The sequence below is a fragment of the Oncorhynchus gorbuscha genome, unplaced genomic scaffold (assembly GCF_021184085.1).
Source record: "Oncorhynchus gorbuscha isolate QuinsamMale2020 ecotype Even-year unplaced genomic scaffold, OgorEven_v1.0 Un_scaffold_2934, whole genome shotgun sequence".
NCBI classification, from domain to species: Eukaryota; Metazoa; Chordata; class Actinopteri; order Salmoniformes; family Salmonidae; genus Oncorhynchus; species Oncorhynchus gorbuscha.
Genome location: NW_025745157.1, coordinates 1 through 61,264, shown reverse-complemented (window position 1 = coordinate 61,264; position 61,264 = coordinate 1). Strand labels below are relative to the sequence as shown.

At 44.6% G+C, this 61,264-nt stretch overlaps 1 long non-coding RNA gene across 1 annotated transcript; it reads right to left on the bottom strand.

Moving 5' to 3' along the window:
* Positions 1-4,968: 4,968 nt before the first annotated feature.
* LOC124017619 lies at positions 4,969-25,745 on the bottom strand. The gene is made up of 3 exons (XR_006835514.1): positions 25,627-25,745; positions 19,422-19,543; positions 4,969-5,081 (listed from the first exon to the last, which is right to left on the bottom strand). It is a non-coding gene; the product is annotated as an uncharacterized LOC124017619 (long non-coding RNA).
* Between the last annotated feature and the right edge of the window lie 35,519 nt (positions 25,746-61,264).

Below are 61,264 nucleotides of genomic sequence, written 5' to 3'. Positions count from 1 at the left end.
ATTACCAGGAAGTGTACTCAGAGCATGCACGTATCAACTGGCAAGTATCTTCACTGACATTATCAACCTCTCCTTGACCGAGTCTGTAATACCTACATAATACCTGTTTCCAAGAAAGCGAAGGTAACCTGCCAAATGACTACAGCCCCGTAGCACTCACGTCGGTAGCCATGAAGTGCTTTGAAAGGCTGGTCATGGCTCACATCAACACGTTATCCCAAAAACCCTAGACCCACTCCAATTCACTTTAACGCCCCAACAGATCCACAGATGACACAATCTCAAACGCACTCCACACTGCCCTTTCCCACCTGGACAAAAGGAACACCTATATGAGAATGCTGTTCATTGACTACAGCTCAGCGTTCAACACCATAGTACCCTCAAAGCTCATCACTAAGCTAAGGACTCTGGGAATAAACACCTCCCTCTGCAACTGGATCCTGGACTTCCTGACGGGCCACCCACAGGTGGTAAGGGTAGGCAATAACACATCCGCCACGCTGATCCTCAACACGGGGGCCCCTCAGGGGTGTGTGCTTAGTCCCCTCCTGTACTCCCTGTTCACCCACGAATCTGTGGCCAAGCACGTCTCCAACACCATCATTAAGTTTGCAGATGACACAACAGTGGTAAGCCTGATCAACAACAATGATGAGACAGCCTATGGAGAGGAAGTCATAGACCTGACAGTGAGGTGCCAGGAAAATAGCCTCTCCCTCAACATGATCAAGACAAAGGAGCTGATCGTGGACAACAGGAAAATACTCCCCCATTCACATCGAACACTCCCCCATTCACATCGATGGGGCTGAAGTGGAGCCGGTTGAGAGTTTCAACTTTCAAGTTCCACATCCCCAACAAACTATCATGGTCCAAACACACCAAGACAGTCATGAAGAGGGCATGACAACACCTTTTCTCCCTCAGGAGACTGAAAAGATTTGCCATGGGTCCCCAGATCCTCAAAAAGTTCTACAGCTGCACCATTGAGAGCATCCTGACCGGTGGCATCACCGCCTGGTATGGCAACTGCTCGGCATCCGTCCGTAAAGCGCAACAGAGCGAAGTGCGTACGGCCCAGTGCATTACTGGGGCCAAGCTTCCTGCCATCCAGGACCTATATACTAGGCAGTACGCACTTCCCTCTGTAGTGCCTTACAGTCAAAGAATCTAGTCACCCAATACTTAGACTGTTCTTTCTGCTACCGCATGGCAAGCGGTACCGGGGAAAGCGATACCAAAAGGCTCCTTAACAGCTTCTACTCCCAAGCCATAAGACTGTTGAACAATTAATCAAATAGCCACCCAAACTATTTACATTGTAACACCCCCCTTTTGTTTTTACACTGCTGCTTCTCACTGTTTATTATCTATGCATAGTCATTTTACCCATACGTACATGTACAAATTACCTCATCTAACCTGTACCCGCGCACATTGACTCAGTACTAGTACCCCTGTCTATAGACTCATTATTGTTATTATTATTAATATATATATTTTTAAAAACTTTAGTTAATTGTTGGTTAAGGGCTTGTTAGTAAGCATTTCATGGTGGGGGGTGGGGTTATATCCTTCCTGTTTGGCCCTGTCCAGGGTTATCATCGGATGGGGCCACAGTGTCTCCTGACCCCTCCTGCCTCAGCCTCCAGTATTTATGCTGCAGTAGTTTATGTGTCAGGGGGCTAGGGTCAGTATGTTATATCTGGAGTACTTCTGTCTTATCCGGTGTCCTGTGTGAATTTAAGTATGCTCTCTCTAATTCTCTCTTTCTCTCGGAGGATGTGAGCCCTAGGACCATGACTCAGGACTACCTGGCATGATGACTCCTTGCTGTCCCCAGTCCACCTGGCCGTGCTGCTGCTCCAGTATCAACTGTTCTGCCTGCGGCTATGGAATCCTGACCTGTTCACCGGATGTGCTACCTGTCCCAGACCTGCTGTTTTCAACTCTCTGGAGACAGCAGGAGTGGTAGAGATACTCTTAATGATCGGCTATGAAAAGCCAACTGACATTTACTCCTGAGGTGCTGACTTGCTGCACCCTCGACAACTACTGTGATTATTATTATTTGACCATGCTGGTCATTTATGAACATTTGAACATCTTGGCCATGTTCGTTTATATTCTCCACTGGGCAAAACCCGAAGAGGACTGGCCACCCCTCATAGCCTGTTTCCTCTCTAGGTTTCTTCCTAGGTTTTGGCCTTTCTAGGGAGTTTTTCCTAGCCACTGTGCTTCTACACCTGCATTGCTTGCTGTTTGGGGTTTTAGGCTGGGTTTCTGTACAGCACTTTGAGATATCAGCTGATGTACGAAGGGCTATATAAATACATTTGATTTGATTTGATGGTGAGGTCTACACCTGTTGTATTTGGCTCATGTGAGAAATAACATTTGATTTGATGTGAAATCCAACACAATAGTTCACTGAGTACCACTTTAAAATGTTTCAAGCATGGTGATGGCTACATCATTTTATGAGTATGCTTGTCATCAGCAAAAACTATGGAGTTTTTTTAGGGTAAAAAGAAACGGAATAAAGCTAAGCACGGGCAAAATCCTAGAGGAAAACCTGGTTCAGTCTGCTTTCCAACAGACACTGGGCGAAAAACTCAACTTTCAGCAGGACAATTGGATACTTATGTAAATGAAAATGTTTTCATTTTGTCATTGTGGGGTATTGTTTGTGGATGGGTTTGAAAAAATATCTATTTAATCCAGGTTGAACTCAGGCTGTAACACAACAACATGTGGAATAAGTCAAGAGGCATGAATACTTTCTGAAGGCTCTGTATGTGGCCATGTCATACTCACGAGATGGCCTCGATCATGTCCACCCCCCATCTCCACACAGCAGGATGCGTGGTCGGCCCGGGCCTCTGGCAGCCCAGACACACAGTAGTAGCAGTCTCCCAGGATCTTAATACGCAGGCAGTGGTTTTCCTACTGACACACAGACAGCATACCTTTCATGATCTATTTCTATTCAAATCCTATTTTCCCTAACTCCTAACACTAAACCTAACCCTTACCCTAACCCTAACCTTTACTCAACCCTAAACATAACCACTACCCCAAAATAGCCATTGTCTTGTGGGCTCCCCACGACCCCAAGAGGGGAATTGTCCTGGTTTTGCTGTCCTTGATAGTAATACAAGCCCACGTATTGGACACACAGACACACATGTATGCATGCACACACACGTACACAGAATGTGTTAGTATGTTAATAGCGTTTCCTTTATACAGTAGAGGGTTTTACATACCATGATTACAATATTTATTATTATTGCTTATTGAAATGCACTTTGTATTGTCTCTCTGGATAAAAGCTTCATGACTAAAATGTAAATGTAAAATAATTTCTTAGCATTTAAAACCTGACAAATATACTGTATCTAGGCTACAGAATTCTGGCTTCACATTTGACCAACACTTGGGATGAAACTGAAGATCTGGCATGTATGTGGTATGATACATACAGAGCAGTGTTACCCATTTTTAATGTACTGTCACTTATGAATAAATACCAAGTCTAAATACCATATTCCTCATGCCATAGATATGTTAAGGGTTTGGCCTTTCACATCTGTTCGTGTTGAATGACATCGGAAACGAATTGTTCCCAGTGGGAACGTCAAGGTCTGGAAGCATGTTCAAGGAATTACTGTTCTTCCTTTTCTGGGAATTGGTACTGCAAAAAGCCCTCTTTATACAGTATGTTATAAATAGTTTTATAAAACAATTAGATCTTTTTAAATATAATTTCCCTGCAGTGTAAAATACTGTTATTAATAACTATGTGCCATTATTTCCCTCCTTCTCACTGTAAACAACAGAGCTTTGTGAGGAGAAAGTCCTACTGCAATCCATTATCACTGTTTTACACACTAAAAACAAATGGTTCTATATAGTGCCTAATAAGGGTTCTTTGGCTTGTTACCAAAACGGTTCTATAAAGAGCCATACTCATAAGGTTGTAAATGGAGCCAGTATGGTGCTATAAAGAACCCTTTCCTAAGGTTCTGTAAATGTTCTATAAAGAACCATTAAAAGAAGCTTCTATGTAACACCAAAATTCTTCCATGGTTACAACCCTTTTGGGGCTATATAGAACCCATTTTTATGGTTCTTTATAGATAATGGTTCTGTAAAGAACCTTTCTCAATCTCAAAGATTCTTTGTAGAACCATACAGGGTTTTTATTCAGATGTTATTATTGTGTTTATTCACAAGTTGAATCAGGTATGCTAGCTCTGCAACAGATGGGAGTCCCTGAGGAGAGAATGAGAACTATTGACTTAGTCAATCATTCTCAATTAACACAAGGCCAAACGTGAGTCTTTCACAAGACACAATCACTGGACATTGTCATATATAACATGTACTGGCATAGCACAACATATTAGATCAACTGAAATGACACTCTCACTCACGGTTGCACAAAAATAGCTGTGAACAAACCCCAAATATTAAAATGAGCCGCCGCCCCTACATTTTAATTATCACTAAAAGAGAAAATAACAATGTTGTGTGTACTGTAAAAGACACAACATAGGCTATTGTGTGTGTGTGCTTGATTCTTTGTTATTTAGCATTCAAGGCCATAATGTTAATGGGGTAGTGGGGTGGAAAAACACAGGGTGATCATATGCAACTTAAGAGAAAAATCAAACAAAAACTTTAATGGAAAGCTTTAGTAATCATTCTTTGTGACTTCCAGAAAACATAGCTGAGAAGCTGAGCTTGTCCTTGGTGTGATGTTAAAATGTACCGGTTGCTTATCCAGCCTTGTGGTGTGTGAGAGAGAGAGAGAGAGAGAGAGAGAGAGAGAGAGAGAGAGAGAGAGAGAGAGAGAGAGAGAGAGAGAGAGAGAGAGAGAGAGAGAGAGAGAGAGAGAGAGAGAGAGAGAGAGAGAGAGAGAGTGTGTGAGAGAGAGAGTGTGTGATGTGTGTGCTCTCACCGCAGCCAGCTTATCGAAGCGGGCAAACAGTTCATTGAGAGTCATCACCAGCTCCTGGGCAGTACACTGGGACGCCAGACTGGTAAACCCTTCAATATCTGCAAACAGGATACTGCAAGACACACATACACACAAAGAGAGAGACACACACACAGAGTGAGAGAGACAGACAGAGACACACACAGAGGCAGAGAGAGGGAGACACACACAGAGACAGAGAGAGGGAGACACACACAGAGGCAGAGAGAGGGAGACACACACAGAGAGAGGGAGACACACAGATACAAATAGTGAGAAACGCAGAGAGAGAGAGACACACACAGAGACAGAGAGAGACACAGAGAGATAGAGACAGAGAGAGAGCGACACGGAGACAGAGAGAGAGAGAAACACACAGAAAGAGAGAGAGACAGAGAGACACACACACATAGAGAGAGTGAGACACACAGAGAGAGTGAGAAATGCAGAGAGAGAGAGAGAGTTATCTCCAGTTACTTGCAAGCACAGTGCTCAGTATCTTACAGCCAATCAGACATTGAACTCAGCACAGTGCTCAGTATCTTACGGCCAACCAGACATTGAACTCAGCACAGTGCTCAGTATCTTACGGCCAACCAGACATTGAACTCAGCACAGTGCTCAGTATCTTACAGCCACCCAGACATTGAACTCAGCACAGTGCTCAGTATCTTACAGCCAACCAGACATTGAACTCAGCACAGTGCTCCGTATCTTACAGCCAACCAGACATTGAACTCAGCACAGTGCTCAGTGTCTTACAGCCAACAAGACATTGAACTCAGCACAGTACTCCGTATCTTACAGCCAACCAGATGTTGAACTCAGCACAGTGCTCAGTGTCTTACAGCCAACAAGACATTGAACTCAGCACAGTACTCCGTATCTTACAGCCAACCAGATGTTGAACTCAGCACAGTGCTCAGTGTCTTACAGCCAACAAGACATTGAACTCAGCACAGTGCTCCATATCTTACAGCCAACCAGATGTTGAACTCAGCACAGTGCTCAGTGTCTTACAGCCAACAAGACATTGAACTCAGCACAGTGCTCCATATCTTACAGCCAACCAGAACTTGGCATCATACTTGATTCCAACCTCTCTTTTAAAAAGCATGTGAAAAAGGTCATTCAAATAACCAAATTCAACCTAGCTAATTTCCGATTTATACGCAATTGTTTGACTACAGAGGTAGCAAAACTGTACTTCAATTCTATGATACTCCCCCACTTAACATACTGCTTGACTAGTTGGGCCCAAGCTTGCTGTACAACATTAAAACCTATTCAGTCTGTCTACAAACAGGCTCTCAAAGTGCTTGATAGGAAGCCCAATAGCCATCATCATTGTCACATCCTTAGAAAGCATGAGCTCTTGAGTTGGGGAAATCTTGTGCAATACACCGACGCATGTCTTGTATTCAAGATCCTTAATGGCCTGGCTCCCCCCACTCAATATTTTTGTTAAACAGAAAACCCAGACATATGGCAGCAGATCCACAAGGTCTGCCATGAGAGGTGACTGTATAGTTCCCCTAAGGAAAAGCACCTTTAGTAAATCTGCATTCTCTGTGAGAGCTTCCCATGTCTGGAATACACTGCCATCAGACACACATAACTGCACCACATATCACACTTTCACAAAATGCTTGAAGACCTGGCTAAAGGTCAATCAGATTTGTGAACATGGTCCCTAGCTGTGTGTTGCCGCTTTCCATGTTGTCTGTTGTCTGTAGCTTGTGAGGTGTGGAAACACTTTATTGCTTTTATGAATTTTGTTTTGCTGCTTTTTGTTCTATGTTGCTCTGTCTGTATGCTATGTCTTGCTTGTCCTATGTTGCTATGTCTTGCTTGTTCTATGGTGCTATTGTCTATATTGTAATTGTTTTTAATAACCTGCCCAGGGACTGCGGTTGAAAATTAGCCGGCTGGCTAAAACCTGCACTTTTACTGAAACGTTGATTAATGTGCACTGTCCCTGTAAAAATAAAATAAACTAAACTAAACTAAACTCAGCACAGTGCTCAGTGTCTTACAGCCACACAGACATTGAACTCAGCACAGTGCTCAGTGTCTTACAGCCACCCAGACGTTGAACTCAGCACAGTGCTCAGTGTCTTACAGCCACCCAGACATTGAACTCAGCACAGTGCTCCGTATCTTACAGCCAAACAGATGTTGAACTCAGCACAGTGCTCATTGTCTTACAGCCACCCAGACATTGAACTCAGAGGAGAGAGAGAGAGAGAGAGAGAGAGAGAGAGAGAGAGAGAGAGAGAGAGAGAGAGAGAGAGAGAGAGAGAGAGAGAGAGAGAGAGAGAGAGAGAGAGAGAGAGAGTTAGAGAGAGAGCAGAATTAGGCCGATACCCACTAATTATCAAAATCCAGAAAAGAGACGTTAAATTCTATAACCACCTAAAAGGAAGCGATTCCCAAACCTTCCACAACAAAGCCATCACCTACAGAGAGATTAACCTGGAGAAGAGTCCCCTAAGCAAGCTGGTCATGGGGCTCTGTTCACAAACACAAACACACCCTACAGAGCCCCAGGACAGCAGCACAATTAGACCCAACCAAATCATGAGAAAACAAAAAGATAATTACTTGACACATTGGAAAGAATTAACAAAAAAACAGAGCAAACTAGAATGCTATTTGGCCCTACACAGAGAGTACACAGCGGCAGAATACCTGACCACTGTGACTGACCCAAAATTAAGGAAAGCTTTGACTATGTACAGACTCAGTGAGCATAGCCTTGCAATTGAGAAAGGCCGCCGTAGGGAGACATGGCTCTCAAGAGAAGACAGGCTATGTGCTCACTGCCCACAAAATGAGGTGGAAACTGAGCTGCACTTCCTAAACTCCTGCCCAATGTATGACCATATTAGAGACATATTTCCCCTCAGATTACACAGATCCACAAAGAATTCGAAAACAAATCCAATTTTGAAAAACTCCCATATCTACTGGGTGAAATTCCACAGTGTGCCATCACAGCAGCAAGATTTGTGACCTGTTGCCACGAGAAAAGGGCAACCAGTGAAGAACACACACCATTGTAAATACAACCCTCCTTACTCGAATAGAAAAAAGAGCCATCAAATTTCATCACACAGCTCTACAATGTCAAGAGATGAAACAAGAGAAGAGTCCCCTCAGTCAGCTGGTTCTGATGCTTGGTTCACTAACCCAAACCAACCCCATAGAGCCTCAGGACAGCACTCAGAAAATGTGGCCAAACCAAATTATCACCTAGCAAAAATACAAATATATTTCCTATTGGAAAGATACAAACAAAAAATCTAAGTGAACTTCAATGCTATTTGGAAAAAGAGCAGCACTGGATTTTTTAAACCTTTATTTAACCTTTATTTAACCAGGCAAGTCAGTTAAGAACAAATTCTTATTTTCAATGACGACCTAGGAAGAGTGGGTTAACTGCCTGTTCAGTGGCAGAATGACAGATTTGTATCTTGTCAAGTCAGGAATTTGAACTTGCATCCTTTCACTTACTAGTCCAACGATCTAACCACTAGGCTACCCTGCCGCCCCTAAAAAAAGAGCAGCTTCAGAGATAAACAGGCTCACATGAGTCTCACAGGAACACACAGCCCAGCCCAGCTCCATACCACTAGCAGCCCTGCCTGGGGACACACAGCCCAGCTCCATACCACTAGCAGCCCTGCCTGGGGACACACAGCCCAGCTCCATACCACTAGCGGCCCTGCCTGGGGACACACAGCCCAGCTCCATACCACTAGCGGCCCTGCCTGGGGACACACAGCCCAGCTCCATACCACTAGCGGCCCTGCCTGGGGACACACAGCCCAGCTCCATACCACTAGCGGCCCTGCCTGGGGACACACAGCCCAGCTCCATACCACTAGCGGCCCTGCCTGGGGACACACAGCCCAGCTCCATACCACTAGCGGCCTATACTATAAGGTACTATATAAATTACCTTATACATTGTTTCCTTGATTTGGGACATTCATAAGAAAAATACATTCACAAAAACAGGACGTCACCACTGAGAGAAACACATCAGATGGTTGGTTATTGTGTAATCACTTCAACACATGAGGTAGGTACACTGTCCTAACTCTGTGTTTTGCACTACTGTAAATATGTTGTAAATCAGTTCAAGTGGTGGATAATCTGCACTTTGATGGAGAAACCTTAAACAAGGCCCAGGATGGAATAACAACCCTTTTACAGCTTGGGCTGAAACCGCTGAAACCCAGAGTTCCAGCTGAAACGTAACACCAGAGCTGCAACAGAGCAAAAGACATTACGTTGTTAGAAAGTTGTTTGTTCCAGTTTGCCTCAGCACTTGCTTGCTAGCTACGCCTTGGCTCGCATGAATACAGCAGCCATACCAGGGACCGCGTCCAACAACCTCCCAGGGAAAGAATGCACACACAGGGACAGACAGACAGACAGACAGACAGACAGACAGACAGACAGACAGACAGACAGACAGACAGACAGACAGACAGACAGACAGACAGACAGACAGACAGACAGACAGACAGACAGACAGACAGACAGACAGACAGACAGACAGACAGACAGACAGACAGACAGACAGACAGACAGACAGACAGACAGACAGACAGACAGACAGACAGACAGACAGACAGACAGACAGACAGACAGAGACTTCCTGCTCCCTGACCGCGTTTCCTCTGGACCTCCTGGCACTGTCACAGACAATCCTCTTTTCATCTCTATAGCTTGACCCTTCAGCACTGTTGTCTCCCTGGCTCTCTCCCTCCCTCCCTCTCTCTCTCCCTACCTCCCTACTTCTCTACCTCTCCTCTTCACAGTTCTTATACCACTCCTCATGTCATCTTAAGGTCAGTTCTAGTATCAGTGTCATATCAGGATAGTGTCCAGTCCATTTCGCCTGTATCTCTCTCTCTCGTTGTAACGAGCCTGTCATGTCCAACCAAACCAAAGTGTAGCTATTACGTTGAGCTGCTTGTCAGTTTGCATTTCCTGCTCTCTGTCCCTGGCTGCACTCCTTCCTGTCAAGACTGGTCCAAGCCAAGCCCTAAACAAGCAACGCACCACAGACAAGAGTTGTCCCAGTCTGTTACATACTGTACAAACTAAGCCATTCACATCTAACATCTCTAGGTAAGAACATCATCCATATCCTAGAGTTGTCCCCAGTCTCTAGGTAAGAACATCACATACTAGTACAAAGAACTAAGCAGTAGCATTCATCCATATCCTAACATCTCTAGGTAAGAACATCATCCATATCCTAAGCTCTAGGTAAGAACATCATCCATATCCTAGGCTCTCTAGGTAAGAACATCATCCATATCCTAAGCAGTAGCTCTCCATATCCTAGGTAAGAACATCATCCATATCCTAAGCAGTAGCTCTAGGTAAGAACATCATCCATATCCTAGGCAATAGCTCTAGGTAAGAACATCATCCATATCCTAGGCAGTAGCTCTAGGTAAGAACATCATCCATATCCTAAGTAGCTCTAGAAGAACATCATCCATATCCTAGGCAGTAGCTCTAGGTAAGAACATCATCCATATCCTAAGCAATAGCTCTAGGTAAGAACATCATCCATATCCTAAGCAGTAGCTCTAGGTAAGAACATCATCCATATCCTAAGCAGTAGCTCTAGGTAAGAACATCATCCATATCCTAGGCAGTAGCTCTAGGTAAGAACATCATCCATATCCTAGGCATCATCCATATCCTAGTAGCTCTAGGTAAGAACATCATCCATATCCTAGGCAGTAGCTCTAGGTAAGAACATCATCCATATCCTAAGCAGTGCTCTAGGTAAGAACATCATCCATATCCTAGGCAGTAGCTCTAGGTAAGAACATCATCCATATCCTAGGCAATAGCTCTAGGTAAGAACATCATCCATATCCTAGTAGCTCTAGGTAAGAACATCATCCATATCCTAGGCAGTAGCTCTAGGTAAGAACATCATCCATATCCTAGGCAGTGTGAACGTGTTGAGTGTTTGGTCCCATATAGATACTTCAACAGTGTTAAATTAACACACTGCGTAGTGTAAAGCCTTATTCAAATATTTCCCAGAGTGCCTTGCCTTTTGAGTAAGTTATAGAGTTACCACCCATAACTGTATTGGTTAGTTTTAGTTGAGGGCCTACTTTTACCCTAATACAGGGGCCCAAAAGTCATATATATCACTTTGAACCAAAACCATGCCAATCATTATCATATTTCCCAGCAGGCTCTTTTGCAGGTAGTTTTTTTTAAATCACTATGCAAGCCAGCATAATGTGACTATTCATAATGTGAATTCACCAGAATTTTGCAACCCTACTTGCATGCCTGATGTGGCTTGAGGAATGAACTGGGGTACAATTATGCACTTGTAACTAAAGGTAAAAAGGATGACTAAGTGTTTGTACCCCTTTAGGAAAAAATCTAAACCTTTTTTTCCTGAGAGTATAATACAATGGCCTGAAACTCATGGTTTACAGGCCACATCAGGTCTGCAAGTCACATTAAGCTGGCTCGCAAGGTGATGTGTAATCCCTTCTGGAATCCAGTCAAGTCTGGGGATATCCAACTTTTTGAGGGTTGTTTTCTATCACCCACAACCTGTATTCAGCGTTGGGAAGACTAAGCTTCTTCTTCATCTTTTAGGTTTTATGGCCGACGACAACCTCTTGGTGTATTGCCGCAAACTACTGTACAGGGTAATGAAACTAAAATATTCCATTGCAGGGAGGGGGGAACCCGGACATCATACAAAATAAAAATAAAACATTTAAATAAACATCCTAATTCTGCAGTCACAGTTCAAATCACATCCCTACACAGGCTCAGGGGCATGTGAGAACGGAGCAGTCATCGACAGTATTCCTTGTAGAGTCCCAAAAAACTCTCAGCCGCACTCACAACGATGCCTATTTCCTCTTATTTCCTCTCTGTTTGCACTGTGCAGTTGATAGCCAATGCAATAAACGCTACAACGTCCACCTTCTTAACATGCAACATGTGAGGATCTCTCTGTTGACAAGGAACATCATCTGGTGTCTCTTCTCCTACTACCGTTACTTCTTCAACTTCACTCCTTTCCTCCACTCTTCTCACTTCCTCCGGACAGGAGACATGCTGGAAGCCCTTACTCTTGCCAGATCTGTCTCCTTCACCCTTACAGGACACTTCAGGAATTCGGATACATGTTCACCACCACGATTGCAGCACTTAGACTCAGCTGCCATATGATGCTCCTCCCTCCATACACTCAACACATGATTTCATCATTTGCATTTATCACACTGCACGGGTTTGGGCAGGAAGGCTCTCACATGGTATTTCATAAATCCCAAATGCATGTGAGAAGGCAGAGACTCTTCTTCAACCAACAGTAAAGTGGATGGACTGGGCTTCCTCCTCACTCCATCCACGATGCGGGTCAGTCGGTGTGCACCAACCACTTCATCAAGTTCTTCACGTACTGTATATCCTTTGCATTCGCTCTAGCACCACCTCAGATATAACACCCTTGATAGGCACCTTGCATCCCAGATCCATACACAACACATTCCAATCCTACATCTTCTTGAGGCTCAGAGCACATTCCTTTTGTTCCATAGATACACCAAAAAAATGAAATGAGCCCACTTCTTGTTACCCAATGCATTCACCATTTTCATAGAGACATCTCCCAGTTAACTCCATCGACCCCATCGAACATCACCAATATCCTATGCAACAGCAGTTGACAACATCAGCTGGGAAGAGACACTGGGCTAAGTTCCAATGTCCACTCGCACATCACTTACTACCAGAATGCATAACATCCAATAGATTCTCTTCACATTAAGTGGTATGCTCCTGTAGTGTGCACATGGAAACAGATCTCCACAGAATCTTCTGTGCTGTTTGCTGCAGTGCTATGCTGTGCTGAACAGTGTGTCCGAGTGTGTCAGTACTGGTCCTGTAGAGGGGATATTAAGTAATGTAATCTACTGTGAGGCTGGCGAGGCTGGAGGCCACCGTGGACTGGAGCACAACTACACTGCAGCCAAAGGACGTGTCCCAACTTTTAGACCTTGACAGGAGTCAGCTAAATGTGTCTGACTCCTCTCAAGGTCTAAAGGTTGGGACACTGGCACGAACTGTAACACAACAAAAACGCACCACTATTCTGACTTCTAGTAGACATCCACTTCACTAAGATGAGCTTCAATCCCGACACATCCCGACACATCCCGACACCCCACTGCTGCTAACTTGAGAAACACACTTGTAGTCAGCTTTTTTTTCAAGGAGGAGGAGGAAGTGGAGGAGGAGGAAGTGGAGGAGACAGTGGAGGAAGAGGAGGACAAGAACAGGAAACCAGGAGGGAGGTCTCCTGACTAACAGCAGAGGGGACAGGGCTGAGCTGAGCTGAGCCGGGAGGGGCAGGGGACATGACATGCTGCAGGACAAGATGCTATCTGCTCTCTCAGCAACCTCACATCACATGCTAGGCTACTTACAGTATAGTACACCCTCCACTCTTTCTCATCTGTCCAACTGGAGCGCACAGAGAAACACTGTGTCTGAAAAGATTACTAGCCGTCAAATAACTTTTTCTCCATCCTTGTTTCCTTAATTCCTCTCAAAGCCCATTGATGGAGAGGATCCAAGGTCCTTGATGCTAAATTACAGAGGAAGCAAGGATCTGATAGCTAAATGTACCAGTAAGGTTTTGAGCCCCAGACCTCTCCTCTCTCTCTCCACAGCCAAGAGCCCTCTCTCTATTTCTCTCTCTCTCTCTATAGCCAAGAGCCCTCTCTCTATTTCTCTCTCTCTCTCTATAGCCAATAGCCCTCTCTCTATTTCTCTCTCTCTCTCTATAGCCAAGAGCCCTCTCTCTATTTCTCTCTCTCTCTCTATAGCCAAGAGCCCTCTCTCTATACCTCTCTCTCTCCACAGCCAAGAGCCCTCTCTCTATTTCTCTCTCTCTCTATAGCCAAGAGCCCTCTCTCTATTCCTCTCTCTCTCCACAGCCAAGAGCCCTCTCTCTATTCCTCTCTCTCTCCACAGCCAAGAGCCGTCTCTGTATTTCTCTCTATCTCTCTCCACAGCCAAGAGCCCTCTCTCTATTTCTCTCTCTCTCTCTATAGCCAAGAGCCCTCTCTCTATTTCTCTCTCTCTCTCTATAGCCAAGAGCCCTCTCTCTATTTCTCTCTCTCTCCACAGCCAAGAGCCCTCTCTCTATTTCTCTCTCTCTTTCTCCACAGCAAATAGTCCTCTATCTGTCTCTCTCTCTCTTTCTCCACAGCCAAGAGCCCTCTCTGTATTTCTCTCTCTCTCTCTCCACAGCCAAGAGCCCTCTCTCTATTTCTCTCTCTCTCTCTCTATAGCCAAGAGCCCTCTCTCTATTTCTCTCTCTCTATAGCCAAGAGCCCTCTCTCTATTTCTCCTTCTCTCTCTATAGCCAAGAGCCCTCTCTCTCTCTCTCTTTCTCCACAGCCAAGAGCCCTCTCTGTATTTCTCTCTCTCTTTCTCCACAGCCAATAGTCCTCTATCTCTCTCTCTCTCTTTCTCCACAGCCAATAGTCCTCTATCTGTCTCTCTCTCTCTTTCTCCACAGCCAATAGTCCTCTATCTCTCTCTCTCTCTTTCTCCACAGCAAATAGTCCTCTATCTGTCTCTCTCTCTCTCTTTCTCCACAGCAAATAGTCCTCTATCTGTCTCTCTCTCTCTTTCTCCACAGCCAATAGTCCTCTATCTCTCTCTCTCTCTCAATTCAATTCAAGGCGATTTATTGGCATGGGAAACATATATTAATATTGCCAAAGCAAGTGAAGTAGATAATATAAAAAAGTGAAATAAACAATAATAATTAACAGTAAACATTGCAGAATTTCCGAAAGAATAAAGACATTTCAAATGTCATATTATGTCTATATACAGTGTTGTAATTATGTGCAAATAGTTAAAGTACAAAAGGGAACATAAATAAACATAAATATGGGTTGTATTTACAATGGTGTTTGTTCTTCACTGGTTGACCTTTTCTTGCGGCAACTGGTCACAAATCTTTCTGCTGTGATGGCACACTGTGGTATTTCACCCAGTAGATATAGGTGTTTATCAAAATCGGGTTTGTTTTCGAATTCTTTGTGGATCTGTGTAATCTGAAGGAAATATGTCTCTCTAATATGGTCATACATTGGACAGGAGTTTAGGAAGTGCAGCTCAGTTTCCACCTCATTTTGTGGGCAGTGAGCACATAGCCTGTCTTCTCTTGAGAGCCATGTCTGCCTACGGCGGCCTTTCTCAATTGCAAGGCTATGCTCACTGAGTCTGTACATAGTCAAAGCTTTCCTTAAGTTTGGGTCAGTCACAGTGGTCAGGTATACTGCCACTGAGTACTCTATCTATCTCTCTCTCTCTCTCTCTCTACCTGCCAGGAGATGTCTCTCTCTTTTCCTGTTGTCTGTCTGCTGTTCAGCGGAGCCCCAATTAATCAAATCAAATCAAATCTAATTTTATTTGTCACATACACATGGTTAGCAGATGTTAATGCGAGGGTAGCGAAATGCTTGTGCTTCTAGTTCCGACAATGCAGTAATAACCAACAAGTAATCTAACTAACAATTCCATAACTACTGTCTTATACACACAAGTGTAAGGGGATAAGGAATATGTACATAAAGATATATGAATGAGTGATGGTACAGAGCGGCACTGAGGTACTGAGGGCAGCTGGGCGCTGTTAGCGGCTTGCTACCCCAGGTCTCCCTCCCGTTAGCAGGGTATTAGCCACATAGTCAGCCAAGCTTAGCTTGATAATGGAGCTATGGGACCACCCTACTCTGGTGGTCCCAGCGCGCACGACCCACGTGGAGTTCCAGGTCTCCGGTAGCCTCTGGAACTGCCAATCTGCGGTCAACAAGGCAGAGTTCATCTCAGCCTATGCCTCCCTCCAGTCCCTCGACTTCTTGGCACTGACGGAAACATGGATCACCACAGACAACACTGCTACTCCTACTGCTCTCTCTTCGTCCGCCCACGTGTTCTCGCACACCCCGAGAGCTTCTGGTCAGCGGGGTGGTGGCACCGGGATCCTCATCTCTCCCAAGTGGTCATTCTCTCTTTCTCCCCTTACCCATCTGTCTATCGCCTCCTTTGAATTCCATGCTGTCACAGTTACCAGCCCTTTCAAGCTTAACATCCTTATCATTTATCGCCCTCCAGGTTCCCTCGGAGAGTTCATCAATGAGCTTGATGCCTTGATAAGCTCCTTTCCTGAGGACGGCTCACCTCTCACAGTTCTGGGCGACTTTAACCTCCCCACGTCTACCTTTGACTCTTTCCTCTCTGCCTCCTTCTTTCCACTCCTCTCCTCTTTTGACCTCACCCTCTCACCTTCCCCCCTACTCACAAGGCAGGCAATACGCTCGACCTCATCTTTACTAGATGCTGTTCTTCCACTAACCTCATTGCAACTCCCCTCCAAGTCTCCGACCACTACCTTGTATCCTTTTCCCTCTCGCTCTCATCCAACACCTCCCACACTGCCCCTACTCGGATGGTATCGCGCCGTCCCAACCTTCGCTCTCTCTCCCCCTACTCTCTCCTCTTCCATCCTATCATCTCTTCCCTCCGCTCAAACCTTCTCCAACCTATCTCCTGATTCTGCCTCCTCAACCCTCCTCTCCTCCCTCTCTGCATCCTTTGACTCTCTATGTCCCCTATCCTCCAGGCCGGCTCGGTCCTCCCCTCCCGCCCCGTGGCTCGATGACTCATTGCGAGCTCACAGAACAGGGCTCCGGGCAGCCGAGCGAAAATGGAGGAAAACTCCCGCCTCCCTGCGGACCTGGCATCCTTTCACTCCCTCCTCTCTACATTTTCCTCCTCTGTCTCTGCTGCTAAAGCCACTTTCTACCACGCTAAATTCCAAGCATCTGCCTCTAACCCTAGGAAGCTCTTTGCCACCTTCTCCTCCCTCCTGAATCCTCCCCCCCCCCATCCTCCCCCTCTGCAGATGACTTCGTCAACCATTTTGAAAAGAAGGTCAACGACATCCGATCCTCGTTTGCTAAGTCAAACGACACCGCTGGTTCTGCTCACACTGCCCTACCCTGTGCTCTGACCTCTTTCTCCCCTCTCTCTCAGATGAAATCTCGCGTCTTGTGACGGCCGGCCGCCCAACAACCTGCCCGCTTGACCCTATCCCCTCCTCTCTTCTCCAGACCATTTCCGGAGACCTTCTCCCTTACCTCACCTCGCTCATCAACTCATCCCTGACCACTGGCTACGTCCCTTCCGTCTTCAAGAGAGCGAGAGTTGCACCCCTTCTGAAAAAACCTACACTCGATCCCTCCGATGTCAACAACTACAGACCAGTATCCCTTCTTTCTTTTCTCTCCAAAACTCTTGAACGTGCCGTCCTTGGCCAGCTCTCCCGCTATCTCTCTCTGAATGACCTTCTTGATCCAAATCAGTCAGGTTTCAAGACTAGTCATTCAACTGAGACTGCTCTCCTCTGTATCACGGAGGCGCTCCGCACTGCTAAAGCTAACTCTCTCTCCTCTGCTCTCATCCTTCTAGATCTATCGGCTGCCTTCGATACTGTGAACCATCAGATCCTCCTCTCCACCCTCTCCGAGTTGGGCATCTCCGGCGCGGCCCACGCTTGGATTGCGTCCTACCTGAAAGGTCGCTCCTACCAGGTGGCGTGGCTAGAATCTGTCTCCTCACCACGCGCTCTCACCACTGGTGTCCCCCAGGGCTCTGTTCTTGGCCCTCTCCTATTCTCGCTATACACCAAGTCACTTGGCTCTGTCATAACCTCACATGGTCTCTCCTATCATTGCTATGCAGACGACACACAATTAATCTTCTCCTTTCCCCCTTCTGATGACCAGGTGGCGAATCGCATCTCTGCATGTCTGGCAGACATATCAGTGTGGATGACGGATCACCACCTCAAGCTGAACCTCGGCAAGACGGAGCTGCTCTTCCTCCCGGGGAAGGACTGCCCGTTCCATGATCTCGCCATCACGGTTGACAACTCCATTGTGTCCTCCTCCCAGAGCGCCAAGAACCTTGGCGTGATCCTGACAACACCATGTCTTTCTCAACCAACATCAAGGCGGTGGCCCGTTCCTGTAGGTTCATGCTCTACAACATCCGCAGAGTACGACCCTGCCTCACACAGGAAGCGGCGCAGGTCCTAATCCAGGCACTTGTCATCTCCCGTCTGGATTACTGCAACTCGCTGTTGGCTGGGCTCCCTGCCTGTGCCATTAAACCCCTTCAACTCATCCAGAACGCCGCAGCCCGTCTGGTGTTCAACCTTCCCAAGTTCTCTCACGTCACCCCGCTCCTCCGTTCTCTCCACTGGCTTCCAGTTGAAGCTCGCATCCGCTACAAGACCATGGTGCTTGCCTACGGAGCTGTGAGGGGAACGGCACCTCAGTACCTCCAGGCTCTGATCAGGCCCTACACCCAAACAAGGGCACTGCGTTCATCCACCTCTGGCCTGCTCGCCTCCCTACCACTGAGGAAGTACAGCTCCCGCTCAGCCCAGTCAAAACTGTTCGCTGCTCTGGCCCCCAATGGTGGAACAAACTCCCTCACGACGCCAGGACAGCGGAGTCAATCACCACCTTCCGGAGACACCTGAAACCCCACCTCGTTAAGGAATACCTAGGATAGGATAAGTAATCCCTCTCACCCCCCTTAAGATTTAGATGCACTATTGTAAAGGGACTGTTCCACTGGATGTCATAAGGTGAATGCACCAATTTGTAAGTCGCTCTGGATAAGAGCGTCTGCTAAATGACTTAAATGTAAATGTAAATGTAATCTTTGAGAACCAACAAACACCAGAATAAAAACCAGTCAGTGAGAATCTAAAATTGGCATAGGGCCCCCATTGAATTTGTTATGTTTGAGTTACTCAGATAGCATAATGAAAAAATGTATAGAATTGCAGGAAATTAGCTTTGAAACTGCCATTTTTCTCTCAGCCAAATGACAGAATGTGTTTTATTGCAGAAAACTAGCTTTAAAGCTGTCAAATGTTCTCTCTGCCCCATGGCAAAATGTGTAGAATTGCATGAAACTAGCTTTAAAGCTGTCAAATGTTCTCTCAGCCCCATGGCAAAATGTGTAGAATTGCATGAAACTAGCTTTCAAACAGCAACATTTACTCTCTGCAGCCAAGAGGAGGGCCTCTAAAACCGCACCATTGGCCACGCCCACTAGAACTGCACTGCAGTCAAGCCCCAGACAGACCCTACCCCTACTACGGACAGCATGTATAGCTGAACCTCAGAGGCTAGGTAATGCTGATAAAAGTAGCATGTTACTGTAATTGGTGAAGGGAAAGACCTAGACATAGCTTTAGAGCATGGCACTGACTGCATGTGTCCCTCTTCTCCCTGATGATGTCAGTGGTGACTGGTACCTGACGTTGTCGTGCTTCTGGATGTAGATCTTGTGAAACATCATGTCTTCCTGCTTGGCGTTAATGTCAGCTTTCATCTCCATGGCAACATGACGGGGAAGCACGGAGAGCAGGAGACGCTCCTGCAGAGAGAGAGGATGGATGGAGGGCGAGAGAGACGGGGGGATAGGGAAGACAGCAAGAGAGAAAGAGAGAATGAGAGAAAATCAGAGAGAGAGAGAGATAGGCAGGGGAGAGGGAGAGAGAGGCAGGGGAGAGGGAGAGAGATAGGCAGGGGAGAGGGAGAGAGAGATATAGGCAAGGGAGAGAGAGAGAGGCAGGGGAGAGGGAGAGAGAGATAAGCAGGGGAGAGGGAGAGAGAGAGGCAGGGGAGAGTGAGAGAGAGAGGCAGGGGAGAGGGAGAGAGAGATATTGGCAAGGGAGAGAGAGAGGGAGAGAGAGGCAGGGGAGAGGGAGAGAGAGATATAGGCAAGGGAGAGAGAGAGGGAGAGAGAGAGAGGCAGGGGAGAGGGAGAGAGAGATAAGCAGGGAAGAGGGAGAGAGAGAGGCAGGGGAGAGTGAGAGAGAGGCAGGGGAGAGGGAGAGCGAGATAGGCAGGGGAGAGGGACAGAGAGAGAGGCAGGGGAGAGTGAGAGAGAGATATAGGCAAGGGAGAGAGAGAGGGGAGAGAGAGGCGGGGGAGAGGGAGAGAGAGATAAGCAGGGAAGAGGGAGAGAGAGAGGCAGGGGAGAGTGAGAGAGAGGCAGGGGAGAGGGAGAGCGAGATAGGCAGGGGAGAGGGACAGAGAGAGAGGCAGGGGAGAGTGAGAGAGAGGGGCAGGGGAGAGGGAGAGAAAGAGAGGCAGGGGAGAGGGAAAGAGAGAGAGGCAGGGGAGAGAGAGAGAGGAAGGGGAGAGGGAGAGAGAGAGAGAGAGAGGCAGGGGAGAGTGAGAGAGGCAGGGGAGAGGGAGAGTGTAGAGCGAAAAAGTACACGAGACAGACAGTGAGACAGAGAAATGGAGAGATGTTGATTTTGGCCTATCCCACAGGGGAAGACCTGGGTAATTGAGCACTCGAACGCATGGCTGCTCACCCCCTCTCTCCATCTCTCCATCCCTCTATTGCCATGACGCCCACGCCACAGTGACCCTATATGCTGAGAGATGTCATCACTGGCTGAAGAGTGTGGGCCAGCCCTTGATGTTATCGCCTTGGCTTGCATCCCAATTGGCACTCTATTCCTTATATATACTAGCCTCTGGTTAACATGTGAACACTATATACGGAATATGGTGCCATTGGGGACATAGGTCCTGTTCTGTTTACGCCGCAGCAGCCATGTGTGGGCGGGTGTTACCAAGGGGCTAGGATAGGCCACCAACCCCACACACACTCCTCTCACTTCCTGTCAATCCTAGACAATTAGCTGCTGGTTATGAGTCGTTCTATCGCTCTCTCTGCTTAGTGGCTTGGAGAGCTGAAGTCATTATTACTGTTGCCTAGGGCTGTTACGTTGACCGAATTACTGCCACACCAGCGGTCACAAGTCATGACGACAGTCAAATTCCACATGACGGTTTAGTCACGGTAATTAGGCTTCTCCAAGTGCTCTGCATATGTGGGAACTCCTTCAAGACAGTTGGAAACGCATTCTGGTTGAGAGAATGCCAAGATTGTGCAAAGCTGTCATCAAGGCAAAGGGTGGCTACTTTGAAGAACCTCAAATATAAAATGTATTTTGATTTGTTAAACACTTTTTGCTTACTACATGATTGCATATGTGTTATTTCATAGTTTTGATGCCTTCACTATTATTCTAGAATGTAGAAAATAGTAAAAATAAAGGAAAACCCTTGAATGAGTAGGTGTGTCCAAACTATTGACTAGTACTGTATGTACAGTATATGTAAACTAACTTTCAAAAGTTTGGGATCATTTAGAAATGTCCTTGTTTTTGAAAGGAAAACACATTTTTTGATCCATTAAAATGACAGTGTAGACATTGTTAATGTTGTAAATGACTATTGTAGCTGGAAACAGCTGATTTTTAATGGAATATTTACATAGGCGTACAAAGGCCCATTATCAGCAACCATCACTCCTGTGTTCCAATGGCACGTTGTGTTAGCTAATCCAAGTTTATCATTTTAAAAGGCTAATTCATCATTAGAAAACCCATTTGCAATTATGTTAGCACAGCTGAAAACTGTTGTGCTGATTAATTAAGAAGCAATAAAACTAGCCTTCTTTAGATTAGTTGAGTATCTGGAACATCAGCATTTGTGGGTTCTATTACAGGCTCAAAATGGCCAGAAACAAAGTACTTTCTTCAGAAACTCGTCAGTCTATTCCTGTTCTGAGAAATGAAGGCTATTCCACGCGAGAAATGCCAAGAAACTGAAGATCTCATACAACGCTGTGTACTACTCCCTTCACAGAACAGTGAAAACTGGCACTAACCAGAATAGAAAGAGGAGTGGGAGGCCCCGGTGAACATCTGAGCAAGAGGACAAGTACATTAGAGTATCTAGTGTGAGAAACAGATGCCTCACAAGTACTCAACTGGTAGCTTCGTCAAATAGTACCCGCAAAACACCAGTCTCAACTTCAACAGTGAAGAGGTGACTCCGGAATGCTGGCCTTCTTGGCAGAGTTGCAAAGAAAAAGCCATATCTCAGACTGGCCAATAAAAAGAAAAGATTAAGATGGGCAAAAGAACACAGACACTGGACAGAGGAATGTGCTTTTCTTTCAAAAACAAGGACATTTCTAAGTGACCCCAAACATTTGAACGGTAGTGTAAATATATTTGCCCAAAAATATATGGCCGATTGGAAGTGATGCAGACAATGACATCGATGGAAGCTACAATCTTATTAAAGCTGATCTACCCCCCTTTTAAAAAAGGGTCCACATAATTTCTCTAAATGAAGCACATTAATCCGCTTTACAACAGGTGTAGTGCCTAACTGGCATACATAAGCAGTGCGTGAGTTTCACGTTTGGGGAAGATCATTTTCACCATAAAAAATGCACCTTTATAATAAAAGCAAAACATGCATAATCGCATTTGTTTTCCTGCAAATGGAACATTCACGCTTATAGCCTACTGCCGTGTGCGCGTTGCTGCACTTATAATGTGAAAAATAACCTTATAGTTTATCAACATTTTAAGCTAAATGTTCTCATCTGTTGCGTCTGACTCATTGCTTAAAACAGTTTTTTTGATGTTAGTGGTTGTATTTATTTGGGATCTATCGTATCCCACAACTGTCCCAGACTATGCTTGGAATATTTATTTCTCGCGCGGAATAGACTAGGTCAACTTTTGTAGTGTGGGGGATGGTAGATTGACATAGGATAGTGCTTTTGCTGTTCGTTAGGCCTACTCATCTTGTTGGCTGAAGAAAAGTAAATGTGGACAGATCTTCCAATGTCTTCCATATGCGCCTCGGAATAGGATAAAGACTTGTGCAGTTGTGTCCCTGATATGTCTGTCTTCACTTGTAGCCTGTGAGAAAGACCCGATCACATGACTGAGAGTAATGTGAGCTGGGCATCGGCAGGCTGGTCACTGGCCGCAAAAGGCATGGATTTCTTAGGGGGGTATTAATGCCACACAAAGGAGATGCAGCCGTGAAATACCAGGCAAGTGCTTGTCAAATTGTGAGTGAGAGACTGATGAAGTGTGTACAGCCTGTGTAAAAAAAAACAAAGCAGAGCTCATGCATTTCATGCACCTTTTTTCAAATCCTCATTAGAGTCGCATCTTGCAGCCTTAGAATGTATTAGAAATCTAAACATATATCCCAACATTTCAAATCAAATCAAATCAAATCAAATTTTATTTGTCACATACACATGGTTAGCAGATGTTAATGCGAGTGTAGCGAAATGCTTGTGCTTCTAGTTCCGACAATGCAGTGATAACCAACAAGTAATCTAACTAACAATTCCAAAAAAAACTACTGTCTTATACACAGTGTAAGGGGATAAGGAACATGTACATAAGGATATATGAATGAGTGATGGTACAGAGCAGCATACAGTAGATGGTATCGAGTACAGTATATACATATGAGATGAGTGTGTAGACAAAGTAAACAAAGTGGCATAGTTAAAGTGGCTAGTGATACATGTGTTACATAAGGATGCAGTCGATGATGTTGAGTACAGTATATACATATGCATATGAGATGAATAATGTAGGGTAAGTAACATTATATAAGGTAGCATTGTTTAAAGTGGCTAGTGATATATTTACATCATTTCCATCAATTCCCATTATTAAAATGGCTGGAGTTGGGTCAGTGTCAATGACAGTGTGTTGGCAGCAGCCACTCAATGTTAGTGGTGGCTATTTAACAGTCTGATGGCCTTGAGATAGAAGCTGTTTTTCAGTCTCTCGGTCCCAGCTTTCAAGGAATACCTATGTGAGAATGCTGTTCATCGACTACAGCTCGGCATTCAACACCATAGTACCCTCCAAGCTCGTCATCAAGCTCGAGACCCTGGGTCTCGACCCCGCCCTGTGCAACTGGGTACTGGACTTCCTGACGGGCCGCCCCCAGGTGGTGAGGGTAGGCAACAACATCTCCTCCCCGCTGATCCTCAACACGGGGGCCCCACAAGGGTGCGTTCTGAGCCCTCTCCTGTACTCCCTGTTCACCCACGACTGCGTGGCCACGCACGCCTCCAACTGACCTCGCCTTCTGGATGATAGCGGGGTGAACAGGCAGTGGTTCGGGTGGTTGATGTCCTTGATGATCTTTATGGCCTTCCTGTAACAACGGGTGGTGTAGGTGTCCTGGAGGGCAGGTAGTTTGCCCCCGGTGATGCGTTGTGCAGTCCTCACTACCCTCTGGAGAGCCTTACGGTTGAGGGCGGAGCAGTTGCCGTACCAGGCGGTGATACAGCCCGCCAGGATGCTCTCGATTGTGCATCTGTAGAAGTTTGTGAGTGCTTTTGGTGACAAGCCGAATTTTTTCAGCCTCCTGAGGTTGAATAGGCGCTGCTGCGCCTTCTTCACGACGCTGTCAGTGTGAGTGGACCAATTCAGTTTGTCTGTGATGTGTATGCCGAGGAACTTAAAACTAGCTACCCTCTCCACTACTGTTCCATCGATGTGGATAGGGGGGTGTTCCCTCTGCTGTTTCCTGAAGTCCACAATCATCTCCTTAGTTTTGTTGACGTTGAGTGTGAGGTTATTTTCCTGACACCACACTCCAAGGGCCCTCACCTCCTCCCTGTAGGCCGTCTCGTCGTTGTTGGTAATCAAGCCTACCACTGTTGTGTCGTCCGCAAACTTGATGATTGAGTTGGATCACAACTAAAGTTACATAAATAAATTAAGCATATAGGAGTACCTGCTTCTATGTTAACCACTCAACACAGAGTAGCCGCATGTGCACACTCACTGAAATCATTTGAAGAAAATATACTTTCTATTTTATTCAGCTCTGCTCCACTGTATTCTTCATACTATAAAATAATATAAAATAATGCCATGGAATTCTAAGCAAATATTGTCTGCTAAATGAACCAGTGTTGCCCACAGCCATATGGCACAGCCAGATCAGGACCTAACATAAGGACAACTCAAGAGGATGCTATTCTGTTCTTCTGAAGCAGACTACATTTTCTTCATATCATGTTTCTTTAGACCTGTCTAAAATAAATAATGGATGTATTGTGAAGGTGTAGGCTTTATTACATGGATTTATTCGACTTTTTAACATGTAGATGATCCAAAGGTCTGCATCAGTGGCCTGTAATATACAGTATGTGTGGAAGACAGGAGATGCTAAATGTGTTTATATTAATTAAAGGTCAATTACCATGAGACTGGCAGTTATTTGCTTGACAATCACCAGCTGACAAAATTTCATGACCGCCACCACCCTACTGTCACCATTCATCTAGTGACTGTGAAGACAGCGCTTATGATGGGTAACTAACAAAGCATATGGCACTTGGTAGTAGCTACTCACGTTAGGCATGAATCTGACTATGAACAGGACTGGAGTTGCCCTTCCCTGGTCTATAGAGAGCAGAAGCCAAAGGTTACTTACGGTAACTCAGACCGTGGCTACTAGGTTATTGGGAAATATATGCATTTCATTTCATTAATTAACTGTATTTCAAAAGCCCTTTTTACATCAGCAGTAACTCGGCCTAACTATGTCAAGTAATTTACTGCCTGTGGTTACACCACAGTACCACAGTACCTGCTGCTGGTTCTCCCTCTGTGAGTGGAGGCGAGCCTGTATGCATTCCCTGGTCTCCTGGAAGGCTTGTCTCTGGGAGCCCTCGGCTGGGTAGTGGGTACACACGCCCACGATGTTAGTACAGGAGAAGATCAGGACGTTGGACACTATCTGAAAAGGGGAGGAAGAGATGGAGAGAGATTGACAAAGGGAGAGGAAGGGTGAGGAGGAATAGAAGAAGAGAGAGAAAAGAGAGTGCTTGTCACAGATCCCTCCAGAACTGTCATTACGCACATCTGGTCCCTATTCCCATTGATTAGTAATTGCATAAGTGTGCCCTCTGTTCACCACTGTCCTGTCGATTATTGCTCCAATGTCAGTTGGTCGTGTGAGTACCTGTGCTGTGTTGTTTTGGCATTCGTGCCGTGTGTATTGCGCAGATGATTACGGGTCTCGCCCCGTGTGGTATCATCGTGCGTTTGTGTATTTATACGAGGTAATCCTCACTCTGTTGTTTGGGTCTCAACCCTGTGTTTTGTATACATGTTTGTTTGGTCTTCGTCCCCGTGCCTTTACATGGCGCGCTGTAATGTGGGTCCATAAAAACCCTTATCAAGCATTCCTACGCCTGTCTCCCGATCCCTTCATACCAACGTGACAGTGTTCAATAAATGGGGTGATAGATCAACCTCCACAACTAATTCCGTTAAATGACAGACTTTCATCTCTGTGTGAGATTTGACGTACAAGCCAAATGTATCCCCCGTTACCACATTCCCATAAATGGTCATTGTATTTGTCTACTGTCCAAATAACTTAAATTGTACAGATAACAAAATAGGCCAAGAGATTTATGGGAGAGACATAGAGAGAGAGGGTAGAGAGAGAGGGGTAGAGAGAGAGGGTAGAGAGAGAGAGGGTAGAGAGAGAGAGGGTAGAGAAAGAGAGGGTAGAGAGAAAGAGGATAGAGAAAGAGAGAGAAGGTAGAGAGAGAAAGAGTGAGAGAGAGGGAGAGCAGTTTGGTTCATGCTTTTCAGCCTGCTGGAGCACCATTCATACTTGTTGAGTGGAGAGTGAGGGGCCTTCAGTTTCCCTGCTCTCCTCTGTTCTGGGTTGGAATGGGAGCAGGACAGTGCATCTAAACTCCCTCTTAACACTGTCTGACCATCTGCTATCAAATGACACTCTCTTCTCTACCTAGTGCACTACTTTTGAAGAGAGCCCTATGGGTAGTGCACTAAATAGGGAATAGGATGCCATTTGGAATGAAGCCTGTCTGTCTGCTGTCAGGTGCACCAGGACATACACACCACTATTCTCAGCTGAACCGAACTGTACTCCTGCAGACATATCTCCAACCAGAATAACTCAAATTGCACACTGAGCACGGGGCGGGCGGGGCGGGCGGGCGGGCGGGCGTGCGTGCGTGCGTGCGTGTGTGTGTGTGTGTGTGTGTGTGTGTGTGTGTGTGTGTGTGTGTGTGTGTGTGCGAGCATGATGGTGTGTGTGCGTCTGAGAGTGCATGTCTGTCCAACTATGTAGGAAAGCATTATCCTCACTGAGGGAAATGGGTCTGTCAGATAGAGAAAGCATTATCCTCACTGAGGGAAATGGGTCTGTCCGATAGAGAAAGCATTATCCTCACTGAGGGAAATGGGTCTGTCAGATAGAGAAAGCATTATCTTCACTGAGAAAAATGGGTCTTTCAGATAGAGAAAGCATTATCCTCGCTGAGGGAAATGGGTCTGTCAGATAGAGAAAGCATTATCCTCACTGAGGGAAATGGGTCTGTCAGATAGAGAAAGCATTATCTTCACTGAGAAAAATGGGTCTTTCAGATAAAGAAAGCATTATCCTCACTGAGAGAAATGGGTCTGTCAGACAGAGAAAGTATTGAGAGTACCCTATTATACAATGGGTGGGTCTAATCCTGGATGCTGATTGGTTAAAACCACATACCAGGCTGTGTCTATTCCACAAGTTACCACCAGCTAAATCTATGATGTTAAAATGCCTATTTACTCTGTTCCATCTGACTGTGCAATCCCCTGTCTCATCAGCCCAGCCAGACAATTTATAGACTTGATCTCCACTATAAAAAGCATCTAGACATTATCTTCCATTTCTTTTAAACTAGTAATTGGTTTTCAACAGCAGAGATTTATAAACCTTGTTGCCTGTCTCTCCGACATTTGCAACATTGTTTCAATATTGAAATTTGATCTCATGCTGTCCTATGGTAATGAACGTGTCAAGAGTTGGGATGAGACAGACAGGCTGGCAGCTTTTCTCAGCCAGTTGAAATCATGAATCAGCAAAATGTTTATAAATGTACTGTATACAAAGAACTGTCAATAGAAAAACACGAAATATAGCTGGTTTGCTGTCATTACAGCTTTAGTTTGAAGTGATTGTGCCAGCTGTGTAGTTGGCTATCTCTTCTCAATAGTGGCCTGCCGAGAGAGCAAATGTTCTGTGCCAGACGAAAATTGCACATCATTATAATGCTCATTGTTATGGATGTATCCAAAACAAATCACTAGAAGACTGTGTTAGCCAAAGTTGCCTAGCTACAAGCAAGGGATAAGAACATCCAGCCATCATGGCAACGGAACATTTAGACTTAATGACTGCGTCGTGTCTCTGGCAACCGAACCGATAGAACAAACGACCAGCCGGCTTGGGTAGCAACCCTAGACTTGTGTCGAAAGTATATCTTGTGGAAGAATGAAATAGTATAAATAAATTCATAAAAATAAAGTTTTTAATTCAAATATGACAATCATTATTTGAATATGTTGGTAACCATTGAATAAAAGTGATAAACCCCTCAAAGCCGGTGTTTGGAGGATATATTGGCACCGGCCAATATAGATACATTGGTTCCTCCTTTAAAAGTTGCGTCATACTGCGGCACAACTTGCGGGCTGCTGCAGCATTCTGTGGCACGTTTCACAGAAACCACATATGGATTAAAACAGAGAATCAGCAGCTGAGACACTCACACCGATGGCATGTCCAATAACAAACAAACAAACAAAATGCACAAAAATAACATGTCAATAATCTGTTAGTGAGGTCTTGAGACTTCAGAGAAAAGAGAAATGGCGGGGTGGAGTGGGATAAGACGGAGGAATAGAGGGATATGATGAGGCTTGGAGTATAACAAAATGGCTGACAAGAAAAGAGAGAGAGAAATATAAATAGAGAGAGAAATAGAGAGAGAGAGATGGAGAAAGAGAGCGAGACACATAGAGATCAGAGGGACAAGGCAAGAAGGGCCTTCTATGCCATCAAAACAAACGTAACATTTTACTTCCCAATTAGGATCTGGCTAAAAATACTTGAATCAGTTATAGAACCCATTGCCCTTTATGGTTGTGAGGTCTGGGGTCCGCTCACCAACCAAGAATTCATAAAATGGGACAAACACCAAATTGCGGCTGCATGCAGAATTCTGCAAAAACACCATGTACAGACTCAGTAAGCATTGCCTTGCTATTGAGAGAGGCTGCCATAGCCTGTCTTCTCTTGAGAGCCAGGCATGCCTATGTGCACACTGCCAACAAAATGAGATAGAAACTGAGCTTCACTTCCTAACCTCCTGCCAAACGTATGACCATATTAGAGAAATATATTTCCCTCTGATTACACAACCCACAAATAATTAGAAAACAACAAGATTTGTGACCTGTTGCCGCAAGAAAAGGGCAACCAGTGAAGAACAAGCACCATTGTAAATAAAATCCATATTTATGTTAATTTATTTTCCCTATTGTACTTTAACTATTACCTACCGAGAGAGTTTTCATCTATATTCTCTGTCGCTGTTTACATACCACCACAGTCAGAGGCTGGCACTAAGACGGCATTGAATGAGCTGTATTCCGCCATAAGCAAACAAGAAAACGCTCACCCAGAGGCGGCGCTCCTAGTAGCCGGGGACTTTCATCCTCAATTAAATTATTAAAAAATACAGACAACAAAGTCCAATTGGCTATACTAAAACTATTTACCATCATCCTTAGCTCGATGCATCTTCCCCAATATTTGAAACTAAACCAATATTTGAAACTAACAACAGCAACCTTGGGAAATCCTCTGCATTATCATAAACAGCAGACTCGTACATTTCCTCAGTGAAAACAATGTACTGAGCAAAATGTCATCAAATGTCACCAAATTATCATACGGCAGACCACATATTCACCCTGCACACAACAGACCACATATTCACCCTGCACACAACAGACCACATATTCACCCTGCACACAACAGACCACATATTCACCCTGCACACAACAGACCACATATTCAGACACAACAGACCACATATTCACCCTGCACACAACAGACCACATATTCACCCTGCACACAACAGACCACATATTCACCCTGCACACAACAGACCACATATTCACCCTGCACACAACAGACCACATATTCACCCTGCACACCCTAATTGACAAACAAACAAACCAAAACAAAGGCAAAGTCTTCTCATGCTTTGTTGATTTCGAAAAAGCCTTTGACTCAATTTGGCATGAAGGTCTGCAATACAAATTGATAGAAAGTGGTGTTGGGGGAAAACGTACGACATTATAAAATCCATGTACACAAACAGCAAGTGTGCTGTTAAAATAGGCAAAAAAAACACACACATTTCTTCCCACAGGGCCGTGGGGTGAGACAGGGACACATCTTAAGCCCGACCCTATTCAACGTATATATCTACGAATTAGCGAGGGCACTAGAAAAGTCTGCCTCACCCTACTAGAATCTAAAGTCAAATGTCTACTGTTTGCTGATGATCTGGTGCTTCTGTCACCAACCAAGGAGGGCCTACAGCAGCACCTAGGTGTTCTGCACAGATTCTGCCAGACCTGGGCCCTGACAGTAAATCTCAGCAAGACAAAAATAATGGTGTTCCAAAAAAGGTAGTGTTAATGGTGTTTAAAAAGCAATTCCCAAACCTTCCATAACAAAGCCATCACCTACAGTGAGATGAACTTGGAGAAGAGTCCCCTAAGCAAGCTGGTCCTGGGGCTCTGTTCACAAACACAAACACACCCCACAGAGCCCCAGGACAGCAACACAATTAGACCCAACCAAATCATGAGAAAACAAAAAGATCATTAGTTGGCACATTGGAAAGAATTAACAAAAAAACAGAGCAAACTACAATGCTATTTGGTCCTAAACAGAGAGTACACAGTGGCAGAATATCTGACCAATGTGACTAACCCAAACTTAAGGAAAGCTTTGATTATGTACATACTCAGTGAGGATAGCCTTGCTATTGAGAAAGGCCTCCGTAGGCAGACTGTCACACTCTGACCATTATTTGCGTTGTTTGTTTCTATGTTTTGTTTGGTCAGGGTGTGATATGAGTGGGCATTCTATGTTGCATGTCTAGTTAGTCTGTTTCTATGTGTTTTGGCCTGATATGGTTCTCAATCAGTGGCAGGTGTTTGTCGTTGTATCTGATTGGGAACCACATTTAGATGTTTGTTTTGTATTGTGGTTTGTGAATTATTGTCTAAGTTATGTTGCTTGTTAGCACAGTGTTTCTTTAGCAGTTACGTTCGTCTTGTTAGTTTGTTTGTTTGTTTTAGTGTACTTCGTGTGTTTTCAGTCTTTTCATTAAATCATGCATTCACATCACCCTGCGCTTTGGTCTACTGAATACGACGATCGTGACACAGACCGGGCTCTTAAGAGAAGACAGGCTATGTGCACATTGCCCACAAAATGAGGTGGACACTGAGCTGCACTTCCTAACCTCCTGCCAAATGTATGACCATATTAGAGACACATATTTCCCTCAAATTACACAGCTCCACAAAGAAAACAAACCCAATTTTGATAAACTCACATATCTACTGGGTGAAATACCACAGTGTGCCATCACAGTGGCAAGATTTGTGACCTGTTGCCGCAAGAAAAGGTCAGCCAGTGAAGAACAAACACCATCATAAATACAACCCATATTTATGCATATTTATTTTCCCTTTTGTACTTGAACCATTTGTACATCGTTACAACACTGTATATACAGTATATATATATAGTTGAATTCCGAAGTTTACATACACCTTAGCCAAATACATTTAAACTCAGTTTTTCACAATTCCTGATATTTAATCCTAGTAAAAATTCCCCTCTTAGATCAGTTAGGATCACCACTTTATTTTAAGAAATGTGAAATGTCAGGATAATAGTAGAGAGAAGGATTTATTTAAGCTTTTATTTCTTTCATCACATTCCCAGTGGGTCAAAAGTTTACATACACTCAATTAGTATTTGGTAGCATTGCCTTTAAATTGTATAACTTGGGTCAAACGTTTCGGGTAGACTTCCACAAGCTTCCCACAATAAGTGGGGTGAATTTTGGCCCAATCATCCTGACAGAGCTGGTGTAACTGAGTCAGGTTTGTAGGCCTCTTTGCTCACACACACTTTTTCAGTTCTTGCCACAACATTTCTATAGGATTGAGGTCAAGGCTTTGTGATGGCCACTCCAATACCTTGACTTTGTTGTCCTTACGCCATTTTGCCACAACTTTGAAAGTATGCTTGGGGTCATTGTCCATTTGGTAGACCCATTTGCGACCAAACTTGAACTTCCTGACTGATGTCTTGAGATGTTGCTTCAATATAGCCACATAATTTTACTCCCTCGTGATGCCATCTATTTTGTGAAGTGCACCAGTCCCTCCTGCAGCAAAGCACCCCCACAACATGATGCTGCCACCCTCGTGCTTCACGGTTGGGATGGTATTCTTCGGCTTTTTAACATATTTTTCCCATGCCAGTAAAGCCCCTTGAATTCTGTGTTCTGCCCCTGAACAAGGCAGTCAACCCACTGTTCCTAGGCCGTCATTGAAAATAAGAATTTGTTCTTACAGTTTTTCTCTATTGCTAAAACACTAAAACCCATTGGCTGAACAAAGTTCTCAGTTGCCTGGACTCATTTAGCTAATTATGCAGTCTGTTATCAATACGTTAAACCATTTCACATGGTAAAACACAATTTGCAGATCTCACTTAGACTTTACAGCAAAACTCTAAACACATTCTCAAAACACATTCTGCACTCTAATGCACATGTCATCCATACTGGTAAACACAAGTGGCAACAATCAAATACAAATAGAGAACATATGTCATTGATTGAACACAACCACTCAAAATTGGTTTAACCTGTTTCGAATGATGTGACACAACCAATATAAGCCAGTTCAGAGAGCAAGCAGGTTGTTGAAGGTGGGAAGGAGAAAGTCTGAGAATGGATACTGTAGTACAGTGCATTGTAGGCTGTATACTGTACAATGGACAAATTGTATGGCCCTGAACATTGTGCTTTCCATTTATTAACAGTACTGACTGCTCAATAGATTTTGACTGGTTGCAGGTTCATATCAACAAAGAACAAGAATTAGAGTATCACAGACAAAGGGGTAGAAGGAGGAGGAAGAACAAAAAACAAAATTTCAAAGAGCAAAGCAGAGTAGTAATTTCTGATCAATTTTGAGCTACTATGATAGAACACGTTTTCGTTGATCAAAAGACAATGACGGAAAAATATGAATATTTTTTTAGATTAAAAATGTACTTCTCCCTGAGAATAGTATGTTTTGAACAATGTGTTTTCTATTTTTCTGTGTATTGTTTACTGACTGCTTGAGAGTGTATATCATTTTGATCACTTTGTTTATGATTTGAGAGCAGTGTTTGATTTTGAACACAGGTAAAACTGTTTTGAGGCGAATGTTTCATTTTGCAAGAGGAGTCAGAGGTTATGTAAATAGTGCTTGAAGATGAGGTTTTGTGTTGAATGTTTTCAGGAAATGGAGCAAGGTTTCAGAAATTGTGTTTTAGCAATTGAGAAAAACTGTAACTGACTTGCCTATTTAAATAAAGGTAAAATAAAACATTTAATTGAGAGAGAGAGAGAGAGAGAGAGAGAGAGAGAGAGAGAGAGAGAGAGAGAGAGAGAGAGAGAGAGAGAGAGAGAGAGAGAGAGAGAGAGAGAGAGAGAGAGAGAGAGAGAGAGAGAGAGAGAGAGAGAGAGAGAGAGAGAGGGAGAGAGAGAGAGAAAAGAGAGAATGAGAGGATGAAAGTACACGCACAGAGAGATCAATACAGGTGAAGAAATGGGTGACCAAAGAACAGGTGAAGAAATGGGAGACAGAAGAACAGGTGAAGAAATGGGAGACAGAAGAACAGGTGAAGAAATGGGAGACAGAAGAACAGGTGAAGAAATGGGAGACAGAAGAACAGGTGAAGAAATGGGAGACAGAAGAACAGGTGAAGAAATGGGAGACAGAAGAACAGGTGAAGAAATGGGAGACAGAAGAACAGGTGAAGAAATGGGAGACAGAAGAACCCAGAGACCCTGAATAGGTTGATCTGTTTTTTTTGTTGCTCCAAACAGGAAGGTGTATTAAAAGCTATGTGAAGCTGCATTGACCCCTGACCATATAAATACATAATGGCACTCTGGAGGTCAATGAGATAAACCCCAGCTATTACAGGGGAACCCCATGAGACCTCACTTTGGCTGAGGGAAATATCCTGGCCCAACTCAGCAGCATTATTAATCTATCTATAGAAGAAAACAGAAGAAATTCAATGAAAACCCAAGAAAAGGCCTTGTAGACAACATGAGGAGGAGAGACTGTGTTAGGGTAAGTGATCCAGTTCTGAGCAGCAGATACGGTCATGTGGATCCTACACAGAGCAAGAAAAGGCCTTGTGTTTGCCACTCCCTACTACTGAGATATCTAACCCAGCCCAATACTAGTGGTTGTAGGCCAGTAGTGAAGACAGACCAGGGCCAGGCTGAGGCAGGCCTGGAGCCAGTCCAGATGAACTTATTCCTCCCTCTCTCCCTCCCTCCCTCCGTCCGTCCGTCCGTGTTACGTGCAGAGTGAACACAGTGGGTGTAACAGTAAAGAACTGCCAGAGAGCTCAGAGTTGGAACCTTCATACAGCCTTCCGGTGACATCAGTACATGTTTACCTCCTGTTTGAATATGGCCATGATGAATCATAATAGCTTATGTAGCCACACTTTAAACAATGTATTTATTTTTATTTTTAATTTGACCCCCTTTTCTCCGCAATTTTCGTGGTATCCAATTGTTAGTAGCTACTATCTGGTCTCATCGCTACAACTCCCGTACGAGCTCGGGAGAGAAAAATGTTGTCAAAAAAGTCATGCGTCCTCCGAAACACAACCCAACCAAGCCGCACTGCTTCTTTAGCACAGTACGCATCCAACCCGGAAGCCAGCCACACCAATGTGTCGGAGGAAACACCGTGCACCTGGTGACTTTGGTTAGCGTGCACTGCGCCCGGCCCACCACAGGAGTCACTAGTGCGCGACGGGACAAGGATATCCCTACCGGCGCAGTGCACGCTAACTGTAAAACATTAGTTCACAGATAGTTTATAAACCTGTAATAAACTGTTCTAAACCATTTTTTTTAATAACAGTTATGCCCTCTCCAACACCACGGCTGAGTCACAGTCTGCATCTATTAACCATCTGTTCATATTTAACTTCAAATCAAATCACTATGTTCTTTAGGCTATTTTTACTGAAAATATAGTATTATAAATCTTACTGACCCCTTTCTCTATTTAGCAGAGGTAATAATGGAGTGAGTCAGTGAAAACTCAAACACCAAGACCCTGTTGCATTTTTCTGTGGTCGTGTTTCTGTTTACCAAGCCATGCTAATTATCCTGCATCGGTAGTAACCAGGGAACAAGCGGAGCGCTAGCTTGTGTACCTGTGTACCTTTCTAGGTGCAACATTATTTTAGAGGTGGCAATTAAGAATTACCAGCTAGCGTCTAGGAGTCATAAAACCCTGCAGTGTCAATATTTACCTACCCAGCATCCAGAAAGAGAGAGACCGAGAGACTAGCCCAAGCCAATGGCATGTACCAGATGCTCGGCAGAGGCTCTGTTCACACTTACTGGTCTGAGGCGAAACCACACGACTAACAACATTGGACACTTTAGGTGATATGATCAAAGCACTTCGGATTTGCTGAAGGGAGGGCAGAGGAGGGCCGTGTAGGCATCGCAGAAGTTAGAGTAGCAGTGGTCCAGTGTATTGCCAGCGCGAGTGCTACAGTCAATATGCTGATAGAATTTAGGGCTTGTTCTCAAATTTGCTTTGTTAAAATCTCCAGCTACAATAAATGCAGCCTCAGGATATATGGTGTCAGGAAAACAACCTCTCACTCAACGTCAACAAAACAAAGGAGATGATCATGGACTTCAGGAAACAGCAGAGGGAGCACCCCCCCTATCCACATCGACAGCAGTGGAGAAGGTGGAAAGTTTTAAGTTCATTGGCGTACACATCAAGGACAAACTGAAATGGTCCACCCACACAGACAGTGTTGTGAAGAAGGCGCAAAAACCTAAAAAATAAATTGAGAAACCTATCCAACGAAAAACATAGAGACCCAGAAAACCTGAGCCTACGTGTTCACTATGGTGAATCACTAAAACAATACAGAAATACACTACGGAAAAAGAAGGAATAGCACGTCAGAAATCAGTTCAATGTAATTAAAGAATCCATAGGCTCTAAGCACGTCTGGGAAAATTGGAAAACACTAAACAAACGTCAATGCGGCATTGAAGATGTATTGTATTTCACCGACAGCTAGACTGATGAGCAGTTGACAAACTCTGCTGTAACTCTGCATACAGTGAACTCAAGTATACTATACATTCTCAACCTGATGACTGTCATTTAACCCCATAATTCATGCTAGGCAACACATGGGACAACATCAGCATCAGAGCTTAAAATGGCCGTTAAATGACAGTCATCAGGTTGAGGATGTATAGTGGAGAATGGTTTGATATGGCCTAAATGTGAATCCCTATGGTGTGCTACACTGCTAAGTCAACACAATGAAGTGCATTGTGTGCTAAAATAAATGCAAGTCATGTGCAGGCCAGGCAGCTTGCTGCTTATTGTGAGCTACAGTACACATCGCTGTGAAGTGCCACATGTTACCGTCATATAATGCTCTCATGTGTAAGGCAAGTATGCTGCCTTTTGGTGAAGTACATTTAAAAAATGTGAAGTATATGGAATTTTATATTTTTCATTTGGCAAAAGCCCCATCAGATGTCCTACTGAAACATCTCATTCTGTTCATGTGATGATATGCTAGAACTCAACTAAATCGGAGCATGAGGTCTGATACCAACAGGTTCAGAGACAGCTACTATCTACAAGCCATCAGACCGCTGAACATTTGAACTGAAATGACCACCTGATCTGAATCGCCACACACACACACACACACACACACACACACACACACACACACACACACACACACACACACACACACACACACACACACACACACACACACACACACACACACACACACACACACACACACACACACACACACACACACACACACACACACACGCTACAGACACACCACAGCTTCTGCTATCTTATTATGATTCTTAATACTACATAATTTAAACATTAAACACCCCCACCCCACCCCCCATCCCCAAAACACATGTAAATATTGTGACTATAAATGGTGCCTTTCTGTATTACACTAACACTATTACGCTAAAATGTTTATTCTATTCTACTGAGCCATTTACTTTATGTTCATATTGATGTATTTTATGATTTATTATTGTTGTTGAATTTCATTGGTATCCTGTACATATGACTAATAAAACCTGAAACTTGAACAGAATTCATGTTCTAACGTTTTGTGATGGTGAGAAACAGTATTCAACTGTCAAGTATATAGAATTACTGAGCCCTAATCATGTTGATCCAAACTAGCTCTCAGACTGAATAATATCTCTAGAACATTGGAACATCCACCTGGGAATAGATGATAATATACAGAAATGAATGACATTCCTCATCTTCAGGCTGAGAGTATTTTTTGATTTATAGGGGACAGTGTACATTAATCAACATCAATACTACAATAATGCAACATCCATGTAAATGTGTCGGTGTTAGACAAAGCTAATGTGCACCTGCAGTCCCTGGGCAGGTAAGGGCCTTTACACAGCCACAATACAAATACAAATACTCACTAAAACAATAAAAAATACAACCACATGACATCCAATACAATATGATTATAACTACAACAACTTATTCGTAATAAAAACACTGTAGCATCAACTGTAGCAAAGTGCATCTCCAAACATAAAGTGTGACATAGTGAAAAGAGAGGGTGGGAATTCTCTATGTGGGTATTCCCCCCAAAAACAGCATTTTCTTCAAATGTGACATGAGTTTGACCTGTTCTACATTAGCCGGCGCAGTAGATTTAACAAGAGAGTGTAAATGGATTAGTTTGCACTGAATCATGCATTCCCTTGAATCTATTAGCACTGCAATGCTTCAGACTGAGGCAAAATTAGTCCATTTATTTATAAAACACACACACACACGCACGCACACACACACACACCACAAAGCACTTCTGTTCCTGGTTATATCAGCATCCTAACTTTTAGGATGCTGATATAGGAACGGGGATGCCTTTAGGATGCTGATTTAGGAACGTGTTCCTCAATCACAGCTCTATCTTGTGTTCCCATTTCCACAAACACTTCGTCATGTGACACGCTATGAAATCAATGACGTGACCACCACAATGGAGGATCCAATTACAGTTTTTCTCAATTGCTAAAACATTATTCTGTTGACTTGATGATCGATGCTTGACTGCTGTTTGACAAATAAACATATTCTCACTCCATAATAATCTCATCATGTAGACTAGCCTATCCGCACGGTACTTGCAAATTTAGGGCGCACGTGCCAAGACCAGAGTAGGTACAGCTGCTATTTTACTAAACTGTTTTCGTAAACTGTTGAAAATGCCATGTAAACACATTGAACTTCAGATGTTTTTGTCCTCGTCTTGTCGTGTCCTGTATATATATATATTTACAACTTTTTTCACATACATTTTATTTTTATTTTCCATCAACTCATCTTCAAAACACTCTCCTGCAAACCGCCTCACCAATTTATATTTATAAAAAAGTATTATTTACCTCAAATCTATAATCCTCCAAGAAGCTAGCCAGAAATTCCAAGAAGCTAGCCAGAAACTAGCCAGAAGATAGCCAGGAGCTAGCCAGAAGCTAGCCCAGACGCTAATCCAGAAGCTAATCAGAAGCTAGTTAGCTTCTTTACTGGCAAATCGTTAGTATTCAGCTAACCACGGTTTGTGGTCATCAGCTATCCTTTAGCTCGAAAATCTATCGCCAGTTTTGTACGGCGCAGCGCGGCTCGGAACGGAACATACCGGACCCATTTTTCTCTCCATGTCCCTGGATTTCAACTGCTCTCTGGACATTCATACCCGGATCTCACAGCTAGCTAGCTGCTATCCGTGTGACTATCAGCTTTCGTCGATTCCGGAGCAAACATCAATTATTCCGGAGCTAGCCAGCTCCGTCAATCACTCCTGAGTTCCATCAATCACTCCGGGGCTGCAGTCACCTTTACTTTACCGGGCCTTCACAACTGGACTGCCGACGTTATCTACCCGAAGGAGATCCGGCTGGCTCCTCCGTCGCGACGTTACCTGAACGCCCATCTGCGACCACACGGAACCCCACTAATCTACTGACGGAATGCAAGAGGTGGCTAACAACAAATGCTAGCTTGCTACCGATGGCCTGGCTAGCTGTCTAAATTGCCATGACCCCCAACCAACCTCTCCACTCACTGGACCCTTTTGATCACTCAACTAAGCATGCCTCTCCTTAATGTCAATATCTCTTGTCCATTGCTGTTCTGGTTGCTGTTTCACTGTAGAGCCTCTAGTCCTGCTCACTATACCTTATCCAACCTATTAGTTCCACCACCCACACATGCAATGACATCTCCTGGTTTCAATGATGTTTCTAGAGACAATATCTCTCTCTTCATCACTCAATACCTAGGTTTACCTCCACTGTATTCACATCCTACCATACCTTTGTCTGTACATTATACCTTGATGCTATTTTATCGCCCCCAGAAACCTCCTTTTACTCTCTGTTCCAGACGTTCTAGACAACCAATTCTTATTGCTTTCAGCCGCACCCTTATTCTACTCCTCCTATGTACCTTTGGCGATGTAGAGGTGAATCCAGGCCCTGCAGTGCCTAGCTCCACTCCTATTCCCCAGGCGCTCTCTTTTGACGACTTCTGTAACCGTAATAGCCTTGGTTTCATGCATGTTAACATTAGAAGCCTCCTCCCTAAGTTTGTTCTATTCACTGCTTTAGCACACTCTGCCAACCCGGATGTTCAAGCTGTGTCTGAATCCTGGCTTAGGAAGACCACCAAAAATTATGAAATTTTAATTACAAACTACAACATTTTCAGACAAGATAGAACTGCCAAAGGGGGCGGTGTTGCAATCTACTGCAAAGATAGCCTGCAGAGTTCTGTCCTACTATCCAGGTCTGTACCCAAACAATTTGAACTTCTACTTTTAAAAATCCACCTCTCTAAAAACAAGTCTCTCACCGTTGCCGCCTGCTATAGACCACCCTCTGCCCCCAGCTGCTCTGGACACCATATGTGAACTGATTGCCCCCCATCTATCTTCAGAGCTCGTGCTGCTAGGCGACCTAAACTGGAACATGCTTACCACCCCAGCCATTCTACAATCTAAACTTGATGCCCTCAATCTCACACAAATTATCAATGAACCTACCAGGTACCTCCCCAAAGCCTTAAACACGGGCACCCTCATAGATATCATCCTAACCAACTTCCCCTCTAAATACACCTCTGCTGTCTTCAACCAAGATCTCAGCAATCACTGCCTCATTGCCTGCATCCGTAATGGGTCAGCGGTCAAACAACCTCCACTCATCACTGTAAAACGTTCCCTGAAACACTTCAGCGAGCAGGCCTTTCTAATCGACCTGGCCGTGGTATACTGGAAGGATATTGATCTCATCCCGTCAGTAGAGGATGCCTGGATATTTAAAAAAATGCCTTCCTAACCATCTTAAATAAACATGCCCCATTCAAGAAATTTAGACCCAGGAACAGATATAGCCCTTGGTTCTCCCCAGACCTGACTGCCCTTAACCAACACAAAAACATCCTATGGCGTTCTGCATTAGCATCGAACAGACCCGTGATATGCAGCTGTTCAGGGAAGCTAGAAACCATTATACACAGGCAGTTAGAACACCCAAGGCTAGCTTTTTCAAGCAGAAATTTTCTTCCTGCAACACTAACTCAAAAAAGTTCTGGGACACTGTAAAGTCCATGGAGAATAAGACACACCTCCCCCCAGCTGCCCACTGCACTGAAGATAGGAAACACTGTCACCACTGATAAATCCACCATAATTGAGAATTTCAATAAGCATTTTTCTATGGCTGGCCATGCTTTCCACCTGGCTACCACTACCCCGGTCAACAGCACTGCACCCCCAACAGCAACTCGCCCAAGCCTTCCCCATTTCTCCTTCTCCCAAATCCATTCAGCTGATGTTCTGAAAGAGCTGCAAAATCTGGACCCCTACAAATCAGCCGGGCTAGACAATCTGGACCCTTTCTTTCTAAAATTATCTGCCGAAATTGTTGCCACCCCTATTACTAGCCTGTTCAACCTCTCTTTCATGTCGTCTGAGATTCCCAAAGATTGGAAAGCAGCTGCGGTCATCCCCCTCTTCAAAGGGGGGGACACTCTTGACCCAAACTGCTACAGACCTATATCTATCCTACCATGCCTTTCTAATGTCTTCGAAAGCCAAGTCAACAAACAGATTACCGACCATTTCGAATCTCACCATACCTTCTCTGCTATGCAATCTGGTTTCAGAGCTGGTCATGGGTGCACCTCAGCCACGCTCAAGGTCCTAAACGATATCTTAACCGCCATCGATAAGAAATATTACTGTGCAGCCGTATTCATTGATCTGGCCAAGGCTTTCGACTCTGTCAATCACCACATCCTCATCGGCAGACTCGACAGCCTTGGTTTCTCAAATGATTGCCTCGCCTGGTTCACCAACTACTTCTCTGATAGAGTTCATTGTGTCAAATCGGAGGGTCTGCTGTCCGGACCTCTGGCATTCTCTATGGGGTGCCACAGCGTTCAATTCTTGGACCGACTCTCTTCTCTATATACATCAATGAGGTCGCTCTTGCTGCTGGTGAGTCTCTGATCCACCTCTACGCAGACGACACCATTCTGTATACTTCCGGCCCTTCTTTGGACACTGTGTTAACAACCCTCCAGGCAAGCTTCAATGCCATACAACTCTCCTTCCGTGGCCTCCAATTGCTCTTAAATACAAGTAAAACTAAATGCATGCTCTTCAACCGATCGCTACCTGCACCTACCCGCCTGTCCAACATCACTACTCTGGACGGCTCTGACTTAGAATACGTGGACAACTACAAATACTTAGGTGTCTGGTTAGACTGTAAACTCTCCTTCCATACCCATATCAAACATCTCCAAACCAAAGTTAAATCTAGAATTGGCTTCCTATTTCGCAACAAAGCATCGTTCACTCATGCTGCCAAACATATCCTTGTAAAACTGACCATCCTACCAATCCTCGACTTTGGCGATGTCATTTACAAAATAGCCTCTAATACCCTACTCAACAAATTGGATGCAGTCTATCACAGTGCAATCCGTTTTGTCACCAAAGCCACATTTACTACCTACCATTGCGACCTGTACGCTCTCGTTGGCTGGCCCTCGCTTCATACTCGTCGCCAAACCCACTGGCTCCATGTCATCTACAAGACCATTCTAGGTAAAGTCCCCCCTTATCTCAGCTCGCTGGTCACCATAGCATCTCCTACCTGTAGCACACGCTCCAGCAGGTATATCTCTCTAGTCACCCCCAAAACCAATTCTTTCTTTGGCCGCCTCTCCTTCCAGTTCTCTGCTGCCAATGACTGGAACGAACTACAAAAATCTCTGAAACTGGAAACACTTATCTCCCTCACTAGCTTTAAGCACCAACTGTCAGAGCAGCTCACAGATTACTGCACCTGTACATAGCCCACCTATAATTTAGCCCAATCAACTACCTCTTTCCCAACTGTATTTAATTCTTTTTTTTGCTCCTTTGCACCCCATTATTTTTATTTCTACTTTGCACATTCTTCCATTGCAAAACTACCATTCCAGTGTTTTACCTGCTATATTGTATTTACTTTGCCACCATGGCCTTTTTTGCCTTTACCTCCCTTCTCACCTCATTTGCTCACATTGTATATAGACTTGTTTATACTGTATTATTGACTGTATATTTGTTTTACCCCATGTGTAACTCTGTGTCGTTGTATCTGTCGAACTGCTTTATCTTGGCCAGGTCGCAATTGTAAATGAGATCTTGTTCTCAACTTGCCTACCTGGTTAAATAAAGGTGAAATAAAAAAAATAAAAATAAATTGTTGTTAGCTTTTTTTGTTGTCAGATGTATTTTGGCAAATTATCTAACGGTACTTAGCTAACTACTTTAGCTTGCTACCAGAGGTTAATAAACATATTATATCAAATTAACGTTAGCTAGCTAGCCACCCGGCGAGATGAGGTTTGAATAGCTAGCTAGGTTGTTTGATAACTGAGCAAGCTAACGTGCTAGCTAAATCAAACTGATAATTCTATGTAGCTAGCAGCTAACAATAGCTACACATGTTAACAGAGTTTAAATATACTGGTAGCAAGCCAAGGTGAACCGAAGTATCTAGCTACCTAACTAGCGTTACATCCTGCGTTACATCCTGTTAATAGAGTTATCTAAAAATAGTACTATTTCTATATCAAGTGTCAACTCCCTTCATATGGAAGATGTATATCAAATACATTTCTGAAAGAGCTACTGTGTCTAAACATGCAATATCGGCAATTGATTCAATCCTGGCTATAGGATTGGGGGCCAATGGGATGACAATATCATTGTTATACTTTACTTTAATACAAAATACCTTGTATGCCAAACTAAAGCCTTTAAATTTAGCTTTTCTCCTATGGGTACCGAATGCACCTTTATAATGCTCATGACATGCCATGTGACACAAGAGACTCTGGCTGAGCCCCTCAAGTCATAAATGTTGAATTCTGACTCACACCTTTGAAGAAGAAAGGTGGGGGTACCCACCAGCACAACCAAACACCGAACAGAAGAAAAAGCATTTAACATTTTTCATCTCCCTACCCACATCAAAAAAAGAAGAGAACAGAGACTCAAAGCCATTTCATATATAGCCCCCTTTGCAAACACCAGCCACATGGGGCACAGTGGGCTCTGGAGAGCTTTGATGTCAACAGCTAGCACTCAAATCCAATTTCCTCCCACATATAGGGACCCTAATAAGAAACAAATGTATTTGTTAAAAGACGGCAGGTACAATATATATACAAAGGTATGTGGACACCCCTTCAATTTAGTGGATTTGGCTATTTCAGTCACACCAGCTGCTGACAGGTGTATACATTTGAGCATGCAACCATGCAATCTCCATAGACAAACATTGGCAGTAGAATGGCTTTACTGAACATCTCAGTAACTTTCAACATGACACCGTCATAGAATGTCACCTTCCAACAAGTCAGTTCGTCAAATTTTTGCTCTGCTAGAGCTGCCCTGGTCAACTGTAAGTGCTGTTATTGTGAAGTGGAAACGTCTAGGAGCTCAGCCACGAAGTGGTAGGCCACACAAGCTTACAGAATGGGACCACCGAGTGCTGAAGTGCGAATCGCGTAAAAAATGGTATGTCTTCGGGTTGCAACACTCACTACCGAGTTCCAAACTGCCTCTAGAAGCAACGTCGGAACAAGAACTGTTAGTGGGAAGCTTCATGAAATGGGTTTCCATGGACGAGCCTAAGTTCACCATGCGCAAAGCCAAGTGTTGGCTGGAGTGGTGTAAAACTAGGCACCTTTGGACTCTGGAGCAGTGGAAACACATTCTCTGGAGTGATAAATCACACTTCACCATCTGGCAGTCGGACGGATGAATCTGGGTTTGGCGGATGCCAGGAGAACGCTACCTGCCCCAATGCATAGTGCCAACTGTAAAGTTTGGTGGAGGTGGAATAATGGTCTGGGGCTGTTTTTCATGGTTGGCTTCTTAGTTCCAGTGAAGGGAAATCTTAACGCTACAGCATACATTCTATACGATTCTGTGCTTCCAACTTTGTGACAACAGTTTGGGGAAGGTCCTTTCCTGTTTCAACGTGACAATGCCCTCGTGCAATGCCCTCCATACAGAAATTATTTGGCAAGATCAGTGTGGAAGAACTTCACTGTCCTGCACAGAACCCTGACCTCAACCCCCATTGAACACCATTGGGATGAATTGGAACGCCAACCACGAGCCAGGCCTAATCACCCAACATCAGTGCCTGACTAATGGTCTTGTGGCTGAATGGAAGCAAGTCCCCGCAGGTAACGTGTCTCTCCAGAAAGCTGTGTCTCAGCAGAGGAGCAGGGTGCCATAACAGGCCTGGGGATGGGGAACAGATGCATCTGTCCCAAGGGCATCCCAACAGACTGCATGTAAACACCTTGAGAAGAGAACTGGCAAAGCGCTCACTGTCACCTTCTTCACCCACCCTGGAAAATAATCCACAATGCATCTGACATTTTGGTTTTTAGGTTGGTCAATAATCCATTCAATTACATGTTTAGAGGTCATATCACATCAAACGTGCATGATTCAAGCCATAAAATGTGTCTTCAGGCACAGGTCCTGTACATGGGCAGACTGTGTCTCTGTGGGAGAGCAGGAATGCATCCCCAGAGCTTTAATAGAAAAGTATCAGAGGACCTAGAAGCTTCACTTGGATGGATTATATAAACATTTGATATATTTTCTACACCAACCCAAATTGCCTTTATTGCCACCTACTTTTAGCTTCTCTCCCTCTGCTCTTTTCTTTCTATCTCTCCATCTCTAATCCTTCCCCCTCTCAGTCTTTCTCCATTAGAAGTAAATCATTGTTTGATCTCATATGGAATTACTCCTTTCCTAGGGCCTATAACTCTCCTCTCCTGTCTGGCAGCTGTAAGTATGAGGCTCATTTACCATCACAACTGATCTCACCATCAGGGCCTGCATTCACAAAGAGTCTTAGAGTAGGAGTGCTGATATACCAAGGGAGTACCCCAAGGCTCAATCCTAGGCCCACGCTCTTCTCAATTTACAATAACAACATAGCTCTGGCAGTAGGAAGCTCTCTCGTCCATTTATATGCAGATGATACAGTTTTATACTCAGATGGCCCTTCCCCAGGTTTTGTGTTAAATGCTCTACAACAAAGCTGGGTTAGTGTCCAACAAGCCTTCTCTACCCTTAACCCTGTTCTGAACACCTGCAAAACAAAGGTCATGTGGTTTGGTAAGAAGTATGCCCCCCTAACCACAGGTGTGATTACTACCTCTTAGGGTTTAGAGCTTGAGGTAGTCACCTCAAACAAGTACTTGGGAGTATGGCTAGACAGTACACTGTCCTTCTCTCAGCACATATCAAAGCTGCAGGCTAAAGTTAAATCTAGACTTGGTTTCCTCTATCACTCCTCTTTCACCCCAGCTGCCAAACTAACCGTGATTCAGATGACCTTCCTACCCGTGCTAGATTACAGAGACATCATTTCTAGATTAGCAGGTAAGGGTGCACTTGAGCGGCTAGATGTTCTTTACCATTCGGCCATCAGATTTTCCATCAATGCTCCTTCTAGGACATATCACTGCACTCTATTCTCCTCTGTAAACTGGTCATCTCTGTATACCCATCGCAAGACCCACTGGTTGATGACTATTTATAAAACCCTCTTAGGCCTCACTCCCCCCCTATCTGAGATATCTACTGTAGCGCTCATCCTCCACATACAACACCCGTTCTGCCAGTCACATTCTGTTAAAGGTCCCCAAAGCAAACATCCCTGGGTCGCTCATCTTTTCAGTTCTCTACAGCTAGTGACTGGAACGAGCTGCAACAATACACTCAAACTGGACAGTTTTATCTCAATCTCTTCATTCAAAGACTCAATCATGGACACTCTTACTGACAGTTCTGACTGCATTGTGTGATGTATTGTTGTCTCTACCTTCTTGCCCTTTGTGCTGTTGTCTGTGCCCAATCATGTTTGTACCATGTTTTGTGCTGCTACCATGTTGTTGTCATGTTGTGTTGCTACCATGCTGTGTTGTCATGTGTTGCTGCCTTGCTATGTTGTTGTCTTAGGTCTCTCTTTGTATTGTGTTGTCTCTCTTGTTGTGATGTGTGTTTTGTCCTATATTTATATGTTATTTTTAAATGTATTTTTATTTTTAATCCCAGCTCCCGTTCCCCGTCTTTTTCCTTTTGGTAGGCCGTCATTTTAAATAAGAATATGTTCTTAACTGACTTGCCTAGTTAAATAAAGGTTCATTAAAACTTTTAAATAAAACCACAGGTTGTTGATGGCACCTTAACTGGGGAGGACAGGCTTGTGTTAATAGCTGGAGCCGAATAAGTGGAATGGTATCAAATACATCAAACACATGGTTTCCATATGGTTGATACCATTCCATTCGCTCCATTCCAGCCATTATTATGAGCCGTCCTCCCTCAGCAAACGCCACTACTTCAAACCATTATCTACACATCAAAAGGCCAAATACAGTGCCTTGCGAAAGTATTCGGCCCCCTTGAACTTTGCGACCTTTTGCCACATTTCAGGCTTCAAACATAAAGATATAAAACTGTATTTTTTTGTGAATAATCACCAACAAGTGGGACACAATCATGAAGTGGAACGACATTTATTGGATATTTCAAACTTTTTTAACAAATCAAAAACTGAAAAATTGGGCGTGCAAAATTATTCAGCCCCTTTACTTTCAGTGCAGCAAACTCTCTCCAGAAGTTCAGTGAGGATCTCTGAATGATCCAATGTTGACCTAAATGACTAATGATGATAAATACAATCCACCTGTGTGTAATCAAGTCTCCGTATAAATGCACCTGCACTGTGATAGTCTCAGAGGTCCGTTAAAAGAGCAGAGAGCATCATGAAGTCAAGGAACACACCAGGCAGGTCCGAGATACTGTTGTGAAGAAGTTTAAAGCCGGATTTGGATACAAAAAGATTTCCCAAGCTTTAAACATCCCAAGGAGCACTGTGCAAGCGATAATATTGAAATGGAAGGAGTATCAGACCACTGCAAATCTACCAAGACCTGGCCGTCCCACTAAACTTTCAGCTCATACAAGGAGAAGACTGATCAGAGATGCAGCCAAGAGGCCCATGATCACTCTGGATGAACTGCAGAGATCTACAGCTGAGGTGGGAGACTCTGTCCATAGGACAACAATCAGTCGTATATTGCACAAATCTGGCCTTTATGGAAGAGTGGCAAGAAGAAAGCAATTTCTTAAAGATATCCATAAAAAGTGTCGTTTAAAGTTTGCCACAAGCCACCTGGGAGACACACCAAACATGTGGAAGAAGGTGCTCTGGTCAGATGAAACCAAAATTGAACTTTTTGGCAACAATGCAAAACATTACGTTTGGCGTAAAAGCAACACCCTGAACACACCATCCCCACTGTCAAACATGGTGGTGGCAGCATCATGGTTTGGGCCTGCTTTTCTTCAGCAGGGACAGGGAAGATGGTTAATCTTGATGGGAAGATGGTCCTGTATTTGGCTCCATCCATTCTGGAAGAAAACCTGATGGAGTCTGCAAAAGACCTGAGACTGGGACGGAGATTTGTCTTCCAACAAGACAATGATCCAAAACATAAAGCAAAATCTACAATGGAATGGTTCAAAAATAAACATATCCAGGTGTTAGAATGGCCAAGTCAAAGTCCAGACCTGAATCCAATCGAGAATCTGTGGAAAGAACTGAAAACTGCTGTTCACAAATGCTCTCCATCCAACCTCACTGAGCTCGAGCTGTTTTGCAAGGAGGAATGGGATAAAATTTCAGTCTCTCGATATGCAAAACTGATAGAGACATACCCCAAGCGACTTACAGCTGTCATCGCAGCAAAAGGTGGTGCTACAAAGTATTAACTTAAGGGGGCTGAATAATTTTGCACGCCCAATTTTTCAGTTTTTGATTTGTTAAAAAAGTTGGAAATATCCAATAAATGTCGTTCCACTTCATGATTGTGTCCCACTTGTTGTTGATTCTTCACAAAAAATACAGTTTTATATCTTTATGTTTGAAGCCTGAAATGTGGCAAAAGGTCGCAAAGTTCAAGGGGGCTGAATACTTTCGCAAGGCACTGTATATAATAGCGATGGCTAGGCCATCACTATACAAGGCTGTCAATGTAAACAAGGTCGTCATTGTAAACAAGGATGTCATCATAACTGACTCGCCTGGTTAAATAAAAGGCTAAATAAAATCTAAATAATAGATGGCCAGGATCAGAGTGAAATCAAATCACTGTGTTGCTAGGAGACGCCATCCCCAATTACTGACAATGGACATCTAGAGGTTGGCGGCTCGCTCCAACTCACACTGAGGTAACAGATCACAGTAAAAGCATTCAAACTGACTATTGTTCACAGGGAAAATGTCACTCTGACTGAAAAGGTGAGATGAGGACACACCAGCCTCAACAACTGGGTCCATTGTAGGCCAGACACCTGTGTGAATCATCAACTTGTAAAAGCTCCCTTGCCGATCACCTCCTCTCACTCACTCACAGACAAATAGTCTTCGTTGGAGCCCTCGGGAAGCCCTGTCCTGAACTAAAAAGCATTCATCTGTGTCCAGAAAACCGTCCCATAGAGTACTACTGTAAACACAACCAGCGAAACCGGATTCATCATCTGGCATGGCGATGCATTCTAGGGCTCACCTCGTGAGGACAGATGGTGTTAGTCTGGGCTCGGGCTGGGGGGACAGAACATGTGATTATGTTCCAGTTAAAATATATATATATATATATATATATATTCTTTGAAACAACTCGACAGTCTCATCAATAGGAGACTCTGTGTTCTCTGTGCGTCCCAAGTAGTGCACTAAATAGGGAATAGGGTGCCATTTGGGACACAGCCTCTGTGTGGCTGATGTCATTATGTTGAGTTGTGCTCTGCTGTGCTCTGTGGCGCAGGGAAGCATGGCAGCATAGAGGCTGCATTCTGTCCTGTGAGGCTCAGCAGGGCTCAGGCTTAGTGTATGTAACACTGGATCAAAGGGCTCCCTCCCTCCCAGCCAGCCAGCCTCCCTACAGATACACAACTAACAGGGGTGCACCAGGAAGGAAACATAGTAAAATGCTGAACTGAATGCATTCAACTGAAATGTGTCTTCCGCATTTAACCCAGCCCCTCTGAATCAGGAGAGGGTGGTTTAGACTTAGGGTAGACGTCCACACTGAAACATCCTACCCTCTACCCTCCCATCCACTGCGGTGAAATGGATATGACCACTAATACTTGGATTTAAACTCTCCAACCTATGTGTGATTGGTTGTCTTTCGGAGGGGTTAGGACAAATCAGGATGAATACGTTGCAGACCTGGGATAACTTAAGTTTAAATATGCTTTATGGAAAATAATTATTTACTTTGGAGGTGCCTACAGCTACTTGAATACAGATCCGAAAAAAATACTACTTTTTAAAACTTTTTGAATACAGATCTGAGATGCAAGTACTTAAAAAATATATATATATTTGAATCAGGGGTTGGAACCAGTTCAGGGAACAGAACCAAAAACCGAAACATAAACATTTTCAAGGAACAGAAACGGAACCGGGAACGGAAGTGATCCATACTGTTCCAGAACAGAAACGTTATTTTAAAAGCATGGGAACCGGTTAATAACATGCTTTTACATTCCATGTATTTTTTTTCGAGTCCCCACTCAAAAAAACACAACAAAGCACCTATGCAAAGCCCTCACTCTGTCACTCAGTGTCTGCCTGCAAGCTGAAAATCTTTGTCAGCATGTGTGCGTGTTTAGGCTATCTGCCCCTCCCCCCTTCAAAGCATTGGCTACTGTACTGACGTAACCATAGGTTACTGTACTGACGTAACCATGGGTTACTGTACTAACGTTACCATAGGCTACTGTACTGGTGTTAACATAGACTACTGTACTGACATTATAAGCATAAATCAGAAGATAGGGAGAGAGATGGATTAACTTTTTCAACGCTAGTTAAGGATACTCTAGGCATTGTTATCCCATTTCACATTGGATTTATTAACTACAAAAAAAGTAAGACTTGTTTTTCATTCTGCTGCCACTCTGCACGCAAAATCTTGTTAGCTAGCTAGCTCAAAGGACATTCAAAGTTCCTCCATAGAAGCCGCTTCTCCTAGGTATCATTCCGTGGACCTAACTCACATAATGCATGTCATAATAAGATGCCCAGCATTTCAAGCCTCCTCCTCAACTCTCTCTTGCTCTCTCCCCACCTGCAAAAATGTCAGTTTCATCTTGCGACATGAGCTACACTTGTCTGTCCATCATACATGTAAACAACTAGCTTGCCTGCTCTATCTGCTCTAATTGGTGAAGTAATTTAATGAGCTAAATGTAAAAAAAAACGGTTGATTTTACATGTTTAAAAAAGCAACAGAAAATAAGGATTTAAACCAGTACTTTTTTTGGGTTCGAACCAGTTCAGAACTTTATTTTACAGCTCGGGGTTTCCTCCAGATGTGACGCTTTGCATTCAGGCCAAAGAATTCATTATTTGTTTCATCAGACCAGAGAATCTTGTTTTGCATGGTCTGAGAGTCCTATAGGCGCCTTTTGGCAAACTCCAAGCGGGCTGTTAGACGGGCTTCCGTCTGGCCGTTACCATAAAGGACTGGTGGAGTGCTGCAGAGATGGTTGTCCTACTTGAATATTCTTCCTTCTCCACATAGGACCTCTGGAGGTCTGTCAGAGGGATCATCGGGTTCTTGGTCACCTCCCTGACCAAGGCCCTTCTCCTCTGATTGCTCAGTTTGGCTGGATGGCCAGCTCTAGGGAAGAGTGTTGGTGGTTCCAAACTTCTTCCATTTACAAATGTATGAGGCCACTGTATTCTTGGGGACCTTAAAGACCTTCAAGACTGTTGGAAAAGCATTCCAGGTGAAGCTGGTTGAGAGCATGCCAAGAGTGTGCAAAGCTGTCATCAAGGCAAGGGGTGGCTACTTTGAAGAATCTTAAATATAAAATATATTTTGATTTGTTTAACCCTTTTTGCTACATTATTCCATGTGTTATTTCATAGCTTTGATGTCTTGACTCTTATTCTACAATGTAGAAAATAGTAAAAATAAAGAAAAACCCTGGAATGAGTAGGTGTGTCCAAGCACTGTATCTGTTATGGTATCTGTTTTGGATATAAATATATAATATTACGTTTTGTTAGCGCCAAATAATATTGACAGTTTAAATGTCTGTCAGTGGAGTTGACCCAGTTGTGCTGTACTGCATAAACTACCGTCTATGTGACCTAGTAAGTCTAGTTGAATAAATAAGTGATGACTGACCACCAAGTTAGCATGATCAAAACTGGTTTATTATGTAGCCATCTTCTCAACATGACATGAACTACAGAGACCACATAACATCCTTACATCTGGGGTAATGACCTGCAGCTGTGTCACTGCTGGCTACAGTATGAGGCTATGAGCTAACTTTAGCAATAGTGAATTATAGGGATCTAAGGCTAGCTAGCTACCCCATAATGCACTCATGATATGCACTGACAGTGGACTGACAGTGGGTGTCAGTGGATGAGGTACTCTCTGTTACTTGACCTAAAACACTTAAGTGGAGTGGTGGAGAGGTGAATAAATAGGATGGGATGTGTTGCTGTAGTGTGTTGCATACACACACACACATACACTCACACACACATATGCACACACTCACCCGTATAAACACACACACGCACGCACACAAAAATACACACACCCACGCACACACACAATCACGCACACACACTCACGCACACACACACACACACACACACACACACACACACACACACACACACACACACACACACACACACACACACACACACACACACACACACACACACACACACACACACACACACACACACACACACACACACACACTCACACACACACACACACACACACCCACTCACGCACACTCACACACACATACACTCAGTTGCAACAGTGGCAGATTGAGTGCTCTGACCTTGCATGTGCCTACCCAGTGGTGACTGCAATTTCAGTCCCCGTTTACTAGGAATCTAGAAAGCTGTTCAATTAACAAAGGTTGAACTGAAATGTTTTTATTATCCTTCAAACCACTGCCACCCAAATTACTATGATAAGAACTCTGTGGATCAATCAGGGGGAAAACCATCACAACCATTCAAAAAATGACGTAAATGATGCCATTTGGGCTGTTCAGCCATTTAAAAGCCATAGCCTGTATCGGATAGAGGTATTTTCTTGTTGGATGGCCACTTGGAACAGCTGTACTGGTGGTTTGAGATGGGTTAATTGAATCAGGCTCTTTACCCTACGGCTTTGGGGCGCTAGGCAGCTCATTCCCCAGATACAACAGTAGTCCTCGCCACTGAAAATATACTAACGACCAATCACATCAAATACAACTTTATTTATCACATGCTTCGTAAACAACAGGTGTGGACTAACAGTGAAATTCTTACTTACAATGCAGAGTTAAGATAAAGAAAAAGATAAATAACATTTGAAATTGTGACATGAGAAATAAATACACAGTGAATAATGACTAACAATAACGAGTAAAAACATGGCTAAATACAGGGATTACCAGTACTGAGTCGATGAGCAGGAATACCAGTACTGAGTCGATGAGCAGGAATACCAGTACTGAGTCGATGAGCAGGAATACCAGTACTGAGTCGATGAGCAGGAATACCAGTACTGAGTCGATGAGCAGGAATACCAGTACTGAGTCGATGAGCAGGAATACCAGTACTGAGTCGATGAGCAGGAATACCAGTACTGAGTCGATGAGCAGGAATACCAGTACTGAGTCGATGAGCAGGAATACCAGTACTGAGTCGATGAGCAGGAATACCAGTACTGAGTCGATGAGCAGGAGTACCAGTACTCAGTCAATGCTCAGGAGTATGAGGTAATAACATGGCTATATAACTAATGGTATATAACTGATGATTGACACTCTCAAGCAGTCAGTAAACAATACACCGAAAAATAGAAAACACATTGTTCAAAACATACAATTCTCAGGGAGAAGTACATTTTTAATCTAAAAAGATATTCATATTTTTCCGTCATTGTCTTTTGATGAACGAAATCATGTTCTATCATAGTAGCTCAAAATTGATCAGAAATTACTACTCTGCTTTGCTCTTTGCAATTTAGTTTTTTGTTCTTCCTCCTCCTTGTACCCCTATTTTTACAGTACTGTACCCTGCATCTCACAAACTTGTCATTTGTCTCTGTGATACTGTAATTCTTGTTCTTTGTTGATATGAACCTGCAACCAGTCGAAATCTATTGAGCAGTCAGTACTGTTAATAAATGGAAAGCACAATGTTCAGGGCATCATTTGAAACAGGTTAAATCAATTTTGAGTGGTTGTGTTCAATCAATGACATGTTCTCTGTTTGTATTTGATTGTTGCCACTTGTGTTTACCAGTATGGATGACATGTGCATTAGAGTGCAGAATGTGTTTTGAGAATGAGAATGTGTTTAGAGTTTTGCTGAAAAGTCTAAGTGAGATCTGCAAATTGTGTTTTACCATGTGAAATGGTTTAAGATATTGACAACAGACTGCATAATTAGCTAAATGAGTCGAGGCAACTGAGAAATGTGTTCAGCCAATGGGTTTTAGTGTTTTAGCAATTGAGGAAAAACTGTAAGCGCTAGGCGGTTAATTAATCTACAGTGCTGTAGCATTCATTTGGTGTAATAGTGCCACATCAATTAGGATAGGCTGCACATTTACAAGAACCCATTGGCTCAGGGTCTGTGTTTTTAACAGATTGGACCTTCGGCAAAGACAAACCATAAACATATACTGAACATATCAATAAGGCTAATTTACTATGCTCCGCCACCCAATATTAGTCCAAGCCCTTCACTCATATTTTTTCTTGAACACTTCTCATGTGGTTCTTGTATAAATCATGCATACACATTATACCCAAACACTCACACACTGGTTGCTTTCTCTACGAGGTTTAGCATAAATACAAAGGGCTTGCAGAGCAGATGGACAATAGAAGTTGCCAACCTCTGATAGCCAGGGGGTGAGAAGAGGGATGGGGAGAGGGGTACTTGGACTGGCTGCCAGACTAGTCTCACAGAACCAATATTTCCTTCCCATTCCCTAAATACCAAATCATGTGTACCTACATCTACATTTTTTCTTATAATAACATAGTGTTCCAGGAAGATGGTGGTAACTGTCAGTGTGGATGGGTAAGTGGAGTGAGGAGTTATGTGGGACTGACTTCCTGTAGTCCATCCGTGACCTGTCAGTGTGGATGGGTAAGTGGAGTGAGGAGTTATGTGGGACTGACTTCCTGTAGTCCATCCGTGTCCGTGACCTGTCAGTGTGGATGGGTAAGTGGAGTGAGGAGTTATGTGGGACTGACTTCCTGTAATCCATCCGTGACCTGTCAGTGTGGATGGGTAAGTGGAGTGAGGAGTTATGTGGGACTGACTTCCTGTAGTCCATCCGTGTCTGTGACCTGTCAGTGTGGATGGGTAAGTGGAGTGAGGAGTTATGTGGGACTGACTTCCTGTAGTCCATCCGTGACCTGTCAGTGTGGATGGGTAAGTGGAGTGAGGAGTTATGTGGGACTGACTTCCTGTAGTCCATCCGTGACCTGTCAGTGTGGATGGGTAAGTGGAGTGAGGAGTTATGTGGGACTGACTTCCTGTGGCATGTGTAAGACTTACCTTCTTAGCTACCCCACTGCCTTCCAATGCTCCAAATACTGTTTAGTACAGTGTCCACCAACCTTTTCTGAGCCAAGATCTCTATCTGAGTCAAATTTAAACATTTCTTAAAAAACATAAGCCTATGCAACATGAACCTATTAAAAACAGTTCTGTAACAAATTAGGTTTGTGCAGTAAACTATAGGTTCAACACATTAATCCTGCATAGTAGCTATTTTTCAATTGCCCTGCTAATGTTGTTTTTCTCAGACCATTTAAAAAAACGTGAAGTATAATAATCACAGTGGTAATAGATAATTGTGTTGTATTACTCGTGAGGCATCAATTGAAATCATGAGAGTTTTTTTGACTGATGGCGCCTGAATCTGATGTTCAGTCTCAGTGGATATATATATGGAAGGAGGAAGAGAGAGACATTGTCATGCAGGTGAAAGAGGACCCAAACGCGACTTAACAGAAACAGAGTTTATTAAAGTCCAAAACGGAATAACAGAAATCCTCTAGATTTGTAGAGGGGAAAACAACTGGAGAAGCGGCCACAGACTGCAGGTCGCTTCGGGTAGGCGCAGGCCGTAGTCGACTGAGACACCTGCTCACACGCAGCGTCTGATGAAGGCACAAAACACGACAGGACAGGGTGATACACAATCACGGCAAAAACACGACAGGACAGGGCGAAACGCAATCACAGCATGGTGAATACAATACAAGGAACCGACGGAACAGGAACGGATCACAAAGGAATAAATAGGGAGTCTAATCAGGGGAAAGGATCGGGAACAGGTGTGGAAAGACTAAATGATGATTAGGGGAATAGGAACAGCTGGGAGCAGGAACGGAACGACAGAGAGAAGAGAGAGCGAGAGAGTGAGAGAGGGAGGGGGAGAGAGAAGGATAGAACCAAACAAGACCAGCAGAGGGAAACGAATAGCATGGGGAGCACAGGGACAAGACATGACAATGAATGACAAACATGACAGTACCCCCCCACTCACCGAGCGCCTCCTGGCGCACTCGAGGAGGAATCCTGGCGGCAACGGAGGAAATCATCGATGAGCGAACGGTCCAGCACGTCCCGAGACGGAACCCAACTCCTCTCCTCAGGACCGTAACCCTCCCAATCCACTAGGTATTGGTGACCCCGTCCCGAGAACGCATGTCCATAATCTTATGTACCTTGTAAATAGGTGCGCTCTCGACAAGGACGGGAGGGGGGAGGAAGACGAACGGGGGTGCGAAGAAAGGGCTTAACACAGGAGACATGGAAGACAGGATGGACGCGACGAAGATGTCGCGGAAGAAGCAGTCGCACAGCGACAGGATTGACGACCTGGGAGACACGGAACGGACCAATGAACCGCGGAGTCAACTTACGAGAAGCTGTCGTAAGAGGAAGGTTGCGAGTGGAAAGCCACACTCTCTGGCCGCAACAATACCTTGGACTCTTAATCCTGCGTTTATTGGCGGCTCTCACCGTCTGTGCCCTGTAACGGCAAAGTGCAGACCTCACCCTCCTCCAGGTGCGCTCACAACGTTGGACAAACGCTTGAGCGGAGGGAACGCTGGACTCGGCAAGCTGGGATGAGAACAGAGGAGGCTGGTAACCCAGACTACTCTGAAACGGAGATAACCCGGTAGCAGACGAAGGAAGCGAATTGTGAGCGTATTCTGCCCAGGGAGCTGTTCTGCCCAAGACGCAGGGTTCCTGAAAGAAAGGCTGCGTAGTATGCGACCAATCGTCTGATTGGCCCTCTCTGCTTGACCGTTAGACTGGGGATGAAACCCGGAAGAGAGACTGACGGACGCACCAATCAAACGACAGAACTCCCTCCAAAACTGTGACGTGAATTGCGGACCTCTGTCTGAAACGGCGTCTAACGGGAGGCCATGAATTCTGAATACATTCTCAATAATGATTTGTGCCGTCTCCTTAGCGGAAGGAAGTTTAGCGAGGGGAATGAAATGTGCCGCCTTAGAGAACCTATCGACAACCGTCAGAATCACAGTCTTCCCCGCAGACAAAGGCAGACCGGTAATGAAGTCTAAGGCAATGTGAGACCATGGTCGAGAAGGAATGGGGAGCGGTCTGAGACGACCGGCAGGAGGAGAGTTACCCGACTTAGTCTGCGCGCAGTCCGAACAGGCAGCCACGAAACGGCGCGTGTCACGCTCCTGAGTCGGCCACCAAAAGCGCTGGCGAATAGACGCAAGAGTGCCTCGAACACCGGGATGACCCGCTAACTTGGCAGAGTGAGCCCACTGAAGAACAGCCAGACGAGTGGAAACAGGAACGAAAAGGAGGTTACTAGGACAAGCGCGCGCGGCGACGCAGTGTGCGTGAGTGCTTGCTTAACCTGTCTTTCAATTCCCCAGACTGTTAACCCGACAACACGCCCATAAGGAAGAATCCCCTCGGGATCAGTAGAAGCCACAGAAGAACTAAACAGACGGGATAAGGCATCAGGCTTGGTGTTCTTGCTACCCGGACGGTAAGAAATCACAAACTCGAAACGAGCGAAAAACAACGCCCAACGAGCTTGACGGGCATTAAGTCGTTTGGCAGAACGGATGTACTCAAGGTTCTTATGGTCTGTCCAAACGACAAAAGGAACGGTCGCCCCTCCAACCACTGTCGCCATTCGCCTAGGGCTAAGCGGATGGCGAGCAGTTCACGGTTACCCACATCATAGTTGCGCTCAGATGGCGACAGGCGATGAGAAAAATAAGCGCAAGGATGAACCTTATCGTCAGACTGGGAGCGCTGGGATAGAATGGCTCCCACGCCTACCTCTGAAGCGTCAACCTCGACAATGAATTGTCTAGTGACGTCAGGAGTAACGAGGATAGGAGCGGACGTAAACGTTCTCTTAGAAGATCAAAAGCTCCCTGGGCGGAACCGGACCACTTAAAACACGTCTTGACAGAAGTAAGAGCTGTGAGAGGGGCAGCAACTTGACCGAAATTACGAATGAAACGCCGATAGAAATTAGCGAAACCTAAGAAGCGCTGCAACTCGACACGTGACCTTGGAACGGGCCAATCACTGACAGCTTGGACCTTAGCGGAATCCATCTGAATGCCTTCAGCGGAAATAACGGAACCGAGAAAAGTAACGGAGGAGACATGAAAAGAGCACTTCTCAGCCTTTACGTAGAGACAATTCTCTAAAAGGCGCTGTAGAACACGTCGAACGTGCTGAACATGAATCTCGAGTGACGGAGAAAAAAATCAGGATATCGTCAAGATAGACAAAAACAAAAATGTTCAGCATGTCTCTCAGAACATCATTAACTAATGCCTGAAAAACAGCTGGCGCATTGGCGAGACCGAACGGCAGAACCCGGTACTCAAAATGCCCTAACGGAGTATTAAACGCCGTTTTCCACTCGTCCCCTCTCTGATGCGCACGAGATGGTAAGCGTTACGAAGGTCCAACTTAGTAAAGCACCTGGCTCCCTGCAGAATCTCGAAGGCTGATGACATAAGGGGAAGCGGATAACGATTCTTAACCGTTATGTCATTCAGCCCTCGATAATCCACGCAGGGGCGCAGAGTACCGTCCTTCTTCTTAACAAAAGAACCCCGCCCCGGCCGGAGAGGAAGAAGGCACTATGGTACCGGCGTCAAGAGACACAGACAAATAATCCTCGAGAGCCTTACGTTCGGGAGCCGACAGAGAGTATAGTCTACCTCGAGGAGGAGTGGTCCCCGGAAGGAGATCAATACTACAATCATACGACCGGTGAGGAGGAAGGGAGTTGGCTCGGGACCGACTGAAGACCGTGCGCAGATCATGATATTCCTCCGGCACTCCTGTCAAATCGCCAGGTTCCTCCTGAGAAGTAGGGACAGAAGAAATGGGAGGGATAGCAGACATTAAACACTTCACATGACAAGAAACGTTCCAGGATAGGATAGAATTACTAGACCAATTAATAGAAGGATTATGACATACAAGCCAGGGGTGACCCAAAACAACAGGTGTAAACGGTGAACGGAAAATCAAAAAGACATAGTCTCACTGTGGTTACCAGATACTGTGAGAGTTAAAGGTAGTGTCTCAAATTTGATACTGGGAAGATGACTACCATCTAAGGCAAACATGGGCGTAGGCCTGTCTAACGGTCTGAAAGGAATGTTATGTTTCCGAGCCCATGCTTCGTCCATGAAACAACCCTCAGCCCCAGAGTCAATCAAAGCACTGCATGTAGCACCCGAACCGGTCCAGCGTAGATGGACCGACATAGTAGTACAAGATCTAGATGAAGGGACCTGAGTAGTAGCGCTCACCAGTAGCCCTCCGCTTACTGATGGGCTCTGGCCTCTTACTGGACATGAAATAACAAAATGTCCAGCAACTCCGCAATAGAGGCACAGGCGGTTGGTGATCCTCTGTTCCCTCTCCTTATTCGAGATGCGAATCCCTCCCAGCTGCATGGGCTCAGTCTCAAAGCCAGAGGGAGATGGTTGCGATGCGGAGCAGGGAAACACCGTTGATGCGAGCTCTCTTCCACGAGCCCGGTGACGAAGATCTACCCGTCGTTCTATGCGGATGGCGAGAGCAATCAAGGAGTCCACATCTGAAGGAACCTCCCGGGAGAGAATCTCATCCTTAACCACTGCGTGGAGTCCCTCCAGAAAACGAGCGAGCAGCGCCGGCTCGTTCCACTCACTAGAGGCAGCAAGAGTGCGAAACTCAATGGAATAATCCGTTATGGACCGTTCACCTTGGCATAAGGAAGCCAGGGCCCTAGAAGCCTCCTCACCAAAACTGAACGGTCAAAAACCCGAATCATCTCCTCTTTAAAGTTCTGGAATCTGTTAGAGCAATCAGCCCTTGCCTCCCAGATAGCTGTGCCCCATTCTCGAGCCCGGCCAGTAAGGAGTGAAATGACGAAAGCAACCCGAGCTCTCTCTAGAGTATGTGTGGGGTTGGAGAGAGAACACAATCTCACACTGCGTGAGAAAGGAGCGGCACTCAGTGGGCTGCCCGGAGTAGCAAGGTGGGTTATTAACCCTGGGTTCAGGAGGCTCGGCAGGCCAGGGAGTAACAGGTGGCACGAGACGTAGACTCTGGAACTGTCCAGAGAGGTCGGAAACCTGAGCGGCCAGGTTCTCCACGGCATGGCGAGCAGCAGACAATTCCTGCTCGTGTCTGCCGAGCATGGCTCCTTGGATCTCGACGACAGTGTAACGAGCGTCTGAAGTCGCTGGGTCCATTCTTTGGTCGGTTCCTTCTGTTATGCAGGTGAAAGAGGACCCAAACGCGACTTAACAGAAACAGAGTTTATTAAAGTCCAAAACGGAATAACAGAAATCCTCTAGATTTGTAGAGGGGAAAACAACTGGAGAAGCGGCCACAGACTGCAGGTCGCTTCGGGTAGGCGCAGGCCGTAGTCGACTGAGACACCTGCTCACACGCAGCGTCTGATGAAGGCACAAAACACGACAGGACAGGGTGATACACAATCACGGCAAAAACACGACAGGACAGGGCGAAACGCAATCACAGCATGGTGAATACAATACAAGGAACCGACGGAACAGGAACGGATCACAAAGGAATAAATAGGGAGTCTAATCAGGGGAAAGGATCGGGAACAGGTGTGGAAAGACTAAATGATGATTAGGGGAATAGGAACAGCTGGGAGCAGGAACGGAACGACAGAGAGAAGAGAGAGCGAGAGAGTGAGAGAGGGAGGGGGAGAGAGAAGGATAGAAC